We start from the raw sequence: 54342 nt of genomic DNA on the forward strand, positions 1-54342 counted from the left end.
ATTTGCCAAGAATACCAGAATTAGCAGATCCACCACCGGCACCCTGTGCTTTTCACAGAGCAGGTTCCCCCTGAGCCCCATGTGATAGACCACGAAAGGGTCCAGAGAAGCCGAGGAGAATATTATGCTGCTTGGAACATTGTTCAGCATGACCTGTTTGGTGGTGGGTCAGTGATGGTCTAGGGAGGCATATCCATGGAGGGACACACAGACCTCTACAGGCTAGTCAACAGCACAGCTAAGATACTGCACAGTGTATAAATGTGCTGACTCTTTCTTTAGCACCATTATCAGATCAAAACTGTAACTCTGTTGTCCAGTTCTTTGGTTTATTACTGAATACATGGTAAAATGAACACTAATGACATACCCGTCAGCACCAGCTGTACTTTGCATTTTGTGCTAATTTGCACATATTTACATGCTAATAAACTGCGATTAAGATGCTGAACATGAGCTGCTAAACATCAGCATGGCAAGCTGATGTCAGCATTTCTCTCACCACCACAGTGCGTAAGTACATCCTCCACAGAGCTCCCGGCATGGCTGTAGTCTCATATTCTTGCTTTTATTAAGCCCTCCCTGGCAGGTGGATGGCTCCTTATTTCCACCTCTCATCCTTCAGTTTGTAGCAAACCCTTTCGCTTTTAAAGATGGAAATATCGCAACCCTGTATAAGATACGGGGTTCTCATACAACACATGGCTCCAAAGATATCCAATTATAAGTCAAAAACAGTATTCTTCACAATTAGTAATAAGATTTTAAGTGTAAATTGTATTATCCAATGTAATTCTCCATCTTCTGGGGGGGTGGGGCCTTGTTCAGTGACTGTCGAGCTGCACTTGGATTTCTCTGTAAATCGTTGGTATCTCACTGTGTCCCTCCTCGTACACACAGTATGCGAGACAGAATATTAAGTTATTTGCAGTCACAAGTCTCAGCATTGGCGTGCTTAAATTTACAATCCGTTTCACCGCATGAATTGTATTTATGTGACTACATTTGTAAGGCAAATGGTTCTATTGTGTAAATTATAAGCTCCTGTGTTGGTTTGTATAAATTCATAAGCCATATTTCAATGTATGCTGTATTTATGTGCCATAATCCTGCCTTGCTTTATAAGGCAGTGGATTCCATTGTCTTGATTAATAAGCCGTGTTATTGCCTTGCATGGATTTATAATCCCCAGCTTGCTGTTTGAATTGGAGGTGCTAAAAATCCATTTCATACACAGCAATTTAAAGTGAGCTTGGCAATTAGCTCAGCAGAAATCACTTCCTTTGTGAAGGTTTATAAGCAATTGTTTGGTTTGGTTTGGATAGTTAAGCCTTTGTATATTTGTGCAGCATCACTACCCACAAACTGATATGCTCACACGTTTTATTCTTCAGTGCTGTGTGCAGATGAGACTCCATCCTCTACAAGGATTTTCAGGAATCCTTTGATCTTCCCTTAACATATCCCTCGAAATGCAGCTATATTGGCACCAGATTGTCCTGTTATAGACAGTATAGCGTACACAGTATCCCATCAAGTCAAGGTTATTTTTTTTCTAATCCTCTTTGAAATACAGCTTTGTTTTGTTTGGGTTGTTTTGAGGTTTTAATATGATTTCAGAGTTAATTATTGACGTGCAGTACCAGTCAAAAGTTTGGACACACCAAAAGTTACCTGCATGTTGAAGCAGTCATAACAAAAGACTGTTTAAAAAAAGGAAACCATATCAGTGTTTACTAATCTGTTCATATCCTGTTGATCAGAGAGTTCACATTATAAGCTCATACACAGAACAAAGACTTGAAAACTGAAATTCCAGCAGAAAATTTTAAATCGGCACAGACTTATACATAAACAGCAATTCACTGATGAGTGCATGCCTCAGAGTAGCACGCTATGATTGGTTAATATTTTTAACTCCTGCCACATTAAATTGTTTTTTGGAAAACTTTAGTGCTCTGAAGCACTACAGAGGACTTTAAATCAAACAGTCAGGAGATTATTGAAGTGCAGACATTCAGTTTTAATCCAAGGGGTGTAGCAAAAGTATTGCATTAACTGTTTAAGAATTAAGGAAATTTTCAGAGGCTCATAAGTAATAGGACAATCCTAAGTTTCAAGGTCAGATGAGGCCAGTTCGCTTGTTATTCCAAAGATCTGGAGTTGATTCCAAGTGTTAAACTGGCATTGCATAGCTTTCTCAATATGAGCTCCAGGTACATGTTGTTATAGGTGAAGGAGATCATCATTAGACTGAAAAAAATAAACAAGAGGGACAGCAAAAATGTTAGTAGTGACCAAATCAATGATCTGGTTCATTCTTAAAAAGAATGAATGCATTAACCAGCTCAACAACACCATAGGGCCTGAACTTTGTCCCATGATTAAGAAAAACGATTTCAAAACAACTAGCAAAGTCAAAATTAAGAGACGACCTCATTAATTAAAATACAGAGTTCACAACAAGATGCAAACCACTCGTTACACTCAAGAACAGAAAGCCAGATTAGACTTTTCTAGAAAACAACTAAAAGAAGAGCCTGCACAGCTCTGGATAAAAAAATTGGACTTATGAAACAAAGAGTAACTCGTATCAGAATGATGAGAAGAGAAAAGTATGGAGGAGGAGAGAAAAGGCTCATGAGACATTGTCTATTAAACATGGAGGATGGCTGCCAATGGAACTGGACCACACGGCTTTATTTGCTTCTTAACACCGAGCATATTGTCACATTTGAAATACTGTACATGTTGGTGTTTTTCCACATTTTTTCACGCCTCCACCACTCTCTACACCATGTGTGCCTTACTGCTGCAACCAATTTTTTTCAGAAGGCACAACTTTTCCTTTGATGGCAAACAGTCTCCAGTTCCAGTTGGCATTGCATTTTTTTCACAGTGTCAGTACCACTCAGCAAGCAGTTGGCAAATGTTTGCAGACAAGTCAACATCTTCCTTGCAAACCACCACAGCAACCGCAGCAACCTGCTAAGCATCAAAGCAAATGCATGGAGGTTTTCAGTGGAGCAATGTATACCTCTTTGTGACCAGTTTCACCTAGCGACAGCCAGCAACCACTCACCAACCAATCAGGGAATACAGATTTTTTCCTTGGTGATGTGGATGTCAGAGGGTCACTGACTGGTCTCTAGGCCTGTGTGACTGGGGGTCTAACTTCCACTGGCTTTTTCAGGCTTTTTTTCTGGGCCTTTGTTGAGCTGTGAAAATGAATATTTTGTAAATCTGTATTTATCAGTGATGCTACAAAGTAAATGCTTTGTCAAAAGTCTGAAATTTTCTGCTCAGTAATGAGTAAATTGAGTGTGTCATGGACAGGCTACCAGAACTCTGTGCTTCCATGCATTGAGATCTTTCAGCTGCAGCTTCACAGATTCTTAACTGTGAGGGTGGAATAGACATCAAACGTAAATAGTTTAGGGTCCACTGTAATTGCCGTGTCAATCTATATGTTATTTTCATGTGTGCAGCATAAGCAGCCCACGCAGCACAGTGTTTTTGATGGTTGTTTTGATCGCCATCTCTCAAGCCGTGCAGCTCGGTTCATCCTACATCTACACTGTTTCATCTGTGTTTTCAGAAAATATCCGTGTTTCATGCTGAGCTTTTCAGTCTTTTCTGTGCTGTCAAATATGTGGTTGAATCTCTCGCTGCTTCTGAGTTTAACTTCGCTTCTTCCTGCGTTTTGCTTTTTGAGTTCGGTGTTCGGGCTTGAACACGCGTCAGCTTTGATCTCCATTTCACTAATTAATTTCTATTCACTCTCATGTGGTCCCATATGTGCAGTATTACACAGGATCCAGAACTTATAGTAGAGACTGAAAATGTCTTGTTAGAGCTGATGCATTTTTGATGGTTATGAGGCTGAAATTCTCTTGAAGGTCTTATTCATAGCTCTCCTCCTTTGGTCAGAGGTGGAGTTTATCTGCATTTCAATTCTTTGATGTATGCTTTGATCTCCACAGCACAAATCCCTCATTATGCTGTTTTAAGTGTTTTCTTTAAGCAGCGTTTCCATTTGATGTGAAGAGTCTATAATCCTTGTTGGAGCTGAAGTTGTACGGCAGGATGTTTGCTGAGAACCCTCACTGCTCCGATGGCCTCCCTGGTAGGAGGGTTTGTTCTCTAATAACCTCTCCTTGCTGCTGTTTTATTGCTTTGATCAGAGGTGGTGGTCCTCAGGGATGCCTTTCTGCTCACCACTACAGTCACCTCTTTTACACTCACGCAGTGCCATTTAAAAAATTTCTAGTGGTACTAAAGCTTTTCTTTTGGCCGCCTGACAGAAGTGGAATAAGATATTTCAGACATCTGGGGCTCCTGATGTGACAAAGCTGAGTGGAGCGCTTAAAGCTCAGCTTAGAGATAGACATGACAAAGGTCGCGTTTAAATGTTCAGTCTGAAATTCGAGCAACTGTGTCAAAGGATTTCTTGAAAAAAAGATATATAAAAATCAAGAATAGCAGAGAACGATGACTCTCAATGTGCACTTTGTGAGAATTCAACTGTTTTTTGTGCATGGACAAAAATTCACTTTTCACTGACTGGATCAGTTTTTTAATAAATCTGAATTTACAATTAATTTACTTTGAACTATGACATTCTGTTTTGCCATCAAACATTGTTGTGAAGCATTCTGTTTCTGGCTTCATCTCTTCAAACAAACAAAGACTGAAGCTCTGTAGACTGTAGTACTCAGAGCCATAGGAAACCATAAAAGATAAAATATTCCTGATAAATGAAGCTGAAATAATTAAAACTGATTGTCATAACTGGAAAAATAAATAAATAAAATTCTAAACTTTGTGAATATCTCCCAGAGCTCTGATTAATGTTTGGTAAAAGGACTTTGTTTCTGGAACCTTTTAAAACTTTATTTAAAATTGCCAAACTTGTGTCCTCTTGGGAATTTGAAATCACTGCTGTATAATAGGCCACCTGTGAGTTGTAATTTTAATGCATTAATGTCAGTCACAGCTTGAGATTGTCATTTTAGTTCATTTTAGTTCTTTAAAAATTGACTTCACTTTCACTTATATATAAATACACAATATTGCCCAAACTGTTCCCTCGTCTCCCTTCACACGCACGTGAACTTGAGTGACATCCCATTTTTAATCCATACTGTTTAATGTGACATTAGCCCACCCTTTGCAGCTATAACAGCTTCAGCTCTTCTGGGAAGGCTTTCCACGAGTTTTAGGAGTGGTTATGGGAATTTTTGACCATTCTTCCAGAAGTGCATATGTGAGGTCACTGCTCTAGAATCCAGTGGCGGTGTGCTTTACACCACTGCATCTGACACTTGCATTGCGTTTGGTGATGTGAGGCTTGGATGCAACTGCTCAGTCATAGAAACCCATTCCATGAAGCTCTCTGTCTCAGTAATCTGGTACTTATGTGGTACTTGCAAATACAACCTCAGATGAACTACAAACATGACATTTTGCTCCAATCTCATTGTACATTCTGTACAATGACAATAAAGGCATTCTGTTCTATTCTATGTCAATACAGCTTACTGCTTTCCTAGAAATTCAGAGGGTGAGAAGAGCCAGGCGCTGCTGATGAAATGCACTTAATTAACTGATCATCAGCAAGTGTGTCTACATCTAAAGAGTGGGCCAGATTTCCTCCACAACAATGTGACAGAATGATAAAGTCATACAGAAAATGATGACTTAAGTTATTGCTGCTAACTGTGGTTCTTGTGGAGTCCAGGATGAAAATGTGTAACTTTTAAGGAATCATCTTAATAACAACACATGATTGTATGAAAATTTAATTTGTGATTTATTGTGCCATGTCCTCCACTCACATGGTGTAATGTATAATATAATTCCCAGCATGGGTCTAAACTACCATTTTTTACATGTGAAACTCTTTAATACAATATAATCATAATCTGAGAAGAAAGTATTCACATGGCAATCACAAAATTGCCTGAACAACATCGCTCATTTAGGGTCAAACATGTTGTTTTTGTCAGGATGTCCAGGTGGCAGCTTTTAATATGTGACTCCAATATCCTGATGATCTAGTTTCTAGTCAAAGCTTCAAAAGGAATTTTGTATCTGTGAAATGTTTTCATTTTACAATTTGTGGGTTTGGTAACATTTACAGTTTTTAATAAAAGTGTTTTCATATTGTATTAATTTGAATCACTATGCAGAAAACTGTGGTACAATAGCTGTGATTATAACACTGATTAACGTATGACTACACTTGAAGTCTGACCACTGCAGGGTTGCATTGTTATGCAAGTGAAGTCGGTAAGTGTCTGACCTCTTTGAGTGATTATTTAAAGAGTAACAGCTGAAAGGATGACAGTCTCTTCTTAATTATAGACATTTAAATCAAGAACAATTATTTCCAGGAGAGTGTGCAAGGATTAAAATGACTATTATGTTGTGTCAGAAACAAGTTTCGGATCATGTGTTGCTTTCCTGGTTTAATAATTTACGGCAGTTGAATCAGAACAAAGACCGGAGGCCCAGAGGAGGGTCTAGAGATCAGCGACTTACTGGTGTGAAAAGCTGCTGCTGAACAACAGGAAGTTGTCTCCTTCAAACTCTGAGAGTAAAAAGCTGCTGAGTTAGTGCCTTGAGCAAGGTAAAAGATTCACTCTGTCATCTATGCAGAAAACAGGGGTTGTCTTATTTCAGCTATGTGAACAATAGGTGACCATGTAAGATGTCAGAGAGAATGCATAATGTTGAAAACAAGGTTTGAACTTCTAAAGTACTGAAGTAAGCTTGTGTAATGTCCCGTTAGACTGTCAGACAGATGGATGATAAAAAGTTACGTCCCCCAAACTGTTTCCCACCTACAGTTTGTTGCCTCGTTGCTGTTTTATCATCGAGTCATTTCATAAAAACTGTTTTGACAGTTTGGAGCTTCCGGGGAAGCACAGGCGACATGTGGATCTGCTGTAGATGACAAGAGAAGCTGTCAACACATAAAGAAGTGAGAGAAGGGCTGAAACAAAGACTGCATGTCGTCATGCTGTAGTAGATCATTAGCTAAGCACAGGGAAATTTGTCTCCTCTTTGTTTTGGAGACTCTGGGTTTAGTTCAGTAATGTTTAAAATATTAATGCAATGCTAATGCCATGCACTCTTTTCTTGTTATCAGGAGGCACAGCATCCAGGCAGAAGGGCTTCCGGGGCTGTATCCGCTCTCTGCAGCTGAATGGCGTCACTCTGGACCTGGAGGAGAGGGCGAAGATCACACCAGGGGTTCAGCCTGGCTGCCCGGGTCACTGCAGCAGCTACGGCTCGCTCTGCCAGAACCAGGGACGCTGTGTGGAGAGAGCCAATGGCTTCCAGTGTGACTGCAGCCTGTCAGCACATGTTGGAGTCTTCTGCCAAACAGGTGAACACACACAGGAACACACATGGGGGGGGGGGGGGGTTATGTGGCCTGAGAACTTGACTGCACAAGCTTCTTTGTTAGAAAAACTGTTGCCACCACCCCTGGGTTGACTGTTTCTTCACTAGTTTTGCATTTGACTAGGGTCAAAGTTACCAATACCTGTATTAGTCCCACAATGGGGAAATTACAGTTAACAGAACACCCATCCAAGACATACAAACATAGAGACAAAAACACACACAGGGGAGACAGGTCACTGCTGGTAGAATGAGACCATACCTGGACTTTACAGAGGTTGCACAGGTTGTCCAATTCCTCCAGGATGGCATATCAATACATGCCATTGCCAGAAGGTTTGCTGTGTCTGCCAGCACAGTCTCAAGGGCACGGAGCAGGGAGAGCATGTCCGGCCTCATGTGGCAAGAGTATGCAGGCAGTTCCTGGAGGATGAAGGAATTGATACGATTGACTGTCCCCCACAGTCACCTGACCTAAATCCAACAGAACACCTCTGGGACATTATGCTTCGGTTCATCTGACATCCTTTAGTTCCTAACACCTTACCCAGTCCAAATCAGTATAGATATCAAGCATGATTTTTTTCCTGTTGGGATCTCATGTATTTTCAAAGTCTTCCTTTACTTTTTTGAGTAGTGCATATAGTGTCAGTCTTCCTTCTGTCCTGTGTCACATCATACTGTGTTCTGCCTGTCAGGCCTCCTGGTGTGTTTTTCTGCATTGTTGATTCGTTGGATTTTCTTTCTTGTATTCTGACCTTTGTTCTGAACTCTGTTTGAACTGCTTCTTCATCAGCCATAAATTTAAAAAAAAATCGCTTTTTTTGTTAATTCAGTCTGCTTCACACTTTCTGCATTTGGCCCAGACATTAACCCTATAAAGTTGATTCACTTGAAATCATGTTTCTGGCCAGCTAATGAATAGCAGGCCTGTATTCGCTCTGCTTTTAGCTCTCTTTTGATTTCCAAGAGTCAAGTCAGATAATTCTGGACAACAGTTGATCAATGAGCAACACTAAGACTGAATGAGTAGAGAACAAGTAAAGCATAACCAAAATAATTATCCTCAAAGCTTAATCCTGCAGTTTATAATAAATGCCTGCAAACTTTACAAGCTTCCCTTCACATTATTATAATTTGCTTCATTGTTAATATAAAAATACTGATCATATGAGCTCTTGGTTAATGCAAGGTTACTTGTCCGTAATGTAGTTTTATCCTCTAAACTTTATAGATGAATATATGGAGAAAAAAAAAACCTGTCCCTTTATCTGAGATTTAACAGGCTAACTTTTCAGATCCCAAACTCTTCTTTAATTCTGCCTGGATTCAAACCACCATCAAGCCAATCAGCTTGCTGGATAGTCCTGTGGTTATGTGCGATCTCTGCCTGCAGACAGAAGAAAACAGACGGCCAGTTGTTCTGAAGATCATTTGTTGCAACATGGTTGATCGCTGTGCCAGAATGCTAGACCTGCAGATAGGAAGTAAATAGGAGAGCACTTCAATACTTTAATAAAAGTCCCAAAGACAAGCATCCCATGTTCTTTAAATGTTAAAAACAGTTGTATTATTGCCAACATTTTGACTAAATATCTAACATTTGTCCAGATGCCCATGCATGGCTCTTCTGGTGCATATGTTTTTCATTGTGCATGGTGGGATGCACATTCCTTGATTTTTATATTAGCCAGAATCTTTTTATTCTGAGACATTTTCAGACCTATTAGTTAGCTGCTTTTGACTGGCTCAAAGAACACGGGTAAAGAAACCAAACAGCGGTCTTAAGGCACCCGGTTCTTCTGAAGGTTGGAAGAGCAGAATATAGGCACTGTGAAAACATGAAATAAGCCCCTCTTTGAGTAGCAGTAATAAAAACAGCCAACCATAGTTCTGTTTGAAAGAGAAAAGTACCAATTTTGGAGATCGCAAAGCATTTGATATTCAGAAGACAGAGTTTGGGTGGAGTTTTACTTCAGCGGTGCCACCTGCTTTGACCTCTTTCTAGAGGAGCTGTCTAAACTCTCTACAGCATGCTGCAGAGTGTCACATCATATATCCATCCCTTCCCTCAGCGTAGCTGCCTCATACAATCCACACACCAAGGTTAAAGGTATGTAGTTTAGTTTATTTCACCAAGAAGAGTCCTCACTGTGGAGATCCGTCCTAATTGTCTCTTTCTACATACAAAATTTGTCTTTTAGAGTCATTTCTAATAGAGAGAGGTGGAGTTCCTCAAGCTTATAGATTGAAAGTAGAAATACTGCTGAAGCACTTATAAGTTATAACTGCTGCCTGAAGGTTAAGAACCTGTATTTTACTAAAAGCGTTTTTCTGCTTGTATGCTACTCAATAATCATCAAGAAGTACTCAGCAGCCGTGTGGCATTAGTGGTTCGATGTAGCTAGTGACTGTTTGATATGGTTCAGGTCTATTTTTGTCATTTGTTTTTGATGTTAAAGTCACTAACAGTGCGTCATCACGTTGACCTTTGTGTTCTCCATTAGTTCGATAACTGAGTTCAGCCATCTCTCCTTTTTTAGCCCTTCACCCACTGAACACTGATATCTACTGATCTCCTACATCCTGCTGATGCGCTTTGTTTTTCTTTGTGAGTCATAGCGACACACTCTGATATATTAAAAGTTAATCTCTCTGTGGTTGGAAAATGAAACCAAGATATTCTAAAGACTAATTTCTGTAATTATAAAGTTTTGTCTTTCTAAGTAATAAGACATGAAAAATCCTTCCTACGCCACAGCCTTCATTTGAAGTTAATTAAAGTTAGAAAACTCCGTGGGGATCATTTTGTATATATTTATTGTTCTGCGCCTCAGAAATAATTTGTTTACCCTAGCATTATTGAAAGCAGAGCTAACACTTACAGTTTTCAAAGTAGAATTGTTTTCATGCAGGCTAAAAACTCAGGAAGTGGAGTTCTCAGATTCTTGCTAATACTCGAGCATTCAGCTGAAGATTAATTCATGGCAATTTTGATAACTGAAATTTTGGAGAAGTTTGGTAAACTGGTAAACTAAATATGGAGGGTCTCAAATGTGTCAGCTAGTTCAGGAGGGAACTTGAGCTGCACTGCATCATGCAGATGTAACATGCCTCACTCACATACAGTATAACATGTAACACACATGGATATCAAACCTGATGTAAAATTTCTCATGCCTTCCTCGTGTCATTGTCGCTGCACACATACAGTGTTGCTTGCTGTATCAACCCCTCCACCCTCCCACATCCACCTGTAGATTCTTGGAAATAATTTACTTATCACTCCCCAAGTTTTATGAATTTGTGGGGAGTGATGAGCTTGAAGCCTAGACACCAAAATCTAACTACTTCCTGCTGCTATTCTAAATCGCTTCAAACACGCACTGTATGGCTAAAATGAGAACATGCCAGCTTTTCAAGCACCTCAGGGTCACGTTCACGAGTCAGGAAAGAAGGCAGCAGTAGACTGACTGGTGCAGCATCTGCAGGGATGTCGATGCTGTGCAGGTCCCTTGTGGTTAACGGATAGCTGAGAGTGAAAGTGAAGCTGTCAATTTACCAGTTGGTCTATGTTCCTAACCTCGCCTATGACCACGAGCTGGGAGTATAGTGGCTTAAAGAATGATATTGTGGAAACAAGCCGCAGAAAAGAACTTCCTCCATAAGGTGTCTAGGCTCTTCCTTAGAGATGGTGTGAAAAGCTCACTCATTTGGAAGGGACTCAGAATAGAGCCGCTGCGCCTCCACACCGAAAGAAGCCAGCTGAGGTGGTTTAGGCATCTGAGTTGCCTCCAGGATGCCTCATAGGTGAGATGCTCAGGCATGCCCAAATGGGAGGAGACTCAGGGGACCCAGAACACACAGGAGAGAGAATGCCTCAGTGCCCCCCTCCCACCCCACCCCCGGTGCCCCCCCACCCTCCGTTTAGAAGAATGGGGGAATCAGATTGAGTTCCAGTGTCCTTTGATGCCTCTGAATGATGCTAACTTATGCAATGGTAGTTTTTAACTCATTGATGGTGACTTTTTCATAAGGTCATAGAAGGTCATACAATTGATGTTCACAACACCGAGATATACACCAATCATCAGCAGTAAATGATCAAATTTTAAACGTTTGAACAGCACTCTGAATGTTCACATATTTCCTCTTCTTCTGTCTGTCAGAGGTGTCAGCCAGCTTCAAGTCTGGAACTTCAGTCATGTACACCTTCAAGGAGCCCTACGAGCTGAGCAGGAACAGCAGCGCTCTGCCATCCTCCATCTACTCCGACCTGACGCTCAGAGGAGAGAACGTCTCCCTGAGCTTCAGGACGAACCAGAGTCCAGCTCTGCTGCTCTATGTCAGCTCCTACTACAGAGAATACCTGGCTCTGCTTATCAACAGGCATGGTACGAGGGACATTTTTTTTTTTGGAAGGAGTTGTTTCCCTTTTAATGGTCTCATCTCCCCCTGTCTTTTGGTTTCCTTCGTCTGTGATTCAAATGATCAGTCTTACCCCTGATTACTGTACTTTTAGTTTTCACAATTTTCAAGTTCTCAAATCTCAGAAAGTTTCTTTTTTGCCACTCGTCATCTTTCTCCCTAAACTTTCTCTAGTTTTTTGTTTTTTTTGCTTCTCCTTGATGCTCATCTCATTTTACCTCTCTTCTCCTCTCCTTTTGTTCTCTCTCCCATTCCTGACATCCTCTCCTGATTTTGACCTCCTTTCTTCCTCTGTGTCATCAGAATCTGTCAGATCACTCCTCTCTCTGGATTCGCCTCGTCAGCCTTTACCATTTTTCTGTACGTCCAGCTTTTCCAGCTATTAGGTTTTGTCTTAAGTTAAGAAGAAAGCATTTTCTCAACTTATCTCTGAGACCTGATGAGTGACACTGCAGGAATAAGGATTAGGTGGGCCGATAAAGGGTGGCAGGTCAGCGCACTTCTGAATGGAAAAGCCGAAAACATGCTGAAGTGTTTTCTTAACTTCTATGTGAAATAATTATGTTGTGAGTTTGACTTTTAAGAGTGGTACGAGGCACTTTGAGTTGAAAATTACATTTTCAGCATCCAGGAGTCTAATAAAATTGGCACTTTGCTGCTAGATTAGTTGTAAATGGAATTTTTTTTCTGGTGTTAATGACTCAGAGAATGCTGATGGACAGCAGGGCATTAAGGTTTGCTGCTGACCGTGGAGTCGTCAGGTAAATGCTCTTAAAATGAAGCGTCCAATTAAATCCCTGAGAGCTTTCTCTTGTTTGCCCTAAGATGGCTCATTTCTTTTTATCCTTGGCTGCAGTTAAACCCCCTCAGTCCAAGTACTGCTGCTTCACTTAAGGCTCCTTTTCTTTTTTTTAAAGAACACATTTATTGTTAATAGAGCGGTGGCAGGTACCTGGGGGTCTCTGATATTTCCTTTATTTCCACAGCACCTCAAAAAAGATATTGAGTTGTAATTGTGACCTTGTGATGTGATTTATTCACTTTTATTTATGGAAATATTGCACATTTGGGAAAAAACTTTACTTTTCAAAAACAATCTTTAATCTTCACTTTTTTGTTAAATCTCCAATTAATACGCTTGACTTAGATTAGTTCTGTTATTGATGAGGAATTAGAACTTATCTCCTTAATATGGAAATCTCAATTAATGGAACAACAACTTGTTTAAAGCATTGAGATATTTATGAAGGATTAAGTGTATGTGTGCCCTGCTGGCGAGGACTGCACAACGTAGCAAGGCCGAATTTCCAGGGTAAGAAAAATCTGCCTAATGCAGATGGTTTAAGCTGAAATCCTTCTTTGCGAAAGTGTAGTCCTGAGTGTTGTTGCTCCTTTCAGAGAGTGGCTTGATGAGTGTTTGTGTGTGTTTCTGTTGTGTGTGAAGATAAGCTGGAGGTGAGATACAAGCTGGACAGTAGCAGAGATGCTGAAGTGTTAAAGAGCAGCGTGAAGAGTGTGGCCAACGGACAGCTGCACACGGTTGCCATCAGGAGACTGACGGACTCTGTGTCTGTCCAGGTAAAACCACCTCATCAGCTCATAACATTGTTGCAGTTTGCACATCAGCAAACTACATAGAAATCCAGCAGACTCTATGCATCCAAAGGTCTTAGGCTATCTAAAAAAAACAAAGAAACATCCGGTGTTTCATTTAAAGCAGCTGCGAAGTTGTTGTTTTATTTTTTTTTTTTTTACAAAAAAACATCTTTGCAGGACAGATATATTCCATTTGCATAGTTAATGTGAATTATGTTGATGACTAGCCACTACTGTAGCAGCAACCCATTCACATTAGAAACCTTTGGCATTTACAGCATCTCACTTTCCACACAGAAAAAGGAGAAACACAGAAAACTTCACCTTTATTTTTCTCTTTTTCTTTTTTCTTTTGGTTGCACATACTGTGTGCAACCTTCACTTCATAACCCAGTCAGAAGTCTACAAACTGAAATTTCAGCAACATGGATCTTATACACTTGGGTGCACCAGAAAACACATCATACAAACAGGCCTCTGCTGCCACAACTGAACAAGAATTTAGTCTTTGCACCACACATTGATCAGTGAGTCATTTTATTCTGCATTTCCAGAATAGTTAGTTGATGTGGCTCATAGCTGTCACAGCAGTCACGTTGCAAGATAGATATGCTGAACAGCCACCGCTGAACTTCTCTTGCTGTGCAATCTCTATAATACCGTCATTTTGGGACCACAACCATAAAATATTGCCACGATTCTTTAACATTTGTCATCTTTCATCTGGAATTTCTAACTTTAAGGGACTGTTATGAAGATTTTTGTGCTTGTTGGCCATTTCTGGAAAAGAAATGCATCCTGAATAGCCCCTGTACTCAGGAGGATGTTTTTCAGTCATTCATCACACATAATTATGACTCAACAAATATATCTCCATTTGGGGTGTTTATGTCAATAACGCACAGCTGATGATATAAATTGTCTGGTCTTTTTTTAAACTTTCATGCAGTTAAATGCAGTCACTCTCATTTTGAGTCTAATTTATGTGCAAAGAAAGGGACTACAAACACAATAAACAAAGTTGGATTATTTTTATTTTCTAAAGATGTCATGATTGCATTGTTATCTTTATTATTTTACAGTAAATGATTGGTGAAAATACAGTATCATAATTTTGATGACCCAAATCGGATTTAACAGTCATGCAATTTGATTCACTTGCTAAAATGATTCCATAAATAATGCAATTTCATGCACTGCTGTGTTGTAAAAACCTGCTGCTGGTACGTCGACGATGTGCTGTTTGCATGTGCAGACAGAGGAGACGAGGTGTGAAGCTACTTAAGATAAACTTTTTTGTTCACGTTTGCAAATGAGGTGCTTATCTCAAGGGTAATAACACACACATGCACACACACACACACACACACACGAGCAGTTCTTGTGCGTACTGCACTACAGTATTAGGAAATCTGTGAGGAATCCTAGTCAGCAGTTTAGTTTCAACCCACAGCAGTTGGATGCAGCTACAGCAGGACAGCGCGGACAAACCGCCCATTAAAACAGCCACAGATGAAATATGAAGCATCTTCATCGTATCTGGATCTCCTGAATCTCCTATCTTGTTAACAAGAGCCTCAGATGATGTATGAGGTAAATTTTATCTAACCAGGAGGCAGCAGCCTGAATGCCTGTATAATTATCAACTGTGAGATAAATTACAAGGTGACCTTGTCTGGCGTGGGTGTAGCGTCATGATTCACTGTGTTGTGAGGCTATGAGGCACATCTCAGCTTATCAGTTTCCATCATATTGAATTGCTGTAGCATTAGCAGCATACAGTAGAGGTGTAAGGTGGCGGCTTTGTCTGGGGATATTTTAACAACTATTTATAACAAATATAGGTAAAATCCGAAGCACATTGAAAGTTCCTCTAGATGAACCATTTCTATCTTGGAGACTCTGTGAGACGTTTTTTTTTCTTGCCATATCTACCGCTAGAAGTCGCCAAAATTAAAATAAAACGTTCCACTTAAATTCTGGAACTAAATCTTTTCCTTCAGATTGATGAAAATGCCAGAGAAGACTTCAATCTGACATCCGACGGGGAATTCAACGCCGTCAAGTCGCTGGTGTTGGGCAGAGTGCACGGTAAGTGAGGAGCCTGTAAAAAGAGAGAAGAAGCCCTTTTAGTCAAAGAGCACTCAGACTCACACTCATTTGGATAACAGCTCTGGGGTGTTTGGCCTCATTTCACACTCAGCTTTGGAAAACTTAAAGAAATAAATGTAGCTTTAGCTGTTCTCAGCAAGCCTCATTATTCAGATTATTTGAAGGAAAAAAAAAAAAAAGAAGACTAAGGCAAAATAGAAAAATGTCTTTAATCACAACTTTAACCTGGAACTTCTCATATAGCTGCTCCAGGAACTGATGTCAAACTGGATATCAACTTTAACATGTGATTTTTGGTTTAGATGGCTACTGTTTCATAAGATCATACAATTACTCTACATAAATGCAGCGCCTCTGAGTGAGGTGATTATAGTTAATTAAAACTAAAACAGGGGTTTTTTTTGTTTTCAAAACTACCTAAAATAAAAATAAAAATACATGGGAAATATGTTTAATTTTAATGTTTGTCAATTATGGGGAAATCTGCCACTAAGGCAAGCTTAAGAAAAGTGCATGTATTTATTAATTCTGAAATATCATGACTGTAGGTATGACTCACTTGTCTTTACCTGTTGTGTTTGCACTTAAATCTTTTTAATTAATGTCATAGACTGTATTATTTCAAATAGACAAGTTAAGCTTTAACGTGCGTCACTCTCTTCACGTTACACAGTAAATACACTTCTCGTTTTGGCATGTCGATGCCATCGCCTGCTACTTCAACACCTCCACCACCCCAGCATCCAGCCATAGGCTCTTACTTACTTATCAAGTAGGGTCCCTAACCTAATGGCTCAAAAGGAACCCATCATGTAAAACGCCACAAGCAGCTGCCGCTCAACAAGCTTTTAATGATGAAAACATGCTTACTCAAAACAGACAAACAGAATTGGAAGAGAGGGGAGCCCCGGTTGTGAACCAACCACACAACGGGCCATCGGAGTCAGGCTTCCCCCTAAACTAATTCATTAACTAAACTAATAAAAAAAACCACAGTCATGCCGGTAACTCCCTCACAAACTGCATACAACAAACAGAGCTTTATGAGCAGCAGATGGGCGATGCTGATGGAGATCTGGTAGGAGAAGTAGGAGAGTGATGGAACTCCAGTTGCCGATCACCCAGGCTCCGCCTTCTCTGGGTTTATATCATGCTGCGATCCATCAGCAACCAATCAGCACTGGGGACAAAACAGAGAAGTGAGAGAGCAGGTTAACGAGGATGACAGTAATAACTGGACCAACACCCTGACCTGTAACACACTCCCCAGTTTTATATTTGTGAGGAGTGATAAGTTTGGGGCCATACACCAAACTGCTGCTCTGATGAATCAGTGTATACTGAGGGTATTTAAAAGTAGAATGTGAGGCTGTTCTGTGTTATTGTAGAGTCTGTACCTTACAATATAAAGCAGCTTGAGGTGACAGTTGTTGTGATTTTGGTGCTATATAAATAAAGCTGAATTGAATTGGATCCCTGAGTTGTTTGACTGCATAATAGTCAATGTTTCAAAAAAGAAATCTATGAGTTTTTAAGCAAACGATGTGGTATTAGTGTGCTCATGCTGGGGGTGATAAAATCAAGGCACCACAGGAGAAGTTTGGGAACCACTGCATAAGCATTATTGAAGATAAAGTCTGATGTGGCTGAGATGCTTGCACTTATTCAGTGTCTAAAACAGACAGGTTCATTGAATTATTTACTCATGACAGAAGATGCATTCCAAATAATTTTATTTATTTATGTATAGCCTATTTTTTAGCAGTGCACTTATGGGGATTATTAAAACCAATGTACACTCAAGTTCCCAGCTGCTTTTTTGTAACACACTAAAAAATAATGTAGTCTAATAATACCTATAGATAATATGCATTATAGACAAAAATATTGGGCCATGCCTCTTAACCTTTGAATTCAGGTGTTTTCAGTCACATTGCTACAGGTGTATAAAGTCAAGCACCTAAAATCAACTGGAAGTAACTCAGCAACAAAGTAAGAACCCAGCAGAGGGTTGGCGTAAAAGTCACCATCACTCTGCTGACTCAGTAACTGCAGAGTCTCAAACCTCCTCTGGCATTAACATCAGCACAAAAACAGTGCGCCAGGAGCTTTGTGGGTTTCCGTGCCCAAGTAGCTCCTGCAGGTGTAATGTGTAGGTGTCCACACAGAGTATGAAAGTTCATCTTATTGACTTAAATTATGAAAAAAAAACCCTTTCCCACAATACTTACATTCTTTGAGATGCACTAGTACATTAAAAAAATCAATGACTTGTCCCTAGTCCCTCTTTATAGTGAGATTTGAAAATACAATTGAAATTATAAAGCAGACAGTTAATAACAGCCTTATTACAATCTTTTAAATTTAGGACAGTTCTGTCTTACAAGAGAAAACACCATTTGGTTGAGAACTGAAGAAGCCTTTTGGATGAGAGGTGAAACGTCTTCAAGAAACAAAAAGAAGTCCAGTTGCCTTTTTTCAAGCTCCAGAGACTACTGTGACTACTGGATGACTGAGACTGAGAATCTACACAGACATGATGTACAACTTAGTTCAGTAAATAGAAAGTACAGAACACAAAGAGCTCGTTATTCATAATATCATAAAAAAGTTTAATAAGTAATATCTAAAATGAATGCAGGTGTTGTGATAGGTTGATAAATTTCCCTCAGCAAATAACAGCCAGCAGTTCAAAAATCAGGCCACAGAAACCTGCCTTTGCAGTAACGTATCCAGGATTACACCATGTTTCAATTAGTGACCCTTTTAGTGACCCTGATGTTATTGAAACCCACCAAATTCAATGCAAATGAAACGAAACACAACAATGCTGCATTTATGCAAATCACGGTAGTATTCGACAGCCTCTTTGTTGAATGTGCCACACTCTTTGACATTCACAAATTGGTACTCATTGCATTTTAATTACAGATATGGGCCGTCTGGTCCCGGTACAAGCATATGCTGGTGAGAAGGATAAGTAAAGGCTAGCTCTATGAAGAATATGGTGTTCATTTTTTAATGAAACTTTGTTTAATTCATACTTGCGGTCACTTTGCGCAAAGTAGTTGGCATTTTTTGTTGCCATTAATATGAATCGCATTGCACTTCCATCATTTTGTTCCTCCCGTTTCCATCAACAAGGCTCGGCTAAATATTCAGAGCACCTTCTCTGTATAACAGTGTATGCATAAAACAATACAGCACTGCAGACTTGAAAACACATGGTTCAGGCAACACACTATAATCTATACAACAACAAATGTCTGTACAAATGTAACAACCTCCAAGAACATAGCTTTAAAATGTATTTATAGTATAACTCATCAGCGTTATCACAGTGTGTACATGTAGTTATTTAAAAAATAGATGAAGACCTTTCTTCAAATGTGGTCTCTGCAAAGGTTCACCATCACTGGCAGGTGAGGTCAAAGCAGAACTGTGTTTCCTTTACACATGCACAGATTTTTACACCTGGAGGGGGGGAAAGATGCTCCCCCTCTCTGGGAGGGTTAAACCGCATCTTCATTGATCTCCTGTGCGTACTCCTGGACTGGAACCTGCAACAGTGTTGGGGTGAGAGAGAGATTGCCTCCGTCATGACTTATTCATGTTCTCCCTGAGCAGCTCCATCAAAGACAGGCTGAGATATAAGCTGTTAATAACAGGTGCTGAAAGGCTGCAGGCTGTGGTCACAGCTCTCTGATAAGACTCGGAGTCACAGCAGCATGCTGCCGGTTTAAAAGGTAGCGTGCTGCAATTAATAGTGAAACATGAGTCAGTCATATGAAATGCCTTTCACCTTCATGATGATGATCATAAGAAAATGTATAATTTTGCACAAGTCCAGTTTGTTTTAGAATGTGCGTGCCAGTATAAATCTTAACTGAAAAAAACTGTAGCAAAATCTGTAAAGGTTGAAAACAACATGTAAATCCACATGTAATGGAAGCCATGCGCTCACACCATCTAATTGCGCAGCTAATCCAAATTCCCTCGAGATCCTTTGTTTTTTCTGTATGCTGTAAAACTGCTCAGTGTAGCACAGTGGGTTTTAACCCTGTCATGTCAGCACGTGACCGGTCCTCCCCTCTGTCAAACCAGAAGAGGCAGGGAGCCAGATCAGGATCCAAAAGGCAGCAGGAAAGTGGATTTTCTGTCACTCCCCTCGAACCCTGTCATCCATCAGCCAAACTAATGGACCCGGAAGGAGTACACAGAAGCAAAGTGGGGGCAGAGAGGGAATGTAGTGTATCAGAGGAGCTTACAGGCTGCTGCAGTGTCTCCTGCTGCTCTCATCAACATGCAGATGTGTGCTGGTAAAACCGCAGTCACCTCTCAGTCATCTGAACAGATACTGATGCAGCTGCTTCCAGCATTAATGTGGGCTTTCACAGCTGCTGTTTACACTGCTGTGAAGGAGCAGAGGTGAATGATGGAGGGATTTAAGTCAATAAAATGAACAGATAGAGCTGGAGAGACTGCACGTGTCTCGTGGAATGATGGATGCAGACTTTAAAGCTGTGTGTTGTATTGACAGTGTGTGTGTGTGAGGTTATGTGTGTCCTTTTTACAGCCAGTGAGCTACCACTATTGTCCCAGTCTGATAACATGGGAATGTGACGCAGGATCAATGAGCCTGTCAGCGTTTGTCATGTTTTACTTTACAGATCACGAGGAGATAGAGAGAAAGCTTCTAAAAGATTAAACGATCAAAAACCAGAAGGGACTGAAAAAGTTTATTTTTAAAGTACCTTGATTTGATAAAACTCTGCTGGAAACCATGTCTTTTATATTTTTGAAGCTGTTTTTTTATTAGACACGTGGCTTTTTTTTTTTTTTTTTACCGTAAAGGGATTGGCTTACATTTGGGAAATACAGTTATTTTCTTTATCAATAACATTCAGATGAGAACATCAATAAAGAAGGAGATCTGTATGCTAATTCTAAAGCCAGTGCTAAAACCGAATTAAGATGAAGACGAAGTCTGGAAATAAGACAAAACAGGAAGGCCTGTCCACTGTGACATGCTGGTAAATGGTAAAACTACAGATTAAACATACAAGTTAAAGCTAACCGAGTGCCAAAAACAGATGCACTTTTCTTTGTGGCACTGTGTCATCCTTCTCACTAAACTGTTACCAAGAAAAGCAAAGATGTGCACTTCTCAAATACTCGTAGCGATGAGTTATATGTTCACGGGGCTTATTTCTCTGTCTCACATTGTAGTTGTACAATAGTTCACCCACAGCGAGCATGGCAAGGCTTCTCCTTGAGCGAGACTTTCTGGTTGATTTGTAAAGTAAGACTTTCCAACCATTATACAAGCACAGATCTGACGAGACAGAATTCTCAGAAATGAATTACATGGATGTCGGGGAAAAAAGACTTTTGATTCTTCTCATTTTAAGAGTTTGATATTTTCTCATTCCCAGAGTCCGATGACCTAGATCCAGACCTGGCCAGGCTGGCGTCCCTTGGTTTTACCGGCTGTCTGTCGGTGGTTCGCTTCAACGCCATTAGCCCTCTGAAAGCAGCACTTCTCCACCCAGACACCAGCCCTGTCATCATCACTGGACCTTTAGTCCAGTCTAACTGTGGCTCTGCGGCTTCAGCCAATCCCTATGCAGCTGAGAACACACACCACCTGTCAGGTAAGAAGGGAGGAGCCTCATCTGTACGATCTAGTAAGTCAGAAACACATATCTGTGAAGAATTTAGTTGTTTTGTGCTAATTAGATTGATCACAAAATAATTAGTCTTATATTTAAGTGTCAAAACCTAGTTTCACAAGTTGCTAGTTTTACTTTAGCTTTAATTGGGCCACTGCATCAAGTCTCTACATTTGTCTCACTGCCGGATGCCTAATGAAGCAACCAATTAACAAAACCATTTATAAATAAATTATCTTCAATAATTGGTCGGTAGCTTGGTATTTGTTGGTGTGAAGTAAAAACCTATATTAATGTATCTCACAGAACAGCAGCTGGGGTGGATGATGGGTGTGCAAAATGTCCAAAATCTGGGTTTGGCTTCGCTAACAAACAAACTTTGGTTAAGCTTGGAGAAATCTGTCAATCTCAAGCTTTTTTTTGTCTGTATTAGATTAAGACCATGGTGCTGTTGCTGCCTTTAAAACACAATTTTAAAAAGTCCCTTTGAGCAGATATCGCATCGTGCCGTGAATATTTTTGGAGAAAAGCATTGTCAGTGACCTTTGTGCTACTTAGTATCAACATGTTTGAGACATGACAGTTAATTACATTGACTGAAACAATTACATTAGCTGGTAAAGAACACACACCACATGCTGTTAAAAAGTAGTTGTGTATATATACACAATTTCTAAGAGATATTCTTGTTAAACTGTTTGGTACACAGGAATCCTCCAGCCAGAATTTATCATCCCAACAGAGGGTTGGTTCTTTGGGTCCAATCAAGCTGTCATATAGCCTGCTGTGTGCTTTGTAGCTTGGAGAAGGCATGATGTGCAGAGGGTGGGATGGGAGGTCAATAGAGGCTCAGCAGTGAATTCTTACCTCGTACCATGGCTGGAATGTTGTTTCATAAAAAACGACAGCCCAATTTTCTTGCACTGGAAATATTTGCCTTGCTGTATGAACTTTTGAATCACCCAGGGAGCTGTACTATAGCTCACTGCAGGCATTAATATTTCTGGAAAAATATATCAAACCCAAAAACCTTATTCAGAGGATACTTTTGCCCTTTCATTTTAAATGTGACTGCTGTTCTCGCTGCTCTAAATAGCTAAGTAGCTAGGCTAATCTAACCCTTTTAACATGATGGCAAATGTGCGAGAGCAGGTTAGAAGGCTAACCAAAGAAAAACGATGTCAGTGTCTGAGTGTGTTTGTTGTTGTTTTCTGTCATGGTTCTGTGTGTGCGTGCATTTGTGTCTATCTTCTTGATGGGAGCTGTTTTTGAAAGCTCTATTATGTCTCATTAAATGTGTACACCTTGTAGGGGAGACAAATGACAATGTGCTTGATAACATAATTAATTAGGACCACAGAGGGGAGTTACTGGTCTTGTTTTCATTCAGTTTTATATTCCTTCAGAATGTAAAAGTCTTCCTGGTCCAGTTTTCTGTATCCGCTCAAAATTATGATATTGTTACTGTTTCTCTAAATAGCCCTTCTTGTCTGTTTCTCTGGTCTGAGCTGTTTACTTCCTCTCAGTCTTCTATTCATCTACCTTACCTGGCTTTTCTATTAAACCTCTCTCCATCTCTTCTTTTAATTAATGTTACCCTTGGTCGGTTTTCCATCTATACTTGTGTGTATTTACGGCTTTTTCCCCCCTCTTTATCTCCTTTCTCTTTCTCTGCTGTAGATCAGTCTGGTTCGACAGGTTCAGGTCAACCTTTGATCAATGCCATTAGGACGGACTCGGCTCTTATTGGAGGTACTTTAAGCATAATTCACTATGCTGGAACATTTTCACCTTGTTTTGCTGTTGAACTTCTCTTGAACTGTGTGGGACTCAATATTTCTGCGATAAGGGGTTTTCTGCAAAGTTTGATATGCTGAGCAAAATATTTCATTTAAACTACATTAAATTATTCCTCCCCGTGTGCCCAGATTAATTTGAAATGAAGATTGATCCCAAAGTGTTCCTGTAAAGTTTTAGCAGGACAAACGTGAGACAGTCAAGTGGTTTAAAAGTGTCTATAGTCTGCACAAAGGACAGCGGAACTAACTGAACCTCTGCTGAAACTTTCACACTGTTATCTTCAAAAGTTTTGAAACCAAAGTAGTACAGTGCAAAATTGATTTCTGCTCTATTTTTGAATTCCAATTAGGTTAAACTTTCCCTGAATGAAGAAATGTGTCAAACGGCGGAGTTCAGCTGAGTGTGAATGTGTGAAATTCTCTTCAGTGTGTGCTGAAGTTAGATTAGAACAACCGGACTGCAGGGCAAAGAGCCGACTTACCCAGGAGAGATGGGCAGACAACGTGCTGTGAGACTGTGAGCACTGTGAAAGATTTACAAGTGAATTACAATATGGGTTCTATTCAGCTCATTGTCTAACCAAATGGGACTGTAGGTATCAGCCCTTTACTGCGGGGCATAAAATTATTACCAGCTTTCTTATGAAGACAGTGCTTTATGTTGTTGTAGAATAATTCCCCAGCATGTGTAGCCTTTGGTTCCCATTCTTTCCTTTACAATATGAAGCCAATAAAGATATGAGTAGGGCAATCTGTCACAGAAAGCAACACATTTGAAAGTGTGTGTCCAAAGGCTAAGCATGTTACTGTTATTGGCAAACTTACAGTTGCACTGCACAGAAATGTCTTTGGGTCAGTGCGGGCGGCGGCGTTGCAACAGCCCGCAAAAATAATGAAAACTTTATGATCATTTTTGGAGCATGTAGTTTGTGGTGCTTTTGAATTCTGTGCTGTGTTATTATGTCCACTTCACTGATTCAAATACTTAGTTTAATAAGTTTAAGTGCAGGCTACATAACATAACATAAAAGGCCCGTCTAATCCTGAATGTGTGAATCAGTAAATATCCTCTGCCCTGCAGGTGTCATCGCTGTTGTTATCTTTGTGGTTGTGACTGGACTGGCAATAACAGCCAGATTCCTCTACCGGAGAAAAGAGACATATCGAAACCAGCAGGTGAAGGGAGTCCAACAGGAGAACAGCCAGGATTTTCCCTTTAACAACCAGGCTGACTCCCAGAATGTCTCCAGTGAAAACCCAAAGGAGTATATTATTTAACCTGATGCCTGAATGCCTGATGAGATGGTGGTTTTTTGGAGATGAGGGTGCAGACCGGACTGTCCAATCATCCCTCAGGACTTCAGACTGCACACCGAGCCACAGCGCAGTGGTCCCACGCAATAGAGAACGCAAAAAAAGGAACAGTGCGCACAGTCTTTTACTGTATATTGTGTATATATATATTGAAGCAAACAGACTACAGTGCTGGACCTAAAAAGTGTTGACACCCTTGTTTCCACTACTATGAATATTAAAAAAAATGTATATGTCAGAAGTTATGTCTACAGCAATCTCTAGCTATTGTCACTCGGTCATATTCAAAAGTTGCAGGTATTTTGTGTTTTTATGTGTTGACTTAACGTGATTTCTTTATTCCAGTGAATCAGGGTGTTTGGAGTTATTTGGCTGATGGCACATTTTTATGAGGGTGATGAATGCTCGTTTGCTTAACTGGAAGTGGAAAAGTCTGTCCCGTAATCAGGCCCTCAGGAGGAGTACTTCTGTAAGTGCGGGCATTTGTTCATTTGTGATGCCTTTTTATTATGTGGGAAACTCTAGGAGAATAACAATTTAGAGGTTGTGGAGCCTTGAAACCCTCTTTAAAGGAAACCTGTGTGAGCTTGTAAAATTGTACATTGTCAGAGGGAATTCAGCTGACAAACATCCATGAACTGCCAGGCTTTTGTCAGCATGCCACTTATACATTTTGTTGTGAGTGATTTCTTTCCAGCCACGTTTTGCAAGAACAGATTTTTTTTTTTTTTTAATTTGTCCTTTTTAAGTGGCATCTTAAAAGTCAACAGTCTTGCTCACTCATGAATAAGCACATATTGCATTTGTACTGTTGGTATGCTGCAGTCCTGAAGATAAGAGATTTTTATACAGTAGGGATTGATTTTCTCCTTTCTTTCCTTTTCGGTCTCCTCTTTCCTCTCCTGAGCACACCACAACATTAAACTTTTTTCTATAGTTTGCTTGCATTTCAGAAAAAAAAAAAAAAGCTTTGTTTGCTCCTTTTATTAAGATTTTCTCCTCCCTGCTGCATTTTGCCTGCTCGGAGCACTGTCTCCCAACACTCTAAATGTCTGTGAGCGGGGACGTTTTTAACGCTGGCGATGGTGCTGCAGACTCTGTGACAGCGTGGCTGTCTGTCACCTCATTCACTGCACACACAGACAGTTAATGTGTTTCTGAAATGCTAATCTGCTCTGATCTGACAGGTGGATTGTGATTTGATGGAAAGCAGAGACAGATGAGAATAATAAGACTGAAAGATAATCTGAGCGACTGTGTCAGGCAAACATGGTTATAATGAAAACTCTACCAAGCAGAGAGGCTCAACAGCAGCTGTTTATAACGCTCACCACCGTCTCTCTGAGAGACCCCAATGCACAGATGGGATTTTAATGACAAAAGTTGCTAAATCTTCAAAGTGCATTATTCATCTCGTTCTTTGCATTGTTGTCTGTCCCATTCTTGATTCCAGAGAGTTCATTCTCTGGTGAAGAAACGTCGAGTGTCCTTGGAGGAGAAGTAACTGCGGTGCAACTCTTGATTACTTAGAAAGACTCAACAGGTGGCTTTCACATCCAGACAATCGTGCGGACTGAACTCTGCTGGGTGGCACACTGCATACGTTCAGAGCAAATGAGATGTTTCTCAAGACCCAGAGAAGAACCTTCTCAAAAAGTTTCCTCTGGAAATGCAGTGTAACATTGGCTCCAGTCACTAATGTGTCAATGATTTGTGGAAACCGTGCGCAAACTGTCACTGTGAGCAACTTTGGTTTTGTCGAACCATTTTCAGGAACAGAACAGGAATAGAACCATTTTACATTTGAACCTGATTACTTTTTTCTGTATTCTGTAGAAGTTTGTTGATTTGTCATTTAAAGGATGAAGGCCTGGTCACACCAGAATTTAGGGAAGCCAGTGTTTTTTATGACATTGGGTTATTATATCGTAGTATGTGTGGTCCTAGATAGACCTGATTCAGAGCCAGTCTCTGGCTGTGCAGCCACATCACAATAGTCAGATTACAGATTTTACATCTCACTTCTTGTTGTATGTTTTCTGTTGTCGTCAGGTGGATGTATTAAAGATAACTGGATGTCGTATGAACAGATGGTGGCTCTTTCATTCCAATTCTCAGTAAAACATGGGCTGAAAGAGTTATGCAAACTTCCACCATAATATCCTTGGATGCTCTGCACACTCCCCCAAATTTAAGCACACACATACCATTATTTTCTGTGGAGTCTCTTGAGAGCATTCATACCCAAAATTCCAACCAGGCATGCCTGCTGACTTCCAATTGGCTCCCTCACACACACTGATGTGTGAGGGAGCCAATAAGAAGTCATACTGCTCAACTTTAAAGCATTACTGAGCTTTTGGTCCAATACTTTGATCTGTTACTCTACTGAATGCATCAAACTCTGGTCATTAAAAATAATTATTTTCTGAAGTTTATCCTCATTTCAAAGCTATTGCTTTCAGTGATTGGTCTTTGGGTCAATGTGCATTATTATTTATATGCAGAGTGTTGCAGCTGGACTTATATCATTTTTCAAACGTGAGCCGATAACACCAAAAGAAAGAATTAAAAATGAGAAGTGAGCAATGCCTGTAATGTGAACACAGCCACAGGAACTGGACATGTTTGATGCTCCACTAATTGAACTCCTAACTGATGAGCTACACCTTTTTAGACTTGCGTTTGTTTTTTTTTCCCGTTATGCTCTGCTGTCATGTTGTGAAGCACTTTGTGACATTTGTCTTGAGAGGTGCTATCTAAATAGACTTTTACTTACTTTCAGTTTATTTATATACTGGCGTGTTTACACCTGTATATCTTATCAATGAATACAGAGTAACTGATTAAATAAAAACTTTCCAAAATAAATTTGAAATTGCTTACTAACTGTAAGCACGTTCGTCTGCTCATTTACTTACATGACTTCATTTGCTCAGTGTATTTAAAAGATGTCATTGTTTCACGTTCCTGATTTTCTTTTTTTTTTTTTTTTTGCTTTGTTTTGTGATCATCTAAAAATGAAAGTGAGTGATGCAACATAGCTAATAACCTGCAAGACTTTCTTCTGTGTTCTCTGGCTCTACATTCCTTCAAATGTTGGTATTGTTAAGCCGATATGCAATTTGGCTAATAGCACAAATTAACATATTCAAATAAAAGTTTGCATTAATTCAATTGTGCCAGAAATGTTGATCATTTTAAATGCTGGTGTGCCAGGTCTGAAGTGATGCAGTTTTCTTGTCATGAAATTCTGTGAAAAGTCAAAAAACAAGTAACTGCTTCTATTAATAATATTGTCTGTGCATTCAAACATCGGTATATATTTCTCTGTGACAAGTAAACACACTAGTGAGCCTTTACTTTACTTTAGGTGACAAGTCCTGTATGCATGTACACCCACAGACAGGATAAAACATGGACATAGCTTCCAGGTCAGAACAGTAATACGAAAGTGCCTTAAACCAACATTTTTTTAACGTCCAGCAGGGGGCGACTCCTCTGGTTTCAGTATGACTTGTGGTTGTCTAGAAGTCTTTAGGAAAATAGCCCTGAACGCCCTTGCTCTTGACGTCGGTAAATATGATGACTTAATGGGTTCAGTCGCTAGTTTCAGAGCATAATAATAATATTTTTAAAAAAAAATTAAAATTGCCCATTTTGTAAATTAGGGTCATTATAAAAGCTGGAGGGGACTTCTCAAAGAAATGCTCATTGCACGCGCTGCTTCTCTCCCTCATTGCAACTGGATTCAAGATGCCAAGGGCAGAAATGCTCTATTTAAGGCTTTGTAACTGGACTTCATTAACCAAGAGCTGATGTCGCAGTGACTACGTCCATCTTTTATACTGTCTGTGCATACATCACCCTGTTATGGGAAATGCTCACTAAAGTATCTAACAAAGTATTGAGTGAAGTCCCAGTAAGGTTTGCCAGAAACTACAGCAACCTGAAGTTTTATGAAGTTGCCCATTCTTGTTTTGAAAAGGAAACTATGCCACTGTGACTTGTTTGGAAATATTTCAAACTTAAGTGGGAACCAATGAACTTGGAACTGAAGCCAGAAGAAAAACTGGGGTAAGTCGAATTTGATCTGTTCATGGGACTTGTTGAGATAAATATAGAATAATGAGAGTCTTATTCTTCAAGATTTTTTTTTTTTTGGACTGACAGTGGTGTAGTTTCTCTCTGACACTGCACTTGTTTAACAATGAAATGTTGTCAGTGTATCTGTATTGTTGGTGAATACAGTGATGTGAGTGTGAGTGACATGCAATAGAAATACTTTCATCCTTAATTCTGTTTGTTTGGTTAAATCCTGTTTGATGAAAATAAATAACTGCTTTTTTTTTCCAAACCCATCATGTTTTCATGCTTTACACACGAATCGCCGATCTGTTAAATGTTGAGAGTAAGTGTGCTTGTGAATCCGTTTCTTCTTATAGTTACATATCTGAATGGTGCTGCGGGACGATGACATGTGTCTACACAACAAAATGAAAGAAAATGAGTTGAGGAAAGATTCTTTACAAACCGCTGCATTCTTTAGTTTCTTTGTTAAATGAATATAACATACAGTGAAGACTTCCCCCTCGATAACTGGAACAATTTACAACAATTTACATACATTTACATTTTTATATGTGCTCCTTTTAACTGTAGTGTGGGAGGATGCTCATTCTTCAGTGCTGACATTTATGATGGCTGTTAACATCCCAGAGATGAGAGAAATATGTAAAGCCGTGTGGCAACCAGGAGCAGAGGGTGACAAAGTGATTGCCTGTGAAGAGTCATTTAGCGCCTCTGTCTGTTTAAGAGCTAAGACGCCTGAGGTTATGATATGATTCAGCTGCCACACAGCATTGGTCCCCACTCAATTCATTTAAGATCTCCACTTACTGGTTGTGATCAGAGGCCACAAGTAAAGCTGATCACTGACATCTTCAGCATCGGCGGTGATATCAAAGACTTACTGAAGAAAACATCAAACGGATCAAATGATCTCTACGGCCAACTAGAATTTGAATTCGTTAAAAAATTCGGTCTCATCGTATAATATGTTTGATTGGGATGATAAATACCAGTCTCTTCCCCTCTTTGCCAATCAGCTGACAGCAGAAGGGAAGAGACTGTCATCCTGGGTTAACATTTGAAGGAGCTTTGATGTGCTGGCTTTTTCATCTGCGCTGACACTGTGACTCACGGGGTTTTATGTAGCTCCCTTCCTTTGGTTATTTTCGATCCGCACAGTGGTTGAAGCTTTGGAGCTGCCTGTGTTTTAAAGTGACGCTGTTAAAACTGCGCTGGTTAATGCCATACTGATCTGTTTCCTCAATGGTGTGCTGCACAGTGCTGTGGACACCATACTGCAAAATACAATCGCACAAAAAGTAGTGAATACTTTTTAATTTAACTTTGCATTATTAAAGTTTTGTGGGATTTTTTTTTTTCATTAAGGTGTTAAAGAAATGCAAAGCATTACCACATTGTTTTATTGTTTTCAGTATTGGGGTTGTTAGAAGTAAAGTAATTACTTTAATAATTACTTTACTTCCTCCTTATTCTGGTACTTTTGTGTGGAGATGAATACTAACAATTTGACATTAAACAATACTTAAGGCCATATATCCTAATAATTATCCCTCTAAGGCATGGTGTTACCCTCAAGCAACAAACCACATTTTGGTTATTACACTGTCCATTGAAATTTGTATCTATTTATTTATTATTTAATGACAAAAGAAATATGTAAAATAAGGAGTATACAGTGTTTCCAGGAACCAAATTCACAGGGCCAGCTTCTACTAACAATAATATGATTTTTATACATTTAAATTTACATAACTATATTTAAAAATGTGTATATATATGAAAAAGAATATCTGGTTGTTCAAAATCATATTTTGATTTCATTTATTTAATAAAACGGCGCTTTTTTGGTTTGTTGTCTCAAGGCAACATTAACCCACTTTTCTTAGGGCAATAATGCTGAAGCAGTGCCTCTAAACTCGGGTCCTTGAGGCTGCTCATTTGAGGTATTTCTGTGCTTCCCTGCTCCAAAACACTTGATTCAAATGCTCACCTTGTCATCAGGCAGCTGCGTCCTTCAATACCCAGTTGATCATTTGATTCAGGTGTGTTGGAGCATGGCTTGGGGTCCTCAGGAGAACCTCTGTGATTGAGGTCCTCAGGAGAACATTGAGCGATGGGAGATATAAGTAGGCACTAACATTAATTCCTAGGAAATGGGCATAAGAACTTTGTGTGTACATGTGTGTGGGTGTGCATGCAGACATGGGTCTGTGTGGGACTGGCTTCCACCCACAGTCCAAAGACATGTATTAGTGAGGTTAGGTAAATTGGTGATTCTAAATTGCCCATAGGTGTGAATGTGAGTGTGAATGGTTGTCTCTCTGCATTGGCCGTGTGACAGACCTGTCCAGGGTGTACTGTTAGGGATTAATTTTTACTCAGTGAATAAAGGACAAATGTTTAAAGGTAAACTCCAGTAAATTAATTAATAAACAGTGGATCAACCAAATAATAAACAATTATATAATACATTAGATACATTAGCAACTAATCAGAAAGTACTAGACTAACTTCTCTGTTACAGTGCATCTTATCTTGAGGATCGGCCACAGAACGTACAGTTAAAACATCACCAACGTCACCATGTTCTGTCATTAATCTGGACAAGATTTCTCTATGACAAATTAAAACATCAGGAAGAAGATGTGCTTTATGACTCCACAGCTGAGGAATCTGGGCCATGAAAACCAGCTTGAACAAGACTGAATGACGAAGGTCAACTCGTAGCGCCCAGAGATTGTTCATGTTTAGATAAGAGGCTGTCAGTATAAAAATGTTATGGTTAGACAGGAACACAGGCTCGGAGAGAGAGAGAGAGCACACACAGGCTTACTGTCTCCTCTGAGTTCCCGCATATGCATGTGTGTATTTTTTCTGATTCTTTAATATATTAAATCTCTTACTTTTTTAATTAAAGTGTTTCAGGGGTCTTCCTTCATAAACAACCTGTTTGTCAATACCCAGCCTTTCGCCCTATGGCAGCTGGGACACGCTCCAGCCCCCATTGGAATTCTGAATTGGATAAGCGGAAGAAGATGGATGGATGGATGGATGGATGGATGGATGGACGGATGGATGTGTGCCACCAAAGGAGGTGGGTTTACACTCATCATTACCCACCACCAAAACAATATCAAAAAGATGTGAAAAATCAAAATTGTTCCTGTTCACATGTACGAATGGTTGGATGTAGCTTGTAGTGTAAAACACTTTGAGTCGTGGACAAAACCAGAAAACCACCATGTCTATGCAGCCCATTTACCGTTTACAACAGTATTACAACAGTCAGTGGTCTAAGGCAGCACTGCACCATCCAGTGCTGCTGGTAGATACAGAGTTACTGCAAAGCACCTCCACACAGATGAATAATTTAAACTGTACTGGCACCTCCCTGCTTTTATTTTTCTTTGTTTTGTCATGAATGGACAGGGAAGCTTGATCTATAAGTCACATCGGCAGAAAGCCTGAGTGAAATTAAAAGCATGGCCTGTGCTGAAATCAGATACCACCATCATTATTCATCTTTTTTTTCCCCTCCATTACAAATCTCTGGCTCTGTTTTCTCCTCAAGTTAGCATGTTGGCCATTTTGCTGACTTAAATCCCTCAATTATTCACCTCTGCTCCTCAACAGCCATGTAAACAGCAGCTTTAAAATCTGTAATTACTGTGGTATCCAGCTGTATTAGAGGCTGTTTAGATGACAGAGGGGTGAGTGTGGGTTTAGCGGGACAGATCTGCATGCTGATGAGAGATGCTGATGCAAGCTTTTTGTGTGCCTGTAAACATGGTGCAATTATATTTTAATCTTTACATACAAGACGCTAATGCAGCAAGTATGCAGTCATGTTGTCGTGCACACATTAAATCAGCAGGCAGCACTGATGGAATAATAGTAGAACAGCTAATAGTAGGCCAGTCAAACAGATGGAAATGCACATTTTCATGACTAGGCCACTAATCTTGCAGTTGAAATGACTTTTTGCTTCGCCTCAGCCCTCCAGTTCGGCAAGAGCTATCTGACTAAAAGTGACTGTTGTGTGTCAAATTATGTTCTTGCATACGCGCTATTAAGAGTGCATAATGCATGAATTTGCACTGATAATTATGGTGAGATCAGTGGGCTGTAAGTACCCAGATATTTGGTGAGGTTTCACAATTTTATAGGAGGCGGGAAAAGAGAAGCAAAATTATCCTTGTTGTGTTGTGTGTAGCACTGTTTTGGCTCTAAGAAGGGCCTTGAGTGCAGCATAGCCTTTTTTGAAAGTGTGGAGATATTATGTGCTTCCTCTTCTAAGACCTAAGAGCTGGTAGATCAAACTGTGTGTGAGATTAGACCTTCAGATGAGGGACTGGATTCCTGCTTTCCTGCAATCATTTTTCTTCTCTTAGACTACAAGTAAAGTATCATCATTTACTATGAGACACACTCGATTAATGCTAAGCCAAAAGTTTTATAGGGCTGTTATAGCAAAGGCTATAGGGCCTCAACCTAATCTTAGCATTAAAAACATATCTGCACCTTAAAATGCAATGATTTATGTGCAGTCAATATGTGTAGCCAACAGACAAACCTACAAATTTTCAAATTTAAATCAAGTGAAGTGACTACTGCAGTCAATTATTCATGAAATCATTAGAACTTACCTTGTTGGATGTGGGACTAGTGAAAATACAAGTTTGCTAATGCTGTGACTCTTCAGCCAGATGTGTGAAGTACTATTTATTGAGTGAGTGACCAGGGCTGGTTTTTTTTTGTTTGTTTGTTTGTTTTGGAGGGGGAGGGGGGGGGGGGTTCCCTTTTTCTGGGCTGAACACAAACAGAAAAAAATGGCAAAACACGGAGGGGGGTCACGTTACATAAAATAACTTGATTTGTATGTCACTGAGTGAAATAAGCATTTGATCCACAAGCAAAACATGATTTAGTACTTGGTGGAAAAACCCTTGTTGGTGAGCACAGCAGTACAGTGTTTCTTGTAGTTTCTCACCAGGTTTGCACACATCTCAGGAGGGATTTTGTCCCACTCCTCTTTACAGAAACTCTTTAAATCCTTCTTGGCTGCCACTCGGCAACTCGAAGTTTCAGCTCCCGTCACAGATTTTCTATACTGAGGTCTGAAGACTGGCTAGGCCAGTGTTTCTCAAACTGTGGGGCATGAAGGGTGGGGTGCGAACAACCTGGTAGAAAAGTGATGTGGAACAAATGTTGAACATGGGATTAAAGCTCACGGACGAACAAGGAAATGTTAGCAGGTGCGTCAGCACAGCGACTAGCAAAACTCTCCACTCTACATAGAGCCATCGTGCCGCTGCTTTGCAACCAAGGGGCGAAGTGGGGCATGATGGAAGAAGTTTTAGAACCACTGGGCTAGGCCACTCCATGAGATCAGGAGTATCTGTAATTGATTGATTGATTGTAATTTGTGTGCCAATATGTGGGAGTCAGAATTCTGGCTGGGTTGTAGGGGATCAAATCCTTTCACTCAGTGACATCCAAATCAGTTCATAACTTGAATGTAATCTTTTTTTCTAGATTTTTGGTTAATATTTTGTTGCTCTCCATCAAAATGAAACTACTATTAAAAAAATTGAGACTGTTCATTTCTTTGTTTCTGTTTCATTTCTTTACAAATTCAGCAGGGGTCAAATAACTGTTTCGCCCACAGTAAGCACATCTATATTAATCTCCCAACTAATGAAAAATCAATCAATGCATTAAGGACTTCACAGCTTTTGAAAGAACCCACTCCAACTTAGGCTTTGAAGCTCTGTCACAGTGGAGATGGAGATTTCTTCTTGATGTTTACAGCATCTGCTGCTGAATGAATAAATCAGATGACCCTCAACAACACCCGAACCTCCGCTGTAACTCTGTTCATCACATTCATCTGCACATTAATCCTGTTTTCTTTCTTTTTTTTTATTATCTTCTGTTCACCATGTCGGCATGAAGTCATTGCAGCATGGCAGCTCACAGAAAATGTAGTTTTAGCTCATGGTAACCTGTTCTGTGCTGTTTTCTCAGGGAAGTGAACAGAGCGGAGAAGCTCTGTCATTAAAAAGCAGAGTCATCACCGTGTCTGGTTCGCTTGAAGTCCTTGATATTTTGATATAATATTTTGCTGAAGGGAACAGATCTTTTCTCTAATAGCAGGCTTCTGGTAATCATCCAGACCTCCCACAGATTATAATTTGACTGACTGTGGAGTAATTAGATAGCAGAGTTTGTCCTGCTAATTATCAGCCCACCTACGGTACAGCATGTAGGACGTAACAAAGTCTGTCCACTATTACTCCCCTCCCCTTCTCTTTCATTCAACTCTAATGAACACACTTAATTGCATTCATGTGTGGGCTGGTTAATTGAGACACTTGGACATTTGACACAGGAGCCTTGTCTGAATAGCTCATTACAATCAATTAAAGCTGGGGTAGGCAGCGTGTTTGTCGTGTCACTGAACAAAAAAACATGTTAGCGTTTCAGCATATTCAAGTGGTCTGAGAGGGAGCCTGCTTTTTTCTCTGGGCTCTGTTTTCAGGCTTAACCCTTTATAGGGACTCATTGAAATAATTTGAAATTCAAAATTATAACTTTTTGATATTTTTCCAAGTGTTTCAGTTTCATGTATAAAATCAAGGTCAATGAAGTTAATTTTCATCATATCTGGTTTCTTGTCCATAATTGGTTTTGGATTTTTGTCATGTTCTGAATCAGAGTTGGACAAGCCAAGTGAAGTTCTTAGAGAAATGTGTCGTTTAATTAAAAAAAAAAAAAAAATGTATTTAAAAAGAGTGAGGTGTCTTATGATGTTACATAACATTTGTGACAGCTTTGATTTTCATTGATTTCCCTAATGCCTGACAAATGTAGCCATTTGAAATGCACATCTGCTGCACGTGTTATGCCTAATAAAGATTTATACTCATATTTGCCTTTATTTTTTATATATTTGATATTTTTAGGTGGCTGTATAAAACACAGAAAACAAAACATAGTTAACAGATTCAGTGGAAATAAAGGTTATGTGATGAAGTTTCCTAAAGTTTTAACCCATTAGGACTGCCCTGAATAAACCTTTTATCCGAAGTTCTTTACTATGCTGATTAAGTTGAACTAGCATATGGATTCAGATCAAGCTTTTAGTCTCTCTATTTCTTTTACCTCATTCATTTTTTCAGCATAAACATAAGCCAAATGCATATCTCTCTATGAAATAGCTACAACTGAGGGTACCGCACACCAGAGCTCTTGTAAAGAGAGCTCAGCACTTTTTGTGCAAGTTGAGGAGGGCTGACCTTCCCGTCCTCAGTACCTACACTATAATAAACTTCTTGACAATATGCATCTCTGTGTGGATTTAGAGGGTTTTGCATCTGAACTCTTCATGTTTCTAAATTCATTTAAAAAAAAATCTACAACAAAAACTCCCTCTGAAAAGTAGATGGTGCAGAGATAAACTCGCTGCTTTCATGTAACATTTTATTGTTTCCCCTGCTCGTTATATCTATAATGAGCACAACTGCACACAATTGATGTGTTTCCATAACAACCGTCAGCATAACAGAGAAGAACATGTAACTGCGAGACTTGCACATCATTAAAATAGTATAAATTTGAAAGGAAAATTGATATATCAAATGATAATATCTTACTTAGGATACAATATTAATTTTATTTGCCAAGAAAAATTCTGGCCCCTGGACAAATTCAGTTGATGACCCCTGGACTAGAAGTTCCTGCAGAAAGTGGTGAGAACAGTGTAGAGGATCACTGGGACCCCACTTTTCCACATCCAGGATTATGTACAAGAACACTGCCTGACAAGCTCAGACAAAATCATGCATGACCCCTCCCACCCCCAACATGCGCTGTTTTCCCCGCTGGCCTGCAGCATCCCCAGGAGAACAGATTCTGTAACAGCTTCATCCCCCTGAACACTCATCACTGACCACACACACACACACACACACACACACACACACACACACACACACACACCGGACCAATGTCACTCACAGGTGATCCTACAGGGCTTCAACCTCCCTGCCCTGTACATTTCTCTGCATGTCTCTAATCAGGTCATAAGAATTCTTTCTGTTCCTGTTCAGGCATTTCTGTGTGAAAAGGATATTAGGATTTGTGCCACAGTTGAGTAATGCTACAGAATGAGAATATGCTGTTTTGGTTGTAAATGGAAATGTAACCTTGGGTCATCCTTTCAGCAAAAATGCTGCACTGCTGCACACAGTGGCTAACATTTTATTAGGGAAAAATGCAGGCAACACAAAGGACAATCTTATAAACATCAGTAAACTTGATGCGTGTTCAGATTTGTACCTTTTTAAAATCAGAGTTAAGTCTTTACCTGCAAATCAGAGGAATTTAAAGCTGGATGAATTAATTAATAGAGAAAGCTGTATGCCACATTGAAGGCTTGACCCTCTTCCTCACAGCCTTCCACATGCCTGATAAGAACATTTGGAGGTGAAACTGGAAAATCATTTCATTATTGGATAGCAAGGTTGTAAAGGTAGCTCTGCCGTGATAACTGATACATATCAGGGCAAACAGTGACTCCTCTCTGTGGAAGCAGACACAGAGGAGAGCCTGGAAATGTTTTTGGGAGAGAAGGCGATGAGTGTGAGGATAATCCTTTAAAAGTATATGTCGTCTTCAGGCAGCCATGTTTAAAAAGTTGTCCTCCTCTGCTGTTATTTCTCTGTCACAGATTAGCTCTCTTTCTCTAGAGACTGTTATTTTTCCATTAGAGATTAGACCAGTGTTATCTCCTATTAAGAAGGAGAGGTGGGAAGAGTCAAGGTGCTCTTAAACCGAAGCTGGGACACTGTAGAGCAATCTGATAAATATTCTCTACAGACCTGGAGAGCTAATGTTCCATTTAAACTGTCTGTCTCTTGACTTGTCATTGCCTTCTTCCATCCACCCTTCTCAGTGTGTTTTAGTATTGGACTCAGTCACAAACTACAGATGCAGGGAAACGTTTAAAAACCATCAGCAGCACATTGTGGCCCGGCGTTTTCACGATAACCCAAACCCTTCTCAACGATGGCACATCCCGCTGCCTGAAATCAAGCAGAAAAGGTGTTAGTAATGTGCACATGGGAACAAGCGTCTCATGGTTTTGGTTTCTAGTTTCTGTTTTTTCCTGTTTAGTGTTAGTCTTCCAATCTCGGTGTAAATTGTCTGTTGTCTGCTCCTGTTTTACTTGGATCTTGTTTTTGGTTTTCCTTCCTTCCTTTTTTTTTTGTTTCTTTCCCTCCGTTGTGATTGCACCGCCTTTATTCTCTTTTATCCACCTCATTTCATTATCAATCACCTCTGTGTGTAGATAAAATATAGTCCTGTATTTAAATCTCGCTCTCATCCTTCACTTTTTTTTATGTAACTTGCCTCTGTGCCCTGCACTTCCTGGAGTATCCTGACACAGCTGCTCACGGCTATGAGCCTTTAGCATTTGTAATTAATTTGAACACAGTACTGTCAGATGTTCATCCAGTCCAGTCATTAGACAAAATAATATTTTGTCATGTATTTGAAAAGTAATGCTTCCATAGTTTTTATCACTTTGTTGTGGATACAAATAAGGAAAACAATAATGCACTGATACAGAAAATGTGTGTATTTCCTGTTCGCCTTCTTTAATCACTTACCATTCATCCTGATAAGTACACAAAAAAGTCCATCGTCCTAAAACTGGATGGGACAAACTAAACTGAGCAAATTTAACATGGTGGTCACTCATTTTCTTCCTTGAAGGCATTCTTATTGTTGGAGTTGTCCACACAGATGTGACGAATGAAGAGAGAGCGCTCGAGAGAATTTCACATCTCCTCAAATAAAGCCAGAAGCATCTTCAGAGATCTGACAGCAGGAAGATGTGACGGTAGGAAGTTTCCGATGCCGTCTAATAGTCTTATCCCAGGAATGCACTGGCTGGAGGTCTGTGGTGTTTTGCCTCCAACGCAGTTTTTTTCCTTTGCAGAGCTTTAAATCACACTGGACACATTTCAGACCCACAGCATTTAGTCTGCACAGTGTCTTATTTTGAAAATTGACTGACTTCTTTCCCACTTTACCTGCTCTATTGATTTAATTGGGTACATTTACTACTGGCTGTTGATGGTTAGTGTGTATCCCTATGGTGTATAAAGCCACGTAGCCACTGTGATATAACCTCCTAAATTCCATCAAGCTGAGGATTTTGGTGTTTTGAAACTGGACTTAAAGAGTGAGGTCTGAGAAACTGAACGTTATGTTGTATTAAGTAAGTCTTGAAAATGTGAACAATAGAACTATTTTCTGTTACACTTTTCACAGTCAGACTTATTCTGGCAGCTAATGATTCGCTCCCTGCTGGCCATTTGAAAAAAAATGTGGGTTTAAGGCACTTCCACATTGTCTGGACGAGAAGATTTCCATTTTTTGTATCGAGCCAAAGGTACAGATCTTTGATATTTGTACATAAAAGCAAAATCTTCACACAAAAATGTTCATGGGCAAAACTTTTCCTCACAGTCTTTGGTTGGCAGTGAACTGATCTGGCATATTTGGGCAATAATTTGACTTCTGTGTTATGTTTCCTCACACAAATTAAAAATCAAGACATCATAATGACATCATAGACTGTGTAATAATTTTTAGGCACATTTTAATCCATATTAGCCTGGCTAAATATTTTTTAAATGTAAGCTAAACCTTAAAAAAAAAAAACCTCTGCTGTGCCCTAAAAAGCTCAAATTTATTCTCAGCGACCTCAGTTCATTGTACAGCATCAGCTGCCGCAGCTCTATTACAATATAATGTAATTCAGAAATTCAGCTTCCACCTGCACAAATGCCAATTTTCTCACAATTGCCCATAAATGATTTGGACCCTAAATTGATATTCAACAAGCCAGACTCATTTTCAATTCTTTAAGATTATTATGAAAATTACCCATGTTTTCAATCGTATATAATTATCCCAGTAAGAAGCATCTATTTTCCTCCAGGTATCACCTAGGCTGTCCCATTACAGTCGATATCATGAGGTTCTCTCCAGCCAAAGTCTCTCATTTACCCTGTGACACACCTCCCATTACACACACCCACAGGATGACATTTACAGAAGCCTCCTATTTGTTGTTATCTCACACACCGAGATGGTGAGCTATTTCCTGCTCGGCAGGGGCCTCCATCTCATTCTCCCTCAAATTATTGTCTCTTTTTTTTCCTCCTTCAGTTTGCTGTTCTACTTCCCGATTATTGTCAGTGTGCCTATCTTCAACTTGGTCCACTTCTCTTTTTTTTTCTTCACGGCTTTTTCAAAAGATTTTACACAGTCAATGTGAAATGATTGTTATAGGAGCAGCAGCAGCGTATATTGTTCAGTTTTTATCCAGGTGACAGGTAGAGGGACAAAGATGCTCTGACAGTCGCCTGGCACCATGAGGATTACGCTGACATTGGTTGTGTGTTTTTGGTGCTTGATAAGATGCTCAGAAAACAGCTTTAATAAGCCAAAAATATACAGGATATAAACTCTGTAAATATGACCGCAAATCTCTTAACATGCTTTCCTGTTGTGACAGTGGGATTTATATTATCAACCTACAGCAGAGTAAAGTGGATTATGGTCAAGTGTTGCAGGAATCATTAGTGCAAACCCATCCCTGCAGATGCTTTAAAAGGGCAATATATTCAGCCAACAACGAGGCAAGAGAAATGTTTTCAGGCTATAATTTAAAGTCAGTTTAATGTCTACTGAAGGGCACATGAATAATGTATTTCTAAATAGATCTATTTAACCTCACATCGGTTTCCTGTTTTTGTTTTTTTTGGTTTTTTTTACTCAGAGAAAGCTGTAGAACTGGCAGCTGCAGTTTAATTTCCCCACCAGGCAGATTCTGGTTTTAGAAAGCATTGTTACCCTCGTTTTTATTTTTTTTTTTTTTCAAACCGTAGGCGTCCTAAAGCCCTGGGAGACTGCAGCCTTGATTAAAGTCATTACAAATCAAATTGACTGGACTTATAAGAAAGCATATGCTGCACCAGGCAAGACTGTGAATTGTCGTATCAAAACGTAGAACAAATATAGACTCACCATCCACTTCATTAGGTACACCTGTTCAACTGTTATTTAATACGAATATCTAATCAACATATCAGCAACTCAATCCATTTAGGCATGTAGACGAATCAGAAATAGGGGGAAAGGGTGATTTAAGTGACTTTGAACATGGCATGGTTGTTGGTCTGAGTATTTCAGAAACTCCTGATCTCCTGAGATTTTCCCACACAACCGTCTTTACAGAGAGGAAATATCCCATGAGCAGCACTTCTGTGGGCCTTGTTGATGTCAGAAGTCAGACGAGAATGGCTAGACTGCCTTGAGCTGATAGGAAGGCAACTCAAATAACTGCTTGTTACAACCGAGGTATGCAGAAGAGCATCTCTAAGCACACATGTTAAACCGTGACACAAATGGGCTGACGCGGCAGAAGACCACACCGGGTGCCACTGCTGCAACATTCACATGGTATAGAATGAGCATAAGCAGCATGAAAGCATGGATCCATCCTGCCTGTATCAATGGCTCAGGATGATCATGGTGGTGTAATGGTGTGGGGGATATTTTCTCAGCACACTTTCTGCCCCTTAATAAAAACTGAGCACCATGTAAATGCCATCGCTGACCAGAGTGCTGTTGCTGACTGTCCCTTTATGACCACACTGTACCCATCTTCCAATGGCTGCTTCCAGCAGGATAGCACACCATATCACAAAGATCAAATCACCTCTAATCTTGGTTTTATGAACATGACAGTGAGTTCACTGTCCTGAAATGGTCTCGGCAGTCACCAGATCTCAATCCAATAGAGAACCTTTGGGATGTGGTGAAACAGGAGATTCACATCGTGGATGTGCAGCTAACAAATCTGCAGCAACTGTGTGATGCTATCAGGTCAATATGGACCAAAATCTCTGAGGAATGCTTCCAGCACCCTGCTGAGTCTGTGCCACGAAGAATTCGGTCAGTTCTGAAAACAAAAGGAGGTCCAACCTAGTAATAGCAAGGTGTGCCTGAGAAAGCCAGTGAGTTTATATACATTATAAAAGAACCCTGTCTTTGCTAACTGGGATGTGTTCACAAAATCAGAATCCCTAATTGAAATTCAGAAGTCATGTGGTCAGTGGTGAGAAATCCTCTTCACGTACGAAGTGACAAAGAGAGAGGAAAGGAAGACAGCAGTGATTGAGCGCTCTGTCCAGAGGAGGGTCAGATCAGTGGTGTTAATCTTTTTCTGCTCTCATCCTTTTGCTTTTATTTAGTGTAAAGCTTCAGAGAAAAGCTGGATTTGTACACTCACTGATGTGCTTTCAGAGAAAGCTGGAACCGAGCCATCAAGTCCGATTTTTATAGAGCAGATTTTCTTTATTTTGCAGATAATGACGATGATTCAGGCAACAAAACTGCACATTACTGTACTGTATTGTGACAAATCACATCGACAAACCATTTCAGTCCTTTATGCTGTAATAAAACATTTAAAAAGCACAACAGTTGGATTACCTGGTTGGGGAATGGCCCCACATCTGGTGAAAACCTTTCCTTTAGAAAACATCTGTTTGATTTTCTTATACAGCATAAATAGGTTAATTAAAGGTTTTACTTACATTGTATAAAGTAGTACCTACATTTCTGCATGTTGCAAAAAAAAAGAGACCATTCACATCAGACTAGCTTTGATTAAAAACAAGAAATAAAGAAGGAAATTTAATTTAAATAATAATTAAAGGGAACCTGTTGTGCTCATTAACAGTTCTGTGTTTGCTTGAGTAGAGTCGCGCTGCCTAAATGAAGTTTATGTGTGGGAAAGACTCAATCTTTGCTCTCCTGGTTGAAAATTGTGTTACTCCATCCTCCTCCTGATGCCAGCGTTTAAAGTGGAAACTCTCCCGTGTGTTGTTTCAGTACACAGGTTCCCCTCAGATGGTAAAAACACATGACTGAGACGATCGTTTAGCTCGAGGACTTGTTGGATTGAATGACATCAGTGTCTCCAAATAAACGGATATCATTCCCTCACATCTTTTTTTATAAATGGGATATTTAGGCCTGCTTCATTACGATCTTGTCCCACGCTGTGTTTTTCTTTCTTTTTCTTTCTTTTTTTTACATATCAAATCAGTCATTTATCATGAGCGGCGCTGAGCGCTGATGGAGAGTTACAGCCGGAGTCATTAATTTACCACGCGCAGCAGATATGAAGGAATTTATCTGGAAAGCATTAGAGCAACTTTATTGAAACCATCTATATTGCCACCCGTGCTGTTTTTATGGATAACCAAATTTGTCATCATAATTACATTCACTACGTCAGAATATTTTACATCAATAAAGCCTCTCGCTCTCTGTCTGTGTATCCATCAGAGAGCAGTTTAGTCCCAGCTCCATCTCACTGTGTTCTCGCCATAATCAGAGCTGTTATCACATCCATATTCACATCCCACCTGGATCCATATTTCTACTCATCCATACTGGCAACGGGCAGCGAGCCAGTCAGAGCAGGTGTTGAAGTCGTCGCCGCTCTGTGCCATCAGTGTTGCTGTTGTGATGCTGCTTATGTCCCAAGGTCAGAGCGCCTAGTGATGGATTATTACTTTGCAGGGCTTTGAACTGCATGAGACAGAGACGGATTTCAGCGAATCGGAGAAAAGCAGTTTTCTGTGAAGCGTTTCGGGCTGAAGCATCAGAGTGGCCGAATGAAAAACGACTTCGGAGTTCTCAGTGGAACAATGAACAACAATCAGAATCTTTTTGATCGTGTTGTACAACAAACGTACAGGACTTTATCTTTGTGCTGACACTACTGAGACATAGTAAAGAGCACGCTGTATGGGAGTCAAACAAATCAAACTGGCAGACATGGAAATGGAAATATGTAGCCAATATGTCGGCTGCGTTGACCTTAAACTGACCGTTCTCAGTCCTTGTGCAGGATTTCTGTTGACAGCTTTGCATTTGCTTTAAATTTTCTGTGTAACCTCGCGCCTGAATACAGATGAGGTGAAATTCTGCGGTAGATTTTCTAAGAGCACTGGACTTAGTGTTATTTAAAAAGACAGAGCAATGGGATCCAATGAGTATAAATCATTTTTAAATGCCAACATTACAGAAACAGCAGTTCCCTACTTTGTAATAAGAGCGCTTTTCTGTCCAAGATAAGGGCACATTCTTGTTTAATCACCATGTGCTGAACATTATTTCCGGGCTACACGATTCAAATGAATTACATTTCTTTGTGCATTTAGTCTTTTATATCAAAAACATGGTGAATTTTAAAGGTCTTTGGATGATAATGAAGTAATCCCTGTGAGCCAAAAGCTCAGGTTTCAGACTGATCTGATGTCAGTCACAGTCCACACACACACACACACACACACACACACACACACACACACACACACACACACACACTCTTACAACAACACTCCTAATATTTTCATATTATATTTATGTTTGTTATTTGTTACACTTTGTTATATTTTACTTGTGCAATAGCTGTAGACCCAAAATCAGTTAACTCTGATACATTGCTGACTGACACTTTATGGTCCAGCTGCCTCTTTGGTTCTTTGCAGTGTGCTTAATGTTAACATTCTTCTTTTTTTAAGTATTAGTTTTATGACATGCCTAATGTAATCTTTCTTTAATCACAATGTAAGTGCATGACATTAACCTTGATGCACCAACCAGGATGGCACTCCCAATCTCGCTGTATCTTAAATACAATGACAGTAAAGGCTTTCTATCTCTGTTTCTATTCAAGGAATATGATGGCCACTGTGTCCAGGATCTCTGATTTTTTTCTTCTTAGACTGTGAGCAAGGGCAGCACGGTGGCGCAGTGGTTAGCGCTGTTGCCTCACAGATAGTATACCATCTGGAAGGCCTGGGTTCGATTCCACCTTGGCCCAGGCCTCTCCCTCTCTCTGTGTGGAGTTTGCATGTTCTCCCCGTGCTTGCGTGGGTTTCCTCCGGGTACTCCGGTTTCCTCCCACAGTCCAAAGACATGCACTTACTGGGGTTAGGTTAATTGGCTATTCTAAATTGCCCATAGGTGTGAATGTGAGTGTGAAAGGTTGTTCGTCTCTCAGTGTTGGCCCTGTGACAGGCTGGCGACCTGTTCAGGGTGTACCCTGCCTCTCGCCCTATGGCAGCTGGGATAGGCTCCAGCCCCCCCGCGACCCTGACCAGGATAAGCGGAAGCGAATGGATGGATGGATGGACTGTGAGCACTCTTTGAGCACTGAATGATGAGTTAAATTTGTCCAGAATTTGCAGGAAAGAAGGAAATATCAGAATAAAGCTCCTCGGATTCATCTTGTGACGCCACGAGGCTTCACAACCCCAAGATAACTCTCCTTCCTGCTTCACTGTGTAATCGGACTTGACGGGGTCAGTTTCTCCACTTTGTTCCTCGCTCAGCTGACGTGCCTCTTTCATCACGCGTTTGCCGCGCAGAGATCTCAAAGCTACAGATTTGCCGCCACTGAAGATATTTGCATGTTGGTGCTTCAATTCTGGAATGGAGGTCATCGTTTTCTCCGCCTGAAGGAGAAGCTTCGTGTCAAGCAACAGTTGAAATAGTTGCAGCAGGTTGCACGCCAGTTGAGCAGAGAATTTCTGTCTCTTATGAGACAGGATGGAGTCGCTCTCCTGAGATTTCTGTGAGGGCGAAGCGTGCCAGGTGTGGAAACCAGCAGTCATAGCAGTGTGTCAGATTCTGATGCAACTGTTGTCAAATCTGTAAAACATTGCTAGAAGGTACCGTGCTGCTTTGCGAGGAATACAGTGGGCTGAACCAGAACTGGTGCTTGAACCGTTGATTTGGTTGCCTAATCTTCTTCAGACTTTGAGGAGAATATTTTTGTTATTAGTGTTTTTTAAAGGAGCTCAGTCAGTGAATTTTTAAATATTGTGGTGTCATTTTAGAATGAACTCTCCTGGTTTCCAAAGACAAATTGCTACAAAAGCAAAATTTCACTTAAACTAAATGTATTTATGATTATCTGACCCCTGAAGCTGCTGAGATTTATTTGTTTGTGTTATGATTGTTTCAAATAACAAACTCATGTTTTTCTTTCACCAGTGATGCAGCAATAAGGCCTCAACAGTCTGCATATAAATGAGCTCTTAAGGCTCTGGGCAATCGCTGTCATACAGGGGTGCTTTTTTGGCTTGTAGAGATGTTGATTAATGCGCATAATCTCTGAAGAATAAACAAACAACTTTTGATTATGTAATGTGTTTACAAATGTAATCAGGTATCATCAGTGACTTCCATAAAGTTACGCACAAGAGGAAGATTTTAAAGTCAAAGTCAAAAATGACAGCTGCAGTGACATCTTTACTTTTAGCCTCCAGTTTGATTCCCAAAACACTGGATCGATAACTGTAACCGGATCGCTTTAGATTGACTAACTCTGCTTTCAACATTATATTTATTTTAATTCTGACCCCTGAGTTGGCAGCCTGAATCAGAACGGCTGCAAATCCTCCTCAGCTGGTATAGCAGCAGCACAAAACTACAACCCAGTAGTACGTTTAACTCATTTCATTCGGATAATTGAACAAGATTCACTTGACGAGAAACTGCGACAAATCTGCCCTCACATAGCACGGGCGTCTTTACAACAGAAATAAACATTTTTACAGGCTGAAATAAAAAAAAAAAAGGTTTTATTCTCTGTGCAGCAGTTAATTCACCTCTTCATCACAACTGCACAGTTTTTTGTTTTTAGCACTAATTAGCGTCTGCGTTGCATACATACAGTCTATGGATGCAACTTGCTCATCAAGCTTGCAGGCATGAGGTCATAACGTTTAATGTGAGTCCACAAACCAATGGATGGGTTGGTCAATATTTAAAGGACATAGTTAACAAAAGGGAAGCAGATCATTTCAGCCGTTTATCTGATGTGGACACAATCAGATAAACGGCTGTACACTCAAGTTGGAAGAAATGGCATTTTTTCCAGTTTTTTGTGAACGCAGCAACAACAACAGCACTCCTCAAGTTTGTGATTCTTTTTGTTTCCTGTAAACAGATCCACAAAGACATTAAACTCCTGTTTTGGCTGACTGATTTGTACTTCTCATGGGGAGTATCAACCAAGATTCATGTGTAAAATCTGGAATTTCCTCTTAAAGGAAGAGTATCAGCTGTTTCCATGAATACAGAAAGTGTAGTCACCTAAAGGGAAGATTGTCCTAAGTCTCCTTGGCTGCTGCATTCAGTCAGTAAAAAGAGTAAATCCCATTTTATTCACATGTAGTGTCAGGAGCTCTGCTAGTAATCCTGAGAGATTCACCTCAGTGCTGGTTCTTTTTTATTGCTAAATAATTAATAATACCTGCTGGTTTTACTGCAAACGTTGTTTGATTGTTGTTTATGTCCGTCTTTGTTCTGTACCACACAATTATGTTGTTGGGACTGTTTTGTCTGAAAGGTGCGGGACTCTACAGGGACTCACCTGGTAGGGAAATAACAAACTGGCTTTGCTGTGGGCTTGTAATGTTCAGTCACAGTTCATCTAAATACACACCTGCCTGTTACAGCCACCTCACTGAACAGGCCTGCTGTGATTTGACTGCTGTTTTCAGCCCCAGTCTTCAGGGCTTTGATAAGAATTGGCACGGCTCGACGCTCAAAGGGGCTTTCGCAGCTCCGAGAAACAATTTGATATGAACAGAAAAAATGGCTGCAAGATCAAAAAATGCAGGGATTGCTTTCTAGAAAGTACAGAAGAACAGAAAACTTCTGCAGAGGTGCAACAAAACCCACATCCCTTGGGTTTTGCGAAACAAAACAGAGCAGAACATCCTTATTAGAAGCAGATAGAAGCAAATGCCTGGTGGGATTTTGTGGTTGTCTCGAAGCTCAAATGGGAAAGAAGATGCAGCACAGTGACTTTGAAAAAGGAGGCAGCTCCTTTTATTTATCAGGGGAGATTTTCACCAGTGCTACCCCGGCCCATTAGGCAACATAAGTAGCTGTTTAGAGGCACACCTGCTGCTTGAACGGGCTTCTGGAAGTCAGCATCATGATGCAGATGGGGGACCTATCCGGCCACATGCAGCACACATCTGAGACTCAGAGAGAGTGAGCTATGTCAGCATTGCGTCTTATCACTGCTATACTGCCTGTTATACTTTGTATGAAAAATGATCTAATGGTCTAAGGATGAGTAGAGTTTTGGTGAATGAATCATGCACGAAACTTGAATTTGAAATCTGACCGTGTGCAGCTGGAGGCAGTGGAAACCTCAGCACTGCAGACAAACTACTGAAAAACAATAGTTCGACTGCCTCCAGCAGTCACCTGTGCGGTGTGTTTGGAAAAGTGCATACATATCATGCCCTTTTTGGTGAGCTTGTTAGCAAACAGACATCCAGCAGGAATTTGAAGCCATATTTTTTTTTTTCTTTCTCTCTGATGGGACGGTATCCTCTATAAACAGACATCTGCATTTGCGTATACAAAATCTGGAGGCAAAGGGCACGACTTTTGGTAGTTTCTGGTTTCCATTTGTTACCCAGGCAGTACTGACCCATCCTTTTGGAAACATCTACAGTATGGGTAAATATACTGTAGGTAAACTGTCCACATGGAGAGCACAGAAGGGCACACTGGCTGAATAGTGATCTTGAAAATTGTCAGTTCTTATAACTTTACCTGTAATCACAGTAGGACTGTAAAACTCCACTTAGAACGAGAAACCTTGGTCTGGATGTCATATGTATAATATATAGAAATGTGACGGTTATTTAATTGTTCTTTAAAAGGCTGTGCAGCTCTTCAAAGAACATCACCAGCTAAAGAACATCTTTCATTTAAGGAGGATTGTTCAGGTACTTTATGTATCTGAAAAGTTCTTTAATTGTTTTAGTTATTTGGTTGCTTTTAATGGTTGAGTGAAGAAAGATTGGAGCTGGTGACTGACACTGGATGGATGGATGGATGGATGGATGGATGGATGCACATTCATTTGACTTTTTGCATTGAAAATTAGCATACCCAAAGCATAATTAGCATACCGAAAGCTCTCAGTCACTGGCCATTGCCCCTAGAGGTCAAGTCATCAGATTGAATGATTGATTGGTTGATCTGTGAGACTAGTGCCAAAAAAAAAAAAAAAAGAAAGAAAGAATAGTCTGATGCCGCCAAAGATGACAATAGAAGAGCAGTGATAGCAGTGAGAAAGGACCAGAACTATAAATTTACAGGCAGGACAGCTAAACAATGATCTACAACTCGCCATAAAGCTCTGTGAAGCCAAAAAAGTCTCAGATTTAGGTGATAATTCATTAGAGTTATCACTGCAAGAGACTCCTTTTTTTTAGTTTTAGTGCATCATTTACTGTAAAATATTGGTTTTAGCTCATTTTTACCATAGATTTATGCCACACAAGTCATTTCATGAAGCAGTTTGGATTCTGGTTATATAAAGTGGGCAAATAAAGGGCTGTGACATGATCCACTGACCATTATGTCAAACTGTAGCACATCTCAAATAGTTTATTGCTAAATAGTGCAAATTAATGTGTACCAAAGTCAAGCTTTTTATAGTTTATATATAAAAAAAAAAAAAAAGAAAATCACTGATCATTTAAGTCATGGCTGGAATTTTATTCTTTACCACTAATTCCAGTTGTCATATTCTATAAACACCTCCACCTAATCACCTGTCCACCGGGTGCCCTTAAAGCCTGCTCAGAGTCCTCCCTACATACCTGCATCTCATTTGTCATCAGCTTCATTCTCCAATAAATACTCCCCAGCTCATACTTTTCCAATTTGGTCCATTTCATTATTTATTTTTTTCCTGTCTTCATTTCGTCTCGCCAGCCTGAAAATGTGACCCCTTGGCTGTTTCTTAGAAGCTGTCTACCTGCTCACTTGGTGTTGGCTCTCACTGCGGTATTGTATCACTTCCTGTTCCTGTTTCGGAGCACAGTGTTTTGCTGTCTGTTAGCTGTTATATCTGTATAACTAGATTTATCTGGATAATAACATATTTTAGTGTAATCTTCACCTACTTTAAATAGCATACTCTTTGCTGAATCACCTGTATTCACATTACTCACTTTATTTGTTTTTAGAAATTCGCTAGCTTAGCTTAGCTAGTAGCTTAGCCCTTAGCCGACTCACTACCAGCATGGCTTCTTCTCCTGTCTCTCCTGCACTTTCCTGCTCTGGGTGTCACATGTTTAGTTACTCCTCGGCCTCCTTTAGCAGTAACGGTACTTGTAATAAATGTAGTCTGTTTGTAGCTCTGGGGGCCAGACTTTCTGAACTGGAGACTCGGCTCCGCACCCTGGAAAATCCTACATCTAGCCAGGCCCCTGTAGCGGGTGCGGACCATGGTAGCTTAGCCGCCGTTAGCTCCCCCCCAGCAGATCCCGAGCAGCAGGGAAAACAGGCCAGCTGGGTGACGGTGAGGAGGAAGCGTAGTCCTAAGCAGAAGCCCCGGGTACACCACCAACCTATTCACGTCTCTAACCGTTTTTCTCCACTCGGCGACACACCCGCCGAGGAACAAACTCTGGTTATTGGTGACTCTGTTTTGAGAAACGTGAAGCTAGAGACACCGGCGACCATAGTCAAATGTCTTCCAGGGGCCAGAGCAGGCGACATTCATGGAAATTTGAAACTGCTGGCTAAGGCTAATCGTAGATTTGGTAAGATCGTTATTCACGTCGGCAGTAATGACACCCGGTTACGCCAATCGGAGGTCACTAAAATTAATATTGACTCGGTGTGTAACTTTGCAAGAACGATGTCGGACTCTGTAGTTTTCTCTGGGCCCCTCCCCAATCAGACCAGGAGCGACATGTTTAGCCGCATGTTCTCCTTGAATCGCTGGCTGTCTGAGTGGTGTCCAAAAAACGACGTGGGCTTCATAGATAATTGGCAAAGTTTCTGGGGAAAACCTGGTCTTGTTAGGAGAGACGGCATCCATCCCACTTTGGATGGAGCAGCTCTCATTTCTAGAAATCTGGCCAAATTTATTAACCCTCCTAAAAACTGACTACCCAGGGTTGAGACCAGGAAGCAGAGTTGCAGTCTTACACGCCTCTCTGCAGCTTCTCTCCTCCTGCCATCCCCCCAAAACCCCATCCCCATAGAGTCGGTGCCTGCTCCCAGACCACCAAAAACCAAAGCTAAAATCAGCAAAAAACTATTTAAGCATAAAAATTCAAAAACAATAAATAATACAGCTTCATCAACTGCACCAAAGAATAAAACAATTAAATGTGGATTGTTAAACATTAGGTCTCTCTCTTCCAAGTCCCTATTAGTAAATGATTTAATAATTGATCAACGTATTGATTTATTCTGCCTTACAGAAACCTGGTTACAGCAGGATGAATATGTTAGTTTAAATGAATCAACACCCCCGAGTCACAGTAACTGTCAGAATGCTCGAAGTACAGGTCGAGGAGGAGGATTAGCTGCAATCTTCAATTCCAGCTTATTAATTAATCAGAGACCCAGACAAAGTTTTCATTCTTTTGAAAGCCTGACTCTTAGTCTTGTCCATCCTAATTGGGAAAATCAAAAACATGTTTTATTTGTTATTATCTATCGTCCACCTGGTCCTTACTCAGAGTTTCTGTCTGATTTCTCAGACTTTTTATCTGATTTAGTGCTCAGTTCAGATAAAATAATTATAGTGGGTGATTTCAACATCCATGTAGATGCTGAGAATGACAGCCTCAACACTGCATTTAATCTATTGTTAGATTCAATTGGCTTCTCTCAAAATGTAAAGGAGCCCACCCACCACTTTAATCATACTCTGGATCTTGTCCTAACATATGGCATAGAAACTGAAGACTTAACAGTATTCCCTGAAAGCCCCCTCCTGTCTGATCATTTCTTAGTAACATTTACATTTACTTTAATGGATTACACAGCAGTGGGGAATAGGTTTTATTACAGTAGAAGTCTTTCTGAAAGTGCTGTAACTAAGTTTAAGGATCTAATTCCTTCATTGTTATGCTCTTCAGTGCCATGTGCCAACACAGTGCAGAGCAGCTACCTAAACTCTGCTCCCAGTGAGGTTGATTATCTCGTCAATAGTTTTACATCCTCACTGCGTATAACTTTGGATACTGTGGCTCCTCTGAAAAGGAAAGCTTCAAATCAGAAGTGCCTGACTCCGTGGTATAATTCACAAACGCACAGCTTAAAGCAGATAACCCGAAAGCTGGAGAGGGAATGGCGTCTCACTAAATTAGAAGATGCTCATTTAGCCTGGAAAAAGAGTTTGTTGCTCTATAAAAAAGCCCTCCGTAAAGCTAGGACATCTTACTATTCATCATTAATTGAAGAAAATAAGAACAACCCCAGGTTTGTTTTCAGCACTGTAGCCAGGCTGACAAAGAGTCAGAGCTCTGTAGAGCCGAGTATTCCTTTCACGTTAACTAGTAGTGACTTCATGGATTTCTTTACAAATAAAATTTTAGACATTCGAGAAAAAATTATTCATAACCATCTCAAAGATTATTCTTCATGTTCGGCTGCTTTCAGCACTGCTGGTATTTGTTTAGACTCTTTTGCTCCAGTTGATCTTTCAGAGTTAACTTCAATAGTTACTTCCTCCAAACCAGCAACATGTTTGTTAGATCCCATTCCTACTAGACTGTTCAAAGAAGTCTTTCCAATTATTGCTGCTTCAATCTTAAAAATGATCAATCAGTCTTTATTAGTTGGCTATGTACCACAGACCTTCAAGGTGGCTGTAATTAAACCTCTGCTTAAAAAGCCATCACTTGACCCAGCTGTCTTAGCTAATTATAGGCCAATCTCCAACCTTCCTTTTCTCTCAAAGATTCTTGAAAGAGTAGTTGTAAAACAGCTAACTGATCATCTGCAGAGGAACGGTTTATTTGAAGAGTTTCAGTCAGGTTTCAGAATTCATCACAGTACAGAAACAGCATTAGTGAAGGTTACAAATGATCTTCTTAGAGCCTCTGACAGTGGACTCATCTCTGTTCTTGTCCTGTTGGACCTCAGTGCAGCTTTTGATACTGTTGACCATAACATTTTATTACAGAGATTAGAGCTTGCTATAGGTATTAAAGGTACTGCACTGCAGTGGTTTGAATCATATTTATCTCATAGACTCCAATTTGTTCATGTAAATGGGGAGTCTTCTTCAGACAGTAAGGTTAATTATGGAGTTCCACAGGGTTCTGTGCTAGGACCAATTTTATTTACATTATACATGCTTCCCTTAGGCAGTATTATTAGAAAGCACTGCATCAATTTTCATTGTTATGCAGATGATACTCAGCTTTACCTATCAATGAAGCCAGATGACACACATCAATTAGTTAAACTGCAGGAATGTCTTAAAGATATTAAGGCCTGGATGACCTCTAATTTCCTGCTTCTAAATTCAGATAAAACTGAAATTCTTGTTCTCGGCCCCACAAATCTTAGAAACACGGTGTCTAACCAGATACTTACTCTGGATGGCATTACTTTGGCCTCCAGTAACACTGTGAGAAATCTTGGAGTCATTTTTGACCAGGATATGTCCTTCAATGCACATATTAAACAAATATGTAGGACCGCTTTTTTGCATTTGCGCAATATTTCTAAAATTAGAAACATCCTTTCTCAGAGTGATGCTGAAAAGCTAATTCATGCATTTATTACTTCTAGGCTGGATTATTGTAATTCATTATTATCAGGCTGTCCTAAAAGCTTTCTGAAAAGCCTTCAGCTGATCCAAAATGCTGCAGCTAGAGTACTGACAGGGACTAGAAAGAGAGAGCATATTTCTCCCATATTGGCTTCTCTTCATTGGCTCCCTGTTAAATCTAGAATAGAATTTAAAATTCTTCTCCTCACATACAAGGTCTTGAATAATCAGGCACCATCTTATCTCAAAGACCTCATAGTACCATATCACCCCAACAGAGCACTTCGCTCTCAGACTGCTGGCTTACTTGTGGTTCCTAGGATACTTAAGAGTAGAATGGGAGGCAGAGCTTTCAGCTTTCAGGCCCCTCTTCTGTGGAACCAGCTTCCAGCTTGGATTCGGGAGACAGACACCCTCTCTATTTTTAAGATTAGGCTTAAAACTTTCCTTTATGATAAAGCTTATAGTTAGGGCTGGATCAGGTGACCCTGAACCATCCCTTAGTTATGCTGCTATAGGCCTAGTCTGCTGGGGGGGTTCACATAATGCACTGTTTCTCATTCACCTTATTTACTTTGTTTATACTCCACTCTGCATTTAATCATTAATTGATATTAATCTCTGGCTCTCTTCCACAGTTCTCTTCCCTCAGCCCAACCGGTCGCGGCAGATGACTGCCCCTCCCTGAGCCTGGTTCTGCTGGAGGTTTCTTCCTGTTAAAAGGGAGTTTTTCCTTTCCACTGTCGCCAAGTGCTTGCTCATAGGGGGTCGTTTTGACTGTTGGGTTTTCTCTGTATTATTGTAGGGTCTTTACCCACAATACAAAGCGCCTTGAGGCGACAGTTTGTTGTGATTTGGCGCTATATAAATAAAATTGAATTGAATTGAAAATTGAATTTAGTTTCTTTTTTCTTTGTATATCTGGCTGCCTTCCACATAATCACTGCCTTTTATTGTTGCCCAAGAACCCCCCCCCACACACACACACACACACACACACACACACACACACGTTAAATTCAGCAAACACATTTCTAAAAGACACACTTAGAGTTACTTTAGTGATCCTGATTGCGCCTGAAAAATAGAAATGCTTCCTACACTTTTCTTCTATTGCTGTGTGCTCATACAGTGAACAATATTATTTCTTCAACATACACTGGAATTAACAACCACGCATTTTGATCATCAACAC

General features: G+C 40.1%; 1 protein-coding gene across 1 annotated transcript; it reads left to right on the top strand.

Moving 5' to 3' along the window:
* The first annotated feature begins 4086 nt into the window (after positions 1–4086).
* Positions 4087–24365, top strand: LOC115795622 (contactin-associated protein-like 4). Its single transcript, XM_030751612.1, has 8 exons — positions 4087–4126; positions 7154–7393; positions 11580–11804; positions 13283–13416; positions 15438–15525; positions 20982–21200; positions 22899–22970; positions 24099–24365. The coding sequence occupies exons 1-8, from the start codon at positions 4087–4089 to the stop codon at positions 24293–24295; spliced, it is 1215 nt and encodes a 404-aa protein (XP_030607472.1). The 3' UTR covers positions 24296–24365.
* The last annotated feature ends 29977 nt before the right edge of the window (positions 24366–54342 follow it).

This window comes from Archocentrus centrarchus, chromosome 17 (genome assembly GCF_007364275.1).
Source record: "Archocentrus centrarchus isolate MPI-CPG fArcCen1 chromosome 17, fArcCen1, whole genome shotgun sequence".
NCBI lineage: Eukaryota > Metazoa > Chordata > Actinopteri > Cichliformes > Cichlidae > Archocentrus > Archocentrus centrarchus.

Bases quoted from the DNA above. Each gene is read 5' to 3' on its own strand.
- LOC115795622 (XM_030751612.1), top strand. From the start codon at position 4,087: ATGTTTGCTGAGAACCCTCACTGCTCCGATGGCCTCCCTG. The intron at 4,127-7,153 runs GTAGGAGGGTTT...TCTTGTTATCAG, and splicing joins CTGCTCCGATGGCCTCCCTG to GAGGCACAGCATCCAGGCAG. The intron at 22,971-24,098 runs GTACTTTAAGCA...TCTGCCCTGCAG, and splicing joins GGACTCGGCTCTTATTGGAG to GTGTCATCGCTGTTGTTATC.